Below are 72,089 nucleotides of genomic sequence, written 5' to 3'. Positions count from 1 at the left end.
TTGCTACTGTCCCTGCGTCCCCCTGTCAAACACACCTGTGAAATACTATCTAATCACAGGAATAACAGTATCGCATGCTGTGCATGCAACTTCTATCTTGACATCGCGCAGCTCTGTCGGCCTAGATCCAACGACCACAAGCCAGCACGTTCATGGCTTCTTGGCAGTCTTAACTGCAGGTCACTCTGCAAACACAAAAGGGACATTTTCGACCTTCTGTCTGACAACTCCTTAGATGCCCTTTTCCTCACTGAATTATGATGGGTTGTAGTGCCCACCTAATCGTGCACTGTTCACCTGGTGCTCCGCACTTTATTTGCTTAAATAATTTACCATAGTTATCAGTTTAACTTTTAATCATTATCTTTCTCTTTTGCATTTCATCTTGTTATTCATATTCATAACAATTTGCATTCTTACATTGCATTATACTTTTAACACATTAATTTTCAGAGCAATTCAACATTGTACATAGCGTTTTATATAAATTATATCTTGAGGAGCCCAATGCATTTCGGCACCTAGCGGTGCCTTCCTCAGGGGCAAATCTGTAAAAAAATATAAAAATGTAGCGTGTAAGTGTTTGTTTCTAGTGCATGGGGGTTCTAGTGAAATGTAATCTATTTTATGCATACCTTGTCTCTCCTGTCATGGAATGATGTTTCTGTGGTTATATCTTCAACAAAAAGCCAATATTCTGTTTAAACAAAAAATGAAATCCCAACTGTAATGGATCATGTGTTGCTTATTATATGATTGGTATTAAAGTCTTTGTATGATCACGTACCTCGTGCTGATCATCAATTAGGTTTCTGTAATAACAAACATTAAAATGCTTAATACTCTATGCCTATCACCGTAATACGTTACGTTGCTAGTAGGTAATTTCACAACGTACCTTGTCTTCGCTATGGTTCTCGTTTCTGTAAAAATCAGAGACAATGCCACGGTTTTACTAACATGTCTCTCCTGATTCCCATTACCCCAACCATTATAGTTTACTGCCCGTACCTGGTGTACCTGATGTGTATATATAGACAGAGTTATCATGTAACTTTGAGTTGTTTACCAAAATAATTCCACATTTCATACAATACATACATGCTTGTTATTTATGAACTGAATAAATCAACAATGGACAGGAGTAGATCAGGATTATTGAAGCAGATTGTCAAATAATGAACGGTTTAAGTGTAATGTTGTAATGTATAGAAATAGCATACATTGGATAAATATAGGGCAAAATTAACTAGACGTTTTGCCATTAGACATCAAACATGTATTGTATGAAATGTGGAATTATTTTGGTAAACAACTCAAAGTTACATGATAACTCTGTCTATATATACACATCGACATCACCATAACTGAACAAAAAGTGAAGATACCACACAGAAACATCACTCGCCAGTGATATATAAGGTGGAATACATATAATTAAAATAAACAGGATATGTAACGCGTAGACAGGATCAGGAATAAGATTTTGAATACTGAGGTACATGGATTATTCAGAGGAGTAAGCAAGAGACCTAGATTCTTGGGAACGGAAATATAGAGTAGAAGCAAACATTAAATAAAACCAGTTATGCATCACGTTTAGTTTATATCATCATGACATAAGAACTTTTGAAACGTAACACGTTTCAAATTTACAAACGTAACGAGCAAACTAACAATATTTACCACACTAAGATGGCGCTCAGTTAACCTAGTTAGTAACCACAGTACTATGAGATAGTCCGTCTTTAGTTTTTTACATCACGCGAGCACACGGAGTACACGGAGTTTTAAAACTTCGTGGTTGAGTGGCGGTAAACAGAAGCGTCCATAGGATTGCGGATTATTGTTTGAAGGGAAGAGCAAGAAACACCAGGTACGGGCAGTAAACTATAATGGTTGGGGTAATGGGAATCAGGAGAGACATGTTAGTAAAACCGTGGCATTGTCTCTGATTTTTACAGAAACGAGAACCATAGCGAAGACAAGGTACGTTGTGAAATTACCTACTAGCAACGTAACGTATTACGGTGATAGGCATAGAGTATTAAGCATTTTAATGTTTGTTATTACAGAAACCTAATTGATGATCAGCACGAGGTACGTGATCATACAAAGACTTTAATACCAATCATATAATAAGCAACACATGATCCATTACAGTTGGGATTTCATTTTTTGTTTAAACAGAATATTGGCTTTTTGTTGAAGATATAACCACAGAAACATCATTCCGTGACAGGAGAGACAAGGTATGCATAAAATAGATTACATTTCACTAGAACCCCCATGCACTAGAAACAAACACTTACACGCTACATTTTTATATTTTTTTACAGATTTGCCCCTGAGGAAGGCACCGCTAGGTGCCGAAATGCATTGGGCTCCTCAAGATATAATTAATATAAAACGCTATGTACAATGTTGAATTGCTCTGAAAATTAATGTGTTAAAAGTATAATGCAATGTAAGAATGCAAATTGTTATGAATTTGAATAACAAGATGAAATGCAAAAGAGAAAGATAATGATTAAAAGTTAAACTGATAACTATGGTAAATTATTTAAGCAAATAAAGTGCGGAGCACCAGGTGAACAGTGCACGATTAGGTGGGCACTACAACCCATCATAATTCATTGAAAAAATAGGGATTGACAACCCTTGTTAATCGCAGCACCAGTGAACAAGAGTCTAAGTAAAGTTTCATAATGGAGTGCTCCTTACAATCCCAATTAATTCATACTTTTCCTCACTGAGACATGGTTACATGCAAGTTCTGGTCCAGACATCGCTGAAGCCCTACCGTCCAATTATGCCATCATTAGAAAAGACCGAACCACCGGAATTGGAGGTGGGATAGCAGTCATCTTCAAAAAATCGCTGCAGTGTATTTTTTAACCCATTCCCTTACCTGCCTGTGAGGTGGCCCTTTTCAAACTCCAACTCCACTCGACCTTCACCTTCACAGGTCTTCTGATTTACCGTCCGCCTGGCCCTACACTTCCTTGGGCCACCCAACTAGTGGACTGGATCGCCTCAGTAAGGGTAAATCACAACAATCTATCTATTGTAGGCGACCTGAACATTCATTTCGACGACCCGACAAACAAACCAGGTAACAATTTAGTACATGACCTGGCTGCCATGAACCTCACTCTATGGAACTCGGGCCCTACACACAAAAGGGGACACCTCTTGGACCCTATTTTTTCCAGCCTTCCCCAGCTACAGTGCCAGCAAGCTCTGCCACTAGAATGGTCAGACCATTTTCTAACAACATTCCATGTGGGTGTCCACACGGCCCTCAGCCCTCTCAGCGGGACAAGTAAGTCCCTCAAAAGAAACTGGAAGAAGCTGGACATTAACCACCTTGCGTCCATTCTAAGTGCTACCCCGCAGGATGAATTATTTGACACCGGAGACATTGAGATTGTAGCCACCAATATCAATAAATGGCTCCTAGGTGCTTTAGATATCTGCCTGCCCCAAGCTCACAAAAAAACCACCTCCCATAACTCTCCTGCCTTATGGTATAATGAACAACTGAAGGCTTCCAAATCCAGATGCAAACGCTTAGAACGCCTTTGGAGGAAAGATTATTCCCCGGCTGCCAGCTCCCAATATAAGAGCGAGCTCAAGCTCTATCATACAGCCTGTAACAAGGCAAGAGCCAACTATGTAGCCAAATCTATATCTGAAGCTACCAACAAGTCTAAAATTCTTTTTAAACTTGTAAAAGAGTTGGCAGGCGCTAATACATCAGCCAAACCTCTTCCTCTTAACAGCTTCCAGTGTGAGGAATTGGCGATACTTTACTTCCAAGAATGAGACAATTTACCAGGATATAGCAATACAACACCAAGCTCAATCCAAAAGTGCGCAAAACCCCGGCCTCAATACAGATGACATCTATGCCCAACCTCATCTGTCCTACGCGCCACTTACTTCCTGGCCCGAGATCGATGTCCAAGGTCTGCGTGACATCTTAGGGAAGGTTAAATCTGGTTCTCCTGCTGACCCCCTCCCGATCTCAATATCTAGACTCCTGGACACTCCGCTGCTTGCCGTGCTAGGTCAAACCTTAAATTTATCCCTTTCCACGGCTAAGGTCCTGCCATCCTGGAAACATGCCATGGTCTCGCCCCTTCTTAAAAAACCATCGGCTGACCCCAAAATCCTGGCAAACTTCCGTCCAATATCCCTCCTGCCTGTTCTCTCCAAAATCTTGGAGAAGCATGTCCATGAACACCTCGCAAGATTCGCGGAGGCAAACGTCATCCTGCACCCTTCCCAATCGGGTTTCCGCACCGGATTCTCGACGGAGACCACACTACTTGGAGTTGTGGAGAATCTTCGCCTACTGGTCGACAAGGGGAACTCAGCTGCGCTGATTCTACTCGACCTCAGCGCGGCGTTTGACACCATCTCCCACAAAATACTGCTCGCCTCTCTCTCCAACATGGGCATAAAAGGAAAGGCACTAGACTGGATTGCATCTTTCCTGACTCCTAGGACATTTCAAATCTCCTCCAGTACTGCGGCATCTAATGTCCATTTCTCCCCGTACGGAGTGCCACAGGGATCAGTACTGAGCCCCCTACTTTTTAACCTTTATGTAGCCCCGCTCGCCCAGATCGCTGAATCATCTGGTCTTAATATGTTTACATACGCTGACGATTCACAAATCGTATTCTCACTTTCTAACGATAACCACGACTTCCCTTCGCGCCTACAGTCAGGCCTTAGGAACATCTCCACCTGGATGAGCAAAAACATGCTTAAATTAAATGGAAGCAAAACAGAGGTCTTGGTAGTAGGTCCAAATCAGAACCTCTGGAATTCCAGACATTGCACATCCGAAATGGGCCCCCTGCCGACCCCATCGCTACAAGTCCGTAATCTAAGCATTACCATTGACAAGGGCCTAACTATGGAGCCCCAGGTTAACAATCTCACAGCTACCTTTTTCACAATCTTGAGATGGCTCAGAAAAATCATATGGATGCTCCCGGAAGACACTCAAAAGACAGTGATCAACGCACTAATTACCTCCCGCTTAGACTATGGTAATGTCCTTTATTTAGGGGCATCTCAGGCAGTCATGAGACGCCGCCAACTGGTACAGAATGCTGCAGCCAGACTGCTTTGTAAATGCAACAGGAGAGATCGCATGTCCAGTCACCTAAAGGCGCTCCACTGGCTAAAAATCGACAACAGGGTCAAATTTAAAACTCTCAGTCTCATGCACAGGATAAAGTGGGGAAATGCACCCAGATACCTTCAAACCCTCGTGCATACCTACACGCCTGCCCGATATCTGAGATCTGTGTTAACAACAAGGACCCCCTGATACGGATCAATATCCTGGGACAGGGAAAAACAATATATGTAAAATAACACTCCCAGGCATATACCAATTACACAATAGATTAAACAAACAAACTAGTACAGTTTAGACCAAATATATTTTTAATTGGATTAAAAAAGAAGAATAAAGAGACAACACTAAAAATCAGTGCATTGATTACAATTAATAAAACAATCCTATACTTGTACATCCGTATTTACAAAGGCTTTCTAATTAAAAAGGGGGAGATTAGATGGCATCCGGTCGACGCGTTTCAACATAAAAATATGTCTTCATCAGGACATATACCATCCAGTTTCTGTAAAAAAGATCACAACAATATTTTACTTATTTGGCCTCCTAACGTAGAATAATATAGCTGAACTAGTTTGGATTTGTTTACACTTTCTATTGGTAAAACAATACTTTCACATTCTTGATATACCGCTTTCTTTTCACAAATATTTTACACCTACACAAATGAGGGTTATGCAGGGTCACTCATAGTGTTCCATACATGCAGGCATATACATACAATACAGCAAAATTGATACATTTGCTATATACCAGATTGACACATTTCAAATGCATTCATCATTTTTAGAATTATTTACGTCAAAAAAGACCTATTTTCATGCTTTTAGATCAGATGATTTCATTGTTGGTTAATTTCCATCATTCCAATTACCCTTCTTTAACATCATTTCATTAGCCATTGTTTGCATGTTGTTTTCACTCTTAATTAACCCCTACTAGATATTCAATTCATAAAACGTCAAAGGATAGAAGAAAAACAGGGGGAAGGAAAGGGAGTTAAGGATGATTTATGCAGTTCTTTATTAAATGCCCCTAAGCGTATCCTACTTACTGGCTTTTTAAGACACAAATTATTTATTTAATTGAGTGACGTCCCATTCTCTTACCAAAGGTTGTACTCATGTACAAAGGTAAATCTGTTCTTTGTTATTCATATAGATTTAAAAGCTGATTAAAGGCTGTATTATCGAGTTCCAAGTTTTGATATCTTGATTAGCAGTTTTCTAAAAAAGACAAATTCAAATCAGGATAAGCCGTAACAACGCGGTCTTGGTTCCTTATTTTGAAACTAAATGGATATACATAGCCGCTCACCTTGCACGTATGATAGTGGTTCCTTTGAGGTATACATGGTCTGAATTATTACAATCTAAGCAGGTAATCTTAACCTACAAATGAGAACAGTTGTTTTAGTTTCTAAACGTAATAATTAATGTTTATTTAGTGGGGGGAAATGCTTATAGTTACCTTACCCCTGAAAAGTTATCGGACGTTCTTCATCTGGGGTCCTTTTTATCAATATCGTACCACGACTCAAGGCTGTTGTAGTAGATACGGTCCTAAACATTACAAAAATGCAATCAGCGGTCATGCTATTACGTTGCTGCTCTTAAACCCCTAAATTCGGTGGTTTTAACATTGCCACTTACCTAAATTATCACAGAGCGATAAACAGTCGTGGTAACAGTCCTATCTCTGGGTATTTTAAAAAAAGATATGTTCGGCGTCGGCGTCTCGCTTCTAATTTTAGTAAGCCGCCAGTCACGCAAAGCACCTAATAATGAAAGAAAGGGAAACCTATTAGTTTCCCTCTTTTGTTATTTATATAAAAAAGGTTCACTTTACGCATTATTCAGTACACCTCAAAATGATAAGTCACCAATAGCTCACGGGACTGATCAGACATAAAGCGAATGTTTCCTAAGGCAAGGATGAACATACTTTCCAATTATAATAATACCGCTTACCTACTTCTAATAGAGCGGTGTTCACAAATATAAACGTTGTTCCCTCGTGGTTTGCGGTTTACAAGTATACGGCGATGGCGTCCTGGTAATTATTCTTTGTACTGCCAAGCGCACGTTACTCCTATTAATTGAAATATAACCTCTTAGCATCCAGTAAACATTATTATTAACCGAGTCTAGATTCAATGCTATTTTAAACTACCCGTGTGATTGATCTCTTACCCGGTAAAAATCCACGAGGGTCCAGGAAAATTTCCGGATACACTGCCGGTCGGTCAGGTATTCAAGGAAGAACAGCCCTGCATTTTACTGCCCATGTCAACACCACTAAGGTTGAGTTCTTGGATATATATATCCAGAACAATAACAATGTACTGGAAGTGGACCTATACTCTAAGCCCACATCAAGAAACACCTTGCTCCACTTCTCGAGTTATCACCCTAGGAGCCAGAAGGATGGAATACCCTTTTCTCAGTTCCTTAGGGTGAGACGTAATTGTACGAACATCAAAGACTATGACAGACAATCCGAAAATATGAAGCGAAAATTCCTTGACAGGGGATATCCTCATCGTCTGGTACGTGAGGCATATAAGAGGGCCCGATATTATGACCGGGATGTGCTTCTAAGACCAAAAAATGAATCCCAGGAATCTAAACTAGTGTGTGTCACACGACACTCAACACTAAACTCAACTATTAGGCAAGTAGTAAATGCCAATTGGCATTTACTAAATCTGAAACCATCTGCACCAAAACTTAAAAAGCCTATGTATGCACATCGTAGAAACAAGAATTTAAAAGATATTGTAGTTAGATCAAGATATTCTGGCACCTCTGAAAGACCCCCATTTGTACAAAAATCGATTCAAGGTACAAACCCTATAAAGGGTACTTCGAGATGTGGCTCCTGCCAGTCTTGTGATGGCATCATATTAGGTCAAACTTACCAACTAAACGGATACAATATTATAGCAAATGATCTGTGGACATGCAATACGAACAATGTGATTTATTTGCTCTTGTGCCCCTGCAATTTGGGATATGTGGGCGAAACAGCAAGAACTATCAAAATCCGTTTAACTGAGCATAGGTCAGCGATAAAAACTAAGAAACTGGCTGCCCCTCTTGTTGCGCATTTTACAGACTTCAAGCATGCCCCATCTGAAATACGGTGGCGCATACTGGAAAAAATCCATACACCTAGCACAAAGGGAGGAGAAAAAATAAGAAGAAAACGAGAAGTTTTCTGGATTTTCTCCCTCAAGACCTTTAGCCATGGCCTTAATAATGAATTGCCTTGGCATAACGCAATCGTATGATATCTGCTACAGAGTAATTACGAAATCTGTTTCATGTAAATCAGGCCTTCCCCTTTAAATTTCAGGTAGGACTTAAACCAATGAAAGTCGCGCTTATAAAAGCACGTCTCAACTACCAACCAGGGCTGTTCTTCCTTGAATACCTGACCGACCGGCAGTGTATCCGGAAATTTTCCTGGACCCTCGTGGATTTTTACCGGGTAAGAGATCAATCACACGGGTAGTTTAAAATAGCATTGAATCTAGACTCGGTTAATAATAATGTTTACTGGATGCTAAGAGGTTATATTTCAATTAATAGGAGTAACGTGCGTTTGGCAGTACAAAGAATAATTACCAGGACGCCATCGCCGTATACTTGTAAACCGCAAACCACGAGGGAACAACGTTTATATTTGTGAACACCGCTCTATTAGAAGTAGGTAAGCGGTATTATTATAATTGGAAAGTATGTTCATCCTTGCCTTAGGAAACATTCGCTTTATGTCTGATCAGTCCCGTGAGCTATTGGTGACTTATCATTTTGAGGTGTACTGAATAATGCGTAAAGTGAACCTTTTTTATATAAATAACAAAAGAGGGAAACTAATAGGTTTCCCTTTCTTTCATTATTAGGTGCTTTGCGTGACTGGCGGCTTACTAAAATTAGAAGCGAGACGCCGACGCCGAACATATCTTTTTTAAAAATACCCAGAGATAGGACTGTTACCACGACTGTTTATCGCTCTGTGATAATTTAGGTAAGTGGCAATGTTAAAACCACCGAATTTAGGGGTTTAAGAGCAGCAACGTAATAGCATGACCGCTGATTGCTTTTTTGTAATGTTTAGGACCGTATCTACTACAACAGCCTTGAGTCGTGGTACGATATTGATAAAAAGGACCCCAGATGAAGAACGTCCGATAACTTTTCAGGGGTAAGGTAACTATAAGCATTTCCCCCCACTAAATAAACATTAATTATTACGTTTAGAAACTAAAACAACTGTTCTCATTTGTAGGTTAAGATTACCTGCTTAGATTGTAATAATTCAGACCATGTATACCTCAAAGGAACCACTATCATACGTGCAAGGTGAGCGGCTATGTATATCCATTTAGTTTCAAAATAAGGAACCAAGACCGCGTTGTTACGGCTTATCCTGATTTGAATTTGTCTTTTTTAGAAAACTGCTAATCAAGATATCAAAACTTGGAACTCGATAATACAGCCTTTAATCAGCTTTTAAATCTATATGAATAACAAAGAACAGATTTACCTTTGTACATGAGTACAACCTTTGGTAAGAGAATGGGACGTCACTCAATTAAATAAATAATTTTTGTCTTAAAAAGCCAGTAAGTAGGATACGCTTAGGGGCATTTAATAAAGAACTGCATAAATCATCCTTAACTCCCTTTCCTTCCCCCTGTTTTTCTTCTATCCTTTGACGTTTTATGAATTGAATATCTAGTAGGGGTTAATTAAGAGTGAAAACCACATGCAAACAATGGCTAATGAAATGATGTTAAAGAAGGGTAATTGGAATGATGGAAATTAACCAACAATGAAATCATCTGATCTAAAAGCATGAAAATAGGTCTTTTTTGACGTAAATAATTCTAAAAATGATGAATGCATTTGAAATGTGTCAATCTGGTATATAGCAAATGTATCAATTTTGCTGTATTGTATGTATATGCCTGCATGTATGGAACACTATGAGTGACCCTGCATAACCCTCATTTGTGTAGGTGTAAAATATTTGTGAAAAGAAAGCGGTATATCAAGAATGTGAAAGTATTGTTTTACCAATAGAAAGTGTAAACAAATCCAAACTAGTTCAGCTATATTATTCTACGTTAGGAGGCCAAATAAGTAAAATATTGTTGTGATCTTTTTTACAGAAACTGGATGGTATATGTCCTGATGAAGACATATTTTTATGTTGAAACGCGTCGACCGGATGCCATCTAATCTCCCCCTTTTTAATTAGAAAGCCTTTGTAAATACGGATGTACAAGTATAGGATTGTTTTATTAATTGTAATCAATGCACTGATTTTTAGTGTTGTCTCTTTATTCTTCTTTTTTAATCCAATTAAAAATATATTTGGTCTAAACTGTACTAGTTTGTTTGTTTAATCTATTGTGTAATTGGTATATGCCTGGGAGTGTTATTTTACATATACAATATCTGAGATCTGCCACTCAAGGTCTTTTTTGCGTCCCTAAAACATACCGTGCGAGGATGGGAGGAAGATCCTTCTCTCTCCTAGGCCCGAAGCTTTGGAACTGCCTCCCGCAATCTCTCCGTCTAGAAACTCGATACACCTATTTCCGCAAAGCCATTAAAACCTGGCTTTTCAACCAGTGACCTGTTCCGGTTTTCCTCCTGTAACTCTTTCCTGCCTCTCTGGTTCAGTATCTTTTTAGCGCCAGGAAACCCTTTTTGGGTAGCTGTTGCGCTCAATAAGCCCAATAAATAAATAAATAAATAAACAGGCCGGGGCTAGTCCCAGCAACGCTCCGCGTTGTCAAAGTCAGCCATGGGACGGTCCACTCCGCCCCAGAGAAGTCAAATTGGGAGCCTCAGGATGTCCGAAAAGGGCAATCTTGAGGGACCAGAATGTCAGAAGACAAACAAGGTGCAGCAGGTAAACAAGCCAAACGATTGCAGCTGAGGGATGGTTATGATAATTGGGCCAACCCTGCTTGCTGCCTGGTGTGGACTTACTGCCCGCCCTCATTCCTGACTTCTGCTTTAGCCGCCTATCCACGGGGGTGACGGCGCAGCGCCGGCCGAGGGATGGTTTATATTTCTGGGGCTGGTCCTGCAGTGGAAGCAACTGCAAGTGAGGAAACGTTTGAGTACATGCATCCTCTCCTCATGAAGAGAAGGAGCAGGTACACAGTCACCTTCTGGGCCGCTGATCTGGCTGTTGAATTCTGGGCCTGGGGTAGGGAGATATCTGGGAGAATCATTTCTGGATGCTGAATCCCCGGCCTGGAGCAGGGAGCTATCTTATCCAGCTCTTTTATAGATAAAGGAGCAGCCATCTTGTAAAGGCTAAGGAGTGCACCTTGACCAGTCCATTTCTATTCTGAAGGACACCTGGCTCACTCTCGACTTTAATGGAACTTCGGGGTTCTCTGCTTGCTCTTCGTTTCCTGGGTCTCTAGGTGAGCCGATGATGTGCATGGCGGCAGTTGGGGGTTACTCATTTGATGGACACTCATGAGGGTGGCACTGTGGCTTTAACTTCCCTCCATCTTGTTGTTACTTCTCCCCTTCCACTCACGAGAGCACCTCAACAAATCTATACATGCAACAGATGTGTTTGTTGTATGTACTTCTCACCTTCCTGAGTGAAAGAGGCTAGTGGTGGAGGGTGCATTTTTCCAAAGCCTCTTTGAGAGCCTACGTTTGGGGCATTCATCGTTAAGGGCACCATTAAACCAAGGTTTGGATGGTTTCCTGGAATCCTTTTGAGTTGCTTCGTTGCAATAGTGTCAATCATCTCCTTGTGTTTGCTTAGATCTCTGATATATCCAGCAAAAAATGAATATTTTTCCAATTAGGAGATTAACATTGCAGTTAGACCATTTCTAAATTCTCAAAATTTTTGAATGGAGCTATTTTACAAACAATACAGATTATAATTACATCCTATGGACAGTACTACTCCTATCAGAGATCATATTACTAAATGGACAGCACTCACACTGTCACAACACATTAGGTATATGGTATCTATCCTGCTCACTGTTCATACTCTGTGTGCAGAGAAAATATTGTGGGGAAAAAAGAAGACTGAATAACGTCTGTGTTAAAAATATTGTCAAATGAAAAAATAGAATGAAAATAAGTAGGGGCTTAAAACATGGTAAAATGCCACACATTATAGATCAAAGGTAGGTTTACTGGGAGCAGGGGTAAGAGGGTATCCTCCTTCTAAAGTAGACGAGAGAATTTTAAATGAGGTAGGAAAGGGGGAGGAAGACTAGCAATGCATTTTTCAAATTCAGGGAAAGTTAGCGTTAATGGATAGTTAGGGGATTTTAAGAGCAGCACTAAGGAGCAGTACGGGGCTATTATGAGTCAGGATAGAATACTGTTTTTTAAGTATCAAGAAATGTAGCATTTATTGGCAGTTTGGTGTTTTAAGGCTTCAGGGATGGGAAGCATTTAGGGATAGTAAGGGATTATTAGCCTAGGTAAATGAAAGAGAGCATACAATAATAAAAGATTTAAAAATCAAAATTTTTGGAATTGTTGTAGCTATCCACGGCCTCTACGGATGATACATATTTTCTGCACTCCTGGGCATCCCCCAAGAGCTGGGACTGCGTGCCTTCTTTTTGTATTTTTTTTTAAACAGTTTTTATTGGCTTTTTAGCATCGTAACAATACAGGTACAGGTTGTTATCTCTTTTACGAAGTACATTCAGTAAAGTTTGCTCTTTGTTTGGAACATTACTTTGCATTCTTGCTCAGTAGCATATAACATAGCAGATGTATTCTTATGATATATGAGGTCATCCAATGCTCGTATATCTATACATAACCTTCTATGTGTCACGTATTCGAGACTAATTCTTCAAGAAACAGTTATATCAACAAAAATAGCATTCTAATTCTCTTCGGTTCCCCTCTTGCTCATGAATATGATGTCATCAGATAGATATTGCAGCTTTTATCCCACCCTACGGGCTTGTTTCAGGTTCCGACAGTTCCTGCGGGGGTTCACATATGTTACCTCTGTACACATTCCATTTCTCCCAGATTTTGGACCATTTTTTCGGGCACCCCCTATGTACATAGACCGCCCTTTCTGCCACCATCGCCGCATCCATATCATTCCCCCATTGTGTTCTCGAAGGTATTAGGTTTGATCCCTATTTTCTAGCTATATTTCGTTTTGCCAGAGCCATGCCCAGTGTAGCCCATGTTTGTAACCCCCGGTTGAGGTCTGTGGGTGACAATATATTCAATACGCAGCATCTAGGTTCCGGCTGTAGTTCTACTCCGCTTGCTTCAGAAATATCTGACATGACATATGTCCAATATGTTTGTATTTTAGGACAGTCCCATAGTGTACGGTAGTATGTACCTTGTAATCCACAGCCTCTCAGGCATGCAGGCTCTGATATGTGTCCCAGTTTGTGCAGAAGGGTGCGCGGATAGTATACTCTATGTAATATCTTTAGTTGTATGAGTTTTAGCCGAGATGGTATGGAGGCGTCTCTTGCCGAGGCTAGTGCATATAACCAGTCTTCGTCATCTATATCCCCTAGTTCCACCTCCCACTTGCTCCGAAGTACTACCGTGGGGTCTGGAAGATTATTCATGAGTTTACAGTATGTGAGCGAGATTGCCTTCTTTTCAAGATGATCAGTAAGGAGTCTATCCTCCAGTGGGGAGGAGTCAGCTAGTGTGGTCCCTGGTGGGATGGCACCCTGTAAGGCATGCCTGATTTGTGTATAGCGGTATAGTTCGGTATCTGCCATTCCGTACTTCTCTTTTAGGGCCTCAAATGTAATGATCGCTCCCCGGCTCCACATGTCTCCTATTCTTGAAATACCTATTAGGTCCCATTGCCTGAACCCCTTGGTGTTGGCTAAGGTACCAAGACGCCGTGTGTCCCAGAGTGGGGTGGCAAGTGTAAACACTCCCTCCCATCCTAAGGCTCTTTGAGCTGTGTGCCAAATCCTGATAGTATGGGCCGTCGGGCCTGTGAGTGTGTGTCGTCGTTTGTTGGTGTATAGGGCTTTCATCAGTTTATCTGTGGGGAGGATAGTCCTGCCTAGGCTGTATGCTGGATCGTGCTGTGCAGCATGTAACCATTGGTTAATGACCGTTAGTTGTGTGGCCCAGTAGTATAATTTAACACTTGGAAGTGCGATCCCTCCATCATACCAGCTGCGGATAAGTTTGGAATGCGCTATACGAGCCGGTTTACCGTCCCATGACAGCGAGGAGAGTTCTGCATCTATCGCTTTGAAGTAGGTGAGCGGGATCGGAAACGGGGTATTCTGTAATGCGTAGAGGAATCTTGGAAGCGAAAGCATTTTGAAGAGTGCTGCCCTGCCTAACAGTGTCAGTGGGAGGGAGCACCAATGTTTCACATCCGATTTGAGCCTTTGTAGGGGTTTTAATAGATTTTCTTCCATAAAAATGGAATTTTGTGGCGTGACGTAGATTCCGAGGTACTGGAACCCCCTGGTCGCTGTTTGTAGTGTGCACGCAGGAGGCAGTGTGGGCATTTGACCGTGTAGTATGTAGAGGAGCGATTTAGACCAATTAATTGTGTAGCCTGATATTTCTCTATATTTCTCCAGGACGTCTAGTAGGGTTAATAGGGACGTGGTCGGGGACATTAAGTAAATCAGTACGTCATCGGCGTAAAGGGAGATACGGTCTTCCCATCCCGGTTCCCATGTGATCCCCCGGATTTGCGGTTCCGTGCGTATTTTCACCGCCAATGGTTCCAGTATAAGCGCGAACAAGAGTGGGGACAGTGGGCACCCTTGTCTTGTACCGCGACCTAGTGTGATCGTACGTGATGTATGGCCATTTGCTACCACCTGAGCCAGGGGAGCCGTATATAGTAATTTAATCCAACTACAAAATTTGGGGCCAAATCCCATCTTCCGGAGCACTGCAAAAAGAAAGGGCCACTCCACTAGATCAAATGCCCTAGTTGCGTCTAAGGATAGAATGGCCGCCTCTTCACGCAGCATTGGAATAGGGTGGAGTACGCCATTAAGATGTCGTAAATTGAGAGATGTATTTCTTCCGGGCATGAAGCCCGATTGGTCCGGGTGTATTAGTGTTGCGAGGTGCGGTTGTAGCCGTAGTGCTAAGAGTTTCGCTAGAACTTTTGCGTCTGTGTTCATTAGTGAAATCGGATGATATGAGGATGTTTGGTCAGGTGGTTTTCCGGGTTTATGTATAGCGACAATAGTGGCCAATCGCTGATCTTCTGTCACCGTACCCCGTGTGAGGCAGTCATTATACATGGGAAGCATGTGAGGAATGAGTTGTTTGGCCATTGTTTTATACAGTTCTACTGGTAGGCCATTCGGTCCCATTGCTTTGTCCGTGCGTAGGGCTGCTAGTGCCTTCCCCAATTCTTCCACCGTTAGATCATCGTCTAGGGCTTGGGCGTCCTCCTGTGACAGAGTGACAAGTGGTACGTCATGTAGGAATTGTGTGCTGTCCTCTTCTGTCACATTGCTACGTGCAGTGTATACCTGTTCGTAATATGAGGCCAGTTCTTCAACTATTCTTTGGGGGAAGGTAGTGTGTGTGCCATCAGTGAGTGTTAGTTGGGCTATCCACCTGTCTGCTTTTTCCTTCTTTTCAAGCCAGGCGAGCATTTTCCCTGTTTTATCTCCCAGCTCGTAAATCCTATGTAGGGTATCAGTGTGCCTAGCTTTGGCCATTTCTTCTGCATATGCCCTGTATTCGCGCGAAGTCAGGGCGAGCGTTTGTGTTGTGTCGTCTGTAGGATCCGAGGTGTGGGCTAGTTCTGCTGTGAGGACGGCTGATTCTAATTGTTCCATGGTCTCCCTTTGGTTCTTTTTATGTCTTGTAATAGTGGAGATGGCTTGTCCTCTGATGACCATTTTATACGCTTCCCAGAGGATTGACGGCGAGTCAACTGATGAGAGGTTGTCTTCAAAGTAGTGCTTGGTTGCAGTGTTTAATGCTTTTGCAATTTTGTGGTTCTTCAGGTAACCCGGGTAAATTGGGTAGATTCTCTGTCGCCTTGTGGGCTGTGTGGTGTAGGTGAAGTGAACTGGGGAGTGATCTGATATCCCTCTCGGTAGATGTTCAATGGATGTTACCGTTTCTAGGGGTATTGCTAGTGTTAGCATATAGTCTATTCGGGAGAGACTGTTGTGCGCTCCCGAGTGAAATGTGTAGTAACGGTCATTAGGGTGTTTAATCCTCCACATGTCCACAAGTCCTAATGCGTCCTGAAATTCTTTAAATAGTTGGCTCGGTCTATTCGTGTCTCGGGGAGGTTGACGGTCTATAGCAGCGTTAAGCACCGCATTAAAGTCGCCCCCGATGATCAGGGGTCCCTCAGGGAGTTCGAGTAGTAGTTTCCCTAGATCCTGAAAAATCCATTGGTGTAGCGATGGGGGGACATATACCGTCAACACATTGTAGGTCCGTCCCTCCCATTGACATGTAATCCCTGCAAAGCGCCCTTGGTCGTCTGCCCATGTGCGTTTGACTATCAATGGAGCATTCCTACTGACTAGGATTCCGACTCCCCGGGAGCCGGAGAAAAACTCAGCATGTGTAACCATTTTGAAGCCCCAACGATTCATTGCTTGACTGGCTCTGCCCGTGAGGTGTGTTCCTGTAGGAGGACAATCGTGGGTGCTCTTCGTTTTAGGTATTGCAGGACCAACCCCCGTTTAATTTTAATGTCCCAAACCGTTTACATTCCAGGAAATAATTGTCAGTGGGGGGGATGTCAATGTTTGCAATTGGGGGTCAGGGCCATTAAATTGTTATCTACCATAGTGTCCAGTACGTAGGTGTGTCCGTAGTAATGCGGAGTGCATCTGTGTCAAAGCCGGTGGGCAGCTGCTGCCTGGGGAGGGAACCTGAGCTCTAAACAATCGTCCCATTGGGTGGGTGAAACGCCTGTAGCGAACGTTGAATGTGTGATGTGAGCCGGCCTCGGTCGAGGCAGTATGTCTGAGTGTGCGAGGAAAAACCATAGTGAGTGTGACATGTATACATGCTAGAGCTAACCAAGCCATAAACCTAGAACAAAAACAGAACACATACATTACGTGTAAACCCCGTGCCCCTCTCCCTGCCTCCCTGCCCGGTGGATAAAGAACCTTCCACCTCCCCAACTGAGCAGAGTGCTTATAGTCCCAACTTATGAGTATTGTTCGTGGGGGTGAAACTTCTGTGTTTTTCTTAGAGTCTCTCTCTCCGCAATATCATGCAATGTCCTTTAGATCAGGGTTTCTTACCTGCATGATTTCTTATGTCCTAGTAGTTTCTCAGCCGTTGGCAGACTCCTTGTCCTATCGGAGAGTGTGGTTGGAGTTCTTAGCCAAGCAATCTGTATCCAACGTGCCGAGTGAAAAACAAACCGCCGTGGTGGCTGTGGGTCGTCTCCCGTCTATTCGGTTTCATCGGTCATCTGAGGGCTCCTATTTCCGTTGTTCCGCCGTGGGTCGCGATTCTTGGGTCCTCTAGCTGGTCTCCAGCCCTCCAGCCAATCTTGGGCGTCCCCCGGCGAGTCAAAAAAACATGTTTTTCCTTCCGGCTCGACGCGGAGCTTTGCCGGGAAGATCATTGAGTACTTAAGTTGTCGAGCTCGCAGTTCTTTCTTTACATCTATGAAGCCTCGACTTTGTTGGGCTACTGCTGCCGTGTAGTCTGGATAGAAGTTGACATCTGAATTGTCAATTTTGATCGGCGGGCGGGTTCGTGCTGCTTGTAAAACGGCGTCCCGGTCCCTGAAGTTGAAGATGCGTGCCCAAATGGGGCGGGGTGGAGCCCCCGGTTTGGCCTTTCCACCGGGCACTCGGTGGGCCCGTTCCACCGAGAAGTAGTTGGATAATCCCCTGGGTTTGAGTTGTTTTTGTATGAGGTCCTCAATGTATAGGTCCAGGGCAGGGCCACCTTCGGTTTCTGGCACACCTATCAGGCGGACGTTATTGCGCCGAGAGCGCCCTTCCTGATCATCAAGTTAGGCCCTCAGTGTGGTATTATCATTTTCCAGTTGGAGGAATCTGCGTTGCAGATCTGATGTGTCCCCAACGAGTCCTGTGGTGGTCTTCTCCACCTCTCTGAGGCGATCCGACATCTTTGCTAAGTCAGCCCTTATCAGGGACACGTCCGTAGATATGGTGCCCATTGAGGATTGCATCATTTTTAGGGTCACATAAACAAAAAGATTCTATCAAAAAAGTGCAAGTGTTAATTTTATAATTTTTATAATTTTCTAGGGAATGTGAAATATGGCTCTTCCTCAGATTGGTGAGATGAAGGCACTATGTGCTTTTAAAATACCCCTTACACACTAAGAACCCCTTAGTGTCATGCTTCATCATGGGGGTCTTCCCGTCCCTCTACGGGGCGGGGCGTGCTGCGACCTACGGACTACGCGGGAGCACTATTTAAGTGGTGAAAGGCTATGTGTTAGTGCAATGTGAAAGGAATCTTGTGAGGTGTAGGGACCTTGTGATGTGAATAAAAAACATTAAAAAATCCCTGGCTAGTGGAAAAAATAACTTTATTCGCTTCCCTGGCTGGGATTGGTTAAAAAAGGGGGTTGTGAGGTAGGGCTGTTAGCACCTACTAGGTCGACATGTTTTGAATACAGTCCCCTACTGTCTGCTCATCAGGACCTTATAACGGTCCCTACTATAAGGGACTCAATACTAAAGTTTGCCTAGAGTCCTATAAACTAGCAGCAAAAATAGGCTGTAAGTTTGTGCTTCGGGGCATAAGTTGGCCCAAGGTGAAGCAAAAAAATTGTCAAGAAAAGACACACTGGTCCCTGAAAGAAAGAAAGAAAAAAATAAAAAATAACACAATCGATATATTCAGTTGTAGCACATGATTCACAATTATCTCATTTCTTATGTTGTCATTAAACACGAAATCGTCGGCATACTTCTCAGCTGTATTGAGCAGTGTCGCTGAAGTTGTGTTTTAGTTTTGTGCAAGGTAATGTGCTTCATTAATTAGAGCCTGTCCATTTTATGTTAAAAAACACATATATAAACTCGACACAAACACACGCACGTTGTGACACATACATAGAGGCAGACACTCATTCATTTTCTGTATGGCGTTTGTTTTATGCAATCGGTTTACTCGTTATACTTGTTGCGACTGCAGATGATTAGCTAGAAATGGTCATAAATATATATACACATATACATACTTCCCAAGTTCTGTTTGCGTGCCTCATGAGCCGACAAACCGAGGGTTCTCTGCGCGGTCAACTGTAAGAATAAATAGAACCGCACCCTCACGTTAGAAAACAAGGTTCGAGAGAGACATATTTTTACCTAGTAAGGAGCTTGATTTTCACGACTGCTAGTCGCCGTATCTCTGTACTTACGTAACCGCCGATGTCCAATGTTTTTAATCCTACCCTCGTGTCGCTCGGCCGAACAACAGCGTTTGGCATCGCTATCACATTTTAATAGAAGCCGCTATGTTGCATCAACATCCGGTAACAGGTTCTGAAAGCTGGTGCGCTAACTCAAAATGGCCGCGTGTTAATGGAACACTTCCTGGTTCGCAAGAAACCAGCGTTTAGTATTACTTCATTGTCGGTCGTCAGAGAGACTATTGGATTTTGGCAACATTTAGTCTATAATTTATGCCCATATTTGAATATACAGATATAGGAGGGTGCAAAATCGGTTCATGGCAAAAAAAGGTTAATGACACACATTAGAGAGCCGGCTCGAATTCTAGAGCACTTCCTGGATGTATAATTACCACAGTTTCCCTTCTTTTATGTTGGTCATTGGAAAGTTGATATTTTTCTATATTTCAAGCTGTAATAAGTTACTTGTTTGAATATATTTAAAAAAATATTTAAAAAATATTTAAAAAAGGGGGTGTACTAGTGACATTGTCGGTGGTAAGTTTTTTTCACAGGAATTGTACTAGTGACTTGGAAAATCGTTAACAGGTCGAAGACTATTTACTGAACATGGTGGTGCATATGTTCGTAGTCGGCTCCATGGAATGTCATCGTTCAGACCGTTTTTGTTAGATTTAATTCTGAACACCCATCTCTGTTCTTTTTCCAGGAGTTGTTCTTCTCTTGCGACTATTTCGATTATCGTCCAGGACATGTCTTCTGCTTTATGACCTTGTTCCAAGAAATGATTGGTCAGTTTTATGCTGGATTTTTTGCATTTAACAGTGCTCTTATGCTCTCCTATCCTTACTTTAATTGCCCGGCTGGTCATACCAACATATTCCAGGTTGCATGGACATTTGATGAGGTATACAGCATTAGAGCTATTGCAGTTGCTAAAGCTTCTCTGTTCCCACTTTGTGCCATCGTTGAAGGTAATTGAGGTACTTTTTTTGGTCAGGCAACAGACCTTGCAATTGCCACACGGGTGGTGGCCTTGTACAAAATTGGCATTTTTAGCGTGATCGTTGCGATTGGTTTTTGGTCTGGTATGTACCAGAAAGTCTTGAATGCTCTGTGCTTTTTTATGTGAAAAAATTGGTTTTGGCAGTTGGAGGTCGCCACTATTTAGAATTCTCCAGTTTTTTCTGATGATCTTTGTCACCTGGTTTGAGCTTGTATTGAAGGTGGTAACGCAGATTGGTCTTTTCTCTTCCTCTTTGTGGATCTTATCCTCAAGAAGACTTTCTCTGCAATTATTTCTTGCTCGTTTGTATGCTTGATCAATGATTTTTTTTAGGGTATTGTCGTTCTTCAAGCTTTTTCTTCAAATCTTGGGATTGAAGTTTGAAATTGCTGACCTCCGTGCAGTTCCTGCGGAGGCGCAGGAACTGACCATAGGGCAGGTTGTCCCGCAAATGTTTCGGATGAAAACTTTGGTACATTAACAGGCAGTTTTTTGATGTACTTTTAAAATTAGTTGTAGTCATCAACCTTCCATTTTTCGGGAAAATATTCAAATCAAGAAAAACCAGATTGCTATTCGAGGTAGTACTTGTAAAGTTTAGAAAATCATCCTGTAGATTTAACCATGTTAGGAATTGTTTTGAGGTTTTTTCATCTCCATCCCAGATGATAAGGATATCATCGATGTACCTCTTCCAAGTTCTGATGTTATTCCTGAAAGGGTTCCTAGGGTTCAGGATCTTGGTGACCTCTAGATGGTGAACATAGAGACCAGCTATGCTAGGAACAAATGTGCTCCCCATGCTGGTCCCATGTTTCTGGAGGTATATGGTACCCTCATATTCAAAAAAGTTCTCTTTCAATTCCAGAGAACAACACTCCATAACGACATTACGTGGAGTTTGGTAATCCCATTCATCTTCAAAGAGCACGTCTTCAATAATTGTCAGGGTCTCATGATGTGGTAGACTCGTGTAGAGGGATTCTACGTCACAACTGATGAGGAGCTGAGTATCAGGATTGAAAGTCTGATCTTCAAGTAAGTTTAATACATCCTTAGTGTCTTTGAGGTATGTAGATGTCCGCTGGGCCATTGGTCGTAAGAAAGCATCTGCGAATTTAGATACAGGTTCCAAGATCCAACCTATCCCGGAAACTAACGGGTGTCCGGGAGGATCTTGTAGACTTTTGTGGATCTTTGGTAAAGTATATACGTAGGGGGTCCTTGGATTTTTTTGACAGAGAAAATCCCCCTCTTTTTTCGTGATCCAGTTATGGGCCAGAGCTTCCTCAACCATGGTGCTTATTTTTGTTCTTATTTTCTCAGTTGGGTCTTCTCGAAGGATTTCGTAATTTCGTCGATCTCTCAGAAGTCGCCTGCATTCGTTATCATATTGCTCTTTGCTCTGAATTACCGTGGCACCCCCTTTATCTGCTGGCTTTATTACCAAGTCTTTGTTATCACTTAGTTCACGTAAAGCCATTCTTTCCTCTTTTGAGACATTTTGGTACACTCGTCTATTCATTGGATCCAGTCCTTCTATTTCCTTCATTACAGCATTCTCAAATGTAAGTAGTTCCACAGGTAGTGTGTTATCCATTGGGGTGAAAGTAGATCTTGGCTTGAGTCCTGTATCTCCATTGTTTTGGGTGTCTTCTTTATCTTTAAAGAAGACTTGGAGTTTCAAGCGTCTCATGAACTCCTGAATTTCCTTGCATAAATGGAATTTATCCAAGTTAGCTGTGGGGACGTAACCAAGTCCCTTTTCTAATACTTTTTTCTGTGGTTCAGATAGTTCAATGTCTGTAAGATTAACCACTAAACTCATTTTTTCGATGCCCCTGTCATGCTCCTGGTGGACACTCTCGGTGGATCCTCTGTTGTGGTATCCCAATGGACATTGGTTCCTCTCCTGTTCCGTCCCTTGTTGCGTCCTTGGCGCGACCCTAAAAAAGGCGCGTGGTCAAAATATCCATAGTCTTGTGATTCATAACCCCAGGGTTGTGGGGGCCCTTGTGGGTGCTGGAAAGGTGGCATGCCATACCCCTGGTGCGGGAAAAACATATGAGGGGATAGTTATTCCATCCTCTTACGCCTCGGTAGTTAGATCTTCGAAAGTTTCTCCCTCTGCCTTGCTGTCTAGGGCTTCTGTTCCTACTGGAACCCGAGCTATTGGATCCAGTGTCTGATGATTCATCTTCAGTGGTGTTTTCACGTGATGGTTTATAGTCATCCTTGATATAAGGATACAATTTTTCTTTGGTCCATCTACTTGTGTCCTTTTTGAGTTTTTCGTATTTACTTTGTTTCAAGGATATTTCAAATTCATTTAATGTTTTATTCAGTTCATCAAGATATTTCTTCAGATTTGCAGGGGATTCATAGTTTTTTAGTCGTATTTCTATTGTTTGTATCTCCACTTTCAGATCTGTTGCTAGTCTGCTGGCGGTCTTTATTATTAGCACAATCCAATCTCGTGTACATCGCCACGAGATTTGGGACCAATCAATTTTGAATGTTTTGTCTTCCAAGAAAATGAAGGGTTCATTACGTACTATAAGGCCTGCTGGGGCTGTATTTACTTTAAGGTACTCAGACATCAGTAGTCCGTGAATTGCTGTCTTAATTTGTGTTCTTCTCAGTTCTTCCAGCTCATCCCAATCATTGTTCTTTGTGCCAGGGTCTCCACAATTTAGACCTTCAAAAGTCCCTAATGTTGCCATTAGGTTTGAGATTTCGTCTTCAGTGAACGCAAGTCCAAGATCGGCCATCATACAGGATGTTTCTTCGCTTTTGTCTCTTGAAATGAGTGCCTACCCAAATACAGGGTCACGTCGTGTGCCTCGAGAGGAAAAAATGTGTCCTTTTCACTTCCGCAGCTGCACGCTGCCGTTAACTCCAAAACAATAAAGGAAGTATAGAGGAATTGATAGAATCTCCCTCCTTGTAGAACTACATAAACAAAAAGATTCTATCAAAAAAGTGCAAGTGTTAATTTTATAATTTTTATAATTTTCTAGGGAATGTGAAATATGGCTCTTCCTCAGATTGGTGAGATGAAGGCACTATGTGCTTTTAAAATACCCCTCACACACTAAGAACCTGTCATGCTTCATCATGGGGGTCTTCCCGTCCCTCTACGGGGCGGGGCGTGCTGCGACCTACGGACTACGCGGGAGCACTATTTAAGTGGTGAAAGGCTATGTGTTAGTGCAATGTGAAAGGAATCTTGTGAGGTGTAGGGACCTTGTGATGTGAATAAAAAACATTAAAAAATCCCTGGCTAGTGGAAAAAATAACTTTATTCGCTTCCCTGGCTGGGATTGGTTAAAAAAGGGGGTTGTGAGGTAGGGCTGTTAGCACCTACCAGGTCGACAAGTTTCGCATACAGTCCTCTACTGTCTGCTCATCAGGACCTTATAACGGTCCCTACTATAAGGGACTCAATACTAAAGTTTGCCTAGAGTCCTACAAACTAGCAGCAAAAATAGGCTGTAAGTTTGTGCTTCGGGGCATAAGTTGGCCAAGGTGAAGCAAAAAAATTGTCAAGAAAAGACACACTGGTCCCTGAAAGAAAGAAAGAAAAAAAGAAAAAATAACACAATCGATATATTCAGTTGTAGCACATGATTCACAATTATCTCATTTCTTATCTTGTCATTAAACATGAAATCGTCGGCATACTTCTCAGCTGTATTGAGCAGTGTCGCTGAAGTTGTGTTTTAGTTTTGTGCAAGGTAATGTGCTCCATTAATTAGAGCCTGTCCATTTTATGTTAAAAAACACATATATAAACTCGACACAAACACACGCACGTTGTGACACATACATAGAGGCAGACACTCATTCATTTTCTGTATGGCGTTTGTTTTATGCAATCGGTTTACTCGTTATCCGAGTTGCGACTGCAGGTGATTAGCTAGAAATGGTCATAAATATATATACACATATACATACTTCCCAAGCCAGGGAAGCGAATAAAGTTATTTTTTCCACTAGCCAGGGATTTTTTAATGTTTTTTAATCACATCACAAGGTCCCTACACCTCACAAGATTCCTTTCACATTGCACTAACACATAGCCTTTCACCACTTAAATAGTGCTCCCGCGTAGTCCGTAGGTCGCAGCACGCCCCGCCCCGTAGAGGGATGGGAAGACCCCCATGATGAAGCATGACACTAAGGGGTTCTTAGTGTGTGAGGGGTATTTTAAAAGCACATAGTGCCTTCATCTCAGCAATCTGAGGAAGAGCCATATTTCACATTCCCTAGAAAATTATAAAAATTATAAAATTAACACTTGCACTTTTTTGATAGAATCTTTTTGTTTATGTAGTTCTACAAGGAGGGAGATTCTATCGATTCCTCTATACTTCCTTTATTGTTTTGGAGTTAACGGCAGCGTGCAGCTGCGGAAGTGAAAAGGACACATTTTTTCCTCTCGAGGCACACGACGTGACCCTGTATTTGGGTAGGCACTCATTTCAAGAGACAAAAGCGAAGAAACATCCTGTATGATGGCCGATCTTGGACTTGCGTTCTCTGAAGACGAAATCTCAAACCTAATGGCAACATTAGGGACTTTTGAAGGTCTAAATTGTGGAGACCCTGGCACAAAGAACAATGATTGGGATGAGCTGGAAGAACTGAGAAGAACACAAATTAAGACAGCAATTCACGGACTACTGATGTCTGAGTACCTTAAAGTAAATACAGCCCCAGCAGGCCTTATAGTACGTAATGAACCCTTCATTTTCTTGGAAGACAAAACATTCAAAATTGATTGGTCCCAAATCTCGTGGCGATGTACACGTGATTGGATTGTGCTAATAATAAAGACCTCCAGCAGACTAGCAACAGATCTGAAAGTGGAGATACAAACAATAGAAATACGACTAAAAAACTATGAATCCCCTGCAAATCTGAAGAAATATCTTGATGAACTGAATAAAACATTAAATGAATTCGAAATATCCTTGAAACAAAGTAAATACGAAAAACTCAAAAAGGACACAAGTAGATGGACCAAAGAAAAAATGTATCCTTATATCAAGGATGACTATAAACCATCACGTGAAAACACCACTGAAGATGAATCATCAGACACTGGATCCAATAGCTCGGGTTCCAGTAGGAACAGAAGCCCTAGACAGCAAGGCAGAGGGAGAAACTTTCGAAGATCTAACTACCGAGGCGTAAGAGGATGGAATAACTATCCCCCTCATATGTTTTTCCCGCACCAGGGGTATGGCATGCCACCTTTCCAGCACCCACAAGGGCCCCCACAACCCTGGGGTTATGAATCACAAGACTATGGATATTTTTACCACGCACCTTTTTTAGGGTCGCGCCAAGGACGCAACAAGGGACGGAACAGGAGAGGAACCAATGTCCATTGGGATACCACAACAGAGGATCCAGCGAGAGTGTCCACCAGGAGCATGACAGGGGCATCGAAAAAATGAGTTTAGTGGTTAATCTTACAGACATTGAACTATCTGAACCACAGAAAAAAGTATTAGAAAAGGGACTTGGTTACGTCCCCACAGCTAACTTGGATAAATTCCATTTATGCAAGGAAATTCAGGAGTTCATGAGACGCTTGAAACTCCAAGTCTTCTTTAAAGATAAAGAAGACACCCAAAACAATGGAGATACAGGACTCAAACCAAGATCTACTTTCACCCCAATGGATAACACACTACCTGTGGAACTACTTACATTTGAGAATGCTGTAATGAAGGAAATAGAAGGACTGGATCCAATGAATAGACGAGTGTACCAAAATGTCTCAAAAGAGGAAAGAATGGCTTTACGTGAACTAAGTGATAACAAAGACTTGGTAATAAAGCCAGCAGATAAAGGGGGTGCCACGGTAATTCAGAGCAAAGAGCAATATGATAACGAATGCAGGCGACTTCTGAGAGATCGACGAAATTACGAAATCCTTCGAGAAGACCCAACTGAGAAAATAAGAACAAAAATAAGCACCATGGTTGAGGAAGCTCTGGCCCATAACTGGATCACGAAAAAAGAGGGGGATTTTCTCTGTCAAAAAAATCCAAGGACCCCCTACCTATATACTTTACCAAAGATCCACAAAAGTCTACAAGATCCTCCCGGACGCCCGATAGATTCCGGGATAGGTTTGATCTTGGAACCTGTATCTAAATTCGCAGATGCTTTCTTACGACCAATGGTCCAGCGGACATCTACATACCTTAAAGACACTAAGGATGTATTAAACTTACTTGAAGATCATACTTTCAATCCTGATACTCAGCTCCTGATCAGTTGTGACGTAGAATCCCTCTACACGAGTCTACCACATCATGAGACCCTGACAATTATTGAAGACGTGCTCTTTGAAGATGAATGGGATTACCAAACTCCACGTAATGTCGTTATGGAGTGTTGTTCTCTGGCATTGAAAGAGAACTTTTTTGAATATGAGGGTACCATATACCTCCAGAAACATGGGACCAGCATGGGGAGCACATTTGCTACTAGCATAGCTGGTCTCTATGTTCACCATATAGAGGTCACCAAGATCCTGAACCCTAGGAACCCTTTCAGGAATAACATCAGAACTTGGAAGAGGTACATCGATGATATCCTTATCATCTGGGATGGAGATGAAAAAACCTCAAAACAATTCCTAACATGGTTAAATCTACAGGATGATTTTCTAAACTTTACAAGTACTACCTCGAATAGCAATCTGGTTTTTCTTGATTTGAATATTTTCCCGAAAAATGGAAGGTTGATGACTACAACTCATTTTAAAAGTACATAAAAAAACTACCTGTTAATGTACCAAAGTTTTCATCCGAAACATTTGCTGGACAACCTGCCCTATGGTCAGTTCCTGCGCCTCCGCAGGAACTGCACGGAGGTCAGCAATTTCAAACTTCAATCCCAAGATTTGAAGAAAAAGCTTGAAGAACGACAATACCCTAAAACAATCATTGATCAAGCATACAAACGAGCAAGAAATAATTGCAGAGAAAGTCTTCTTGAGAATAAGATCCACAAAGAGGAAGAGAAAAGACCAATCTGCGTTACCACCTTCAATACAAGCTCAAACCAGGTGACAAAGATCATCAGAAAAAACTGGAGAATTCTAAATAGTGGCGACCTCCAACTGCCAAAACCAATTTTTTCACATAAAAAAGCACAGAGCATTCGAGACTTTCTGGTACATACCAGACCAAAAACCAATCGCAACGATCACGCTAAAAATGCCAATTTTGTACAAGGCCACCACCCGTGTGGCAATTGCAAGGTCTGTTGCCTGACCAAAAAAAGTACCTCAATTACCTTCAACGATGGCACAAAGTGGGAACAGAGAAGCTTTAGCAACTGCAATAGCTCTAATGCTGTATACCTCATCAAATGTCCATGCAACCTGGAATATGTTGGTATGACCAGCCGGGCAATTAAAGTAAGGATAGGAGAGCATAAGAGCACTGTTAAATGCAAAAAATCCAGCACAAAACTGACCAATCATTTCTTGGAACAAGGTCATAAAGCAGAAGACATGTCCTGGACGATAATCGAAATAGTCGCAAGAGAAGAACAACTCCTGGAAAAAGAACAGAGATGGGTGTTCAGAATTAAATCTAACAAAAACGGTCTGAACGATGACATTCCATGGAGCCGACTATGAACATATGCACCACCATGTTCAGTAAATAGTCTTCGACCTGTTAACGATTTTCCAAGTCACTAGTACAATTCCTGTGAAAAAAACTTACCACCGACAATGTCACTAGTACACCCCCTTTTTAAAATATTTCTTAAATATTTTTTTTAATATATTCAAACAAGTAACTTATTACAGCTTGAAATATAGAAAAATATCAACTTTCCAATGACCAACATAAAAGAAGGGAAACTGTGGTAATTATACATCCAGGAAGTGCTCTAGAATTCGAGCCGGCTCTCTAATGTGTGTCATTAACCTTTTTTTGCCATGAACCGATTTTGCACCCTCCTATATCTGTATATTCAAATATGGGCATAAATTATAGACTAAATGTTTCCAAAATCCAATAGTCTCTCTGACGACCGACAATGAAGTAATACTAAACGCTGGTTTCTTGCGAACGAGGAAGTGTTCCATTAACACGCGGCCATTTTGAGTTAGCGCACCAGCTTTCAGAACCTGTTACCGGATGTTGATGCAACATAGCGGCTTCTATTAAAATGTGATAGCGATGCCAAACGCTGTTGTTCGGCGGAGCGACACGAGGGTAGGATTAAAAACATTGGACATCGGCGGGTACGTAAGTACAGAGATACGGCGACTAGCAGTCGTGAAAATCAAGCTCCTTACGAGGTAAAAATATGGCTCTCTCGAACCTTGTTTTCTAACGCGAGGGTGCGGTTCTATTTATTCTTACAGTTGACCGCGCAGAGAACCCTCGGTTTGTCGGCTCATGAGGCACGCAAACAGAACTTGGGAAGTATGTATATGTGTATATATATTTATGACCCTTTCTAGCTAATCATCTGCAGTCGCAACTCGGATAACGAGTAAACCGATTGCATAAAACAAACGCCATACAGAAAATGAATGAGTGTCTGCCTCTATGTATGTGTCACAACGTGCGTGTGTTTGTGTCGAGTTTATATATGTGTTTTTTAACATAAAATGGACAGGCTCTAATTAATGGAGCACATTACCTTGCACAAAACTAAAACACAACTTCAGCGACACTGCTCAATACAGCTGAGAAGTATGCCGACGATTTCGTGTTTAATGACAACATAAGAAATGAGATAATTGTGAATCATGTGCTACAACTGAATATATCGATTGTGTTATTTTTTATTTTTTTATTTCTTTCTTTCAGGGACCAGTGTGTCTTTTCTTGACAATTTTTTTGCTTCACCTTGGGCCAACTTATGCCCCGAAGCACAAACTTACAGCCTATTTTTGCTGCTAGTTTGTAGGACTCTAGGCAAACTTTAGTATTGAGTCCCTTATAGTAGGGACCGTTATAAGGTCCTGATGAGCAGAAAGTAGGGGACTGTATGCAAAACATGTCGACCTGGTAGGTGCTAACAGCCCTACCTCACAACCTCCTTTTTTAACCAATCCCAGCCAGGGAAGCGAATAAAGTTATTTTTTCCACTAGCCAGGGATTTTTTAATGTTTTTTATTCACATCACAAGGTCCCTACACCTCACAAGATTCCTTTCACATTGCACTAACACATAGCCTTTCACCACTTAAATAGTGCTCCCGCGTAGTCCGTAGGTCGCAGCACGCCCCGCCCCGTAGAGGGACGGGAAGACCCCCATGATGAAGCATGACACTAAGGGGTTCTTAGTGTGTGAGGGGTATTTTAAAAGCACATAGTGCCTTCATCTCACCAATCTGAGGAAGAGCCATATTTCACATTCCCTAGAAAATTATAAAAATTATAAAATTAACACTTGCACTTTTTTGATAGAATCTTTTTGTTTATGTAGTTCTACAAGGAGGGAGATTCTATCGATTCCTCTATACTTCCTTTATTGTTTTGGAGTTCATTTTTAGGGTCGCCATCACGTCGTGGAGGGTGACTTTTTCAGTATCATTTGAGGCACCACCGGGCTGGGGTGACGTTCGCTGTGCGTCCCCTCTTGAATTGTCTGGCGGGTCTTTGTGGTAGGCGAATTTGTCCAGCTTCAGGGTCTGTTGGCCCCTTGTCCCCCTGCCACTCATTCTGTATCTCACAGGTTTTGTCCCCCTGATTGAAGTTGATATTCGCCCCGAGGTGATTCAGAGTCTCGGTAGGGCAGTGGGTCCTATGTCGTAGTTCCTGGGTGAGTAGGGCAGGGCGGTCGTGCTCTGGTCCAAGTTATGTGAGCTGCAATTATCTCCTGCGTGAGTTAGTCTGCCAGGTCTTCGCAGTAATAGGTCCCAGGGTAGAGAATTTAAAGCTGTCCAGATATGCCTCTCTGTCGGGAGTCAGGCTGGCCTCGGGCAGGTCGGGGCGCGACGGTTGTCGCGGGTTGCGCGCCTCTTACCCCCGGATGTGTCCGGTCAGTGGCGGCTGGATCGCTGTAGTGGCCCGTGGTCCGGTGCTCCGTTAGGGAGTCGGTGCGGCTGAATGAATTATCAGGGCGCAGTGACCGGTCGCGGACGCGCGATGCACCACCCTGCGGGCCCGCTGCCGCCGCCGGCCGTCCCTCTCCACCGGTCCATTTTCATAGCGTCTCTCCTCGATGCAGAGGCTGCACAGGGGCTAGGAGGGGGTCCCGCCGGGGCTACGGAGGCTGTGGTAACGCTGCGGTAGTGCAGCCCACCCGCGCGCGGCCACGCGTCCAACCGCACTGCAGGGTACTCGCCTGGCCGGGCCCACCTCTCACTTTAGTCCCCGGCTGCAGGCGCCAAAGTAGGCCTCAGGGTGCTCCGCGACGTAACTCCTCGAGTCTGTTGCGCACCAGAACACAGGTCGGCTCGACGTGCACCGGAGGAGTAGCCCAATCAGGCGGTGCAGAGCAGGAATTGCGATAATGCGGATAAATGAACAGATTTTCCGAGAGAGGGCTCTTCAGTCACAGAGCTCTGTTATTCTGCGGCCATCTTGACTGGTTGCTAGCCACGCCCCCGACTGCGTGCCTTCTTGTATATTATATCTACCCGCTTTCATTTGTATCCCACATGTAGCTTGGACTTTAGACGGCGTGCTCCTCCTGTATAATGTAGCCTTCTTGTATATTATATCTACATGCTTTCATTTTTATCCCACATGTAGCTTGTATTTCAGACTGCGTGCTCCTATGTATAATGTATCCCTATCTTTCCTAATTTGATCCCTCACATCCTTACGCTTTGTATTCCTCCCCCTCAAACCTGTAAGGCGCTCTGATACCCTCACGGGTTTGGTTCGTGCTCTATAAAACTATAAAAAAATAAATAAATAGAAGAACACCAAATTATTCCCTTGAAACTTTAGCTCAAATTTAATGTAGTAGACATTGTAAAAGTCAACTTTATTCCACACAACCTCATACTCTCTGCACTGTACGTAGATAAACCAACATGCCTCCACACACAACGACACTTCCTCAATTGACCACACATTTGTCACTTATATACAGCTGAATGTGGACCTTTGCGCTAAATAGAGAAGCATGTCTTACCTTGTGTCCTGAGGTCAAGGACCTGGAGGCTGAGTTGCGGTCAAGGTCCTGTTGCAGGGGAGCCGGAACACCATATATCCTCTTTCGATATCTCTCAATACTGATATTGAAACCAATTATATTACGGCCAGTCTTAACTCCAATTTCTCAAGTGCTAAAGTATATAAAACAAAAATTATTACCAAAAATGACATTGCATTTATGTAATTTTTGTGGCAAATATGCTTCCTGTACAATACGGTTTTACACAAAACAAATAAACACAAACATTTGAAATAATAGATTCTGGTGGTTTTTAATGGAAAGTGCGAGAGTGCGAGTGAGCTCCTGGGTCTCCCTGCAACCATCATGATATGTGCAATTTTCTCTGGAGTTGCATATTTGTGCAAACAAGTGCATGCACATGTTTAAACATGTGTCTATGTGAAGGAATGTGTATTTGTGCATTTGTGCATGTGCATTTTTGGATATGTGTACATTGCTGTAAGTGCCTGTGTAAGTGTTTGCAAATATAATTGTTTGATTATATATGTGTATACATGTGTTGCCTTTTGGAAAACTTAATTATAATGGGCACATGTATGTGCACGAAGCATCTATGTGTGTGTACATATGAGGAGGTGCATGGAAATGTGAGCATGTAAGTGTGTGCAAATCACTGGTGCACACTTTTAAACGCCTGTGACTGCATTTATGCAAGAGTGTGTTTACTGCAGTGTGTATATGTGTGTGTGTTCAGTGAATATTTATTAATATGTGCATCATCAAGTGCCATTTAGTATTTCAAGATATCCAAGCAGTGTCAAGTAATCTTCTGATTTTGCAGGGATCACTACAGAAGCTTCTAACTGAGAAAAGTCTAATTGTGAAAAAGCTTCCAAGTTATGACTGATCCTGCTTATGACACTGCTGATCTGTAATGAGTTTCTTTTGTGTAACTAGTCAGGAGAAAGAAGTCAGAACAGGCATGCAGAGGAGGTCAAATCAAATGACAGCTATAAATATTTGATTCACTAGTAGCTGAGGGCACAATTTTACAAAATCATAGCTGCCAAGTTTCCATGTTGCTTATCAGTGACATTTCCACGGTTTCAGTGCACTTATGAGTGCTATTCTACTACCAAATGTGAGATGCTTTGAGAAACACTTTCATGAAAGTTCTCCCAAGCAATGAAGTCCATGTAAAGTGATAAACATTGGAAATTATCCCCATTTGAGCAATGAAGATCACTAAAAGGGTCTTGAAAACTGCTGCAAAACCACTGAAATAGAAGGTCAACACCCCACAGAGATTATTCTATTGCTAGTCACCACGCAGTGATAAGTCCTCCCACTGCTTCCACAGGACGGCGCAACCGCGTCACCACTCACTGCTCCCCCGACCCCAAACTCAGACAGCACATTCACCAATAGGCCTCACTACACTGACACGCCCACCCCCTCCCAGGCCGTCCCTGCCCAAGCCACCCCACCCCCTCCTCGGCAAACATGGAGCACCGTCTCGCCTTCTAGAAACCCAGCTAGAAATGATAACCCGGAGCCTGAACAAAATCTTGTCCAACCTCGACATGACCCGAAAGCCGTGGGTAACTCCTTCCCAGACTCCCACCCATGCGACCCTGTCACAGAGACCCCTAGCAACCGATACTGATAACCGAACACAGAGACCCAGAAGAACTAAAGTCGCCATGTCCGCAAAAGAAGCGGCAGAGCTATCTTTAACGTACGACTCCCCCCCACAGCTTCCCCTAAATTCAACATCCAAGTGATCACCGGTTTCGGAAGGGAGCACCGCCCACCGAATCCTTCAAGACCCCTGGCCCTCCTCACCTCCTTACCCAGGGCCCCCCTCGTAAAGAAACACAACAAAGAGATGGGTTCTCTACCAACTGCGTACTCATAAACTGCAGATCAGCCTCCAAACATGCAACAGAATTAGTAGAAACATCCTCTCCCACGACATAGACATTGCCTTCATCACCGAGACTTGGCTAAATAAGTTCTCCGCACCAAAACCTAGATATGTTGGTGCACCCAGGCATCACTATCATCAACAAAGACAGAAAAGAGCAAAGGGGTGGAGGTATAGCAATCCTACATAAGAACAACATTGTGATTGTGGAAATGGACACCTTCAATTACAGCACCATTGAATGTCTTACCACCAACATCAAGACAAATGACAATAGAGCAATACTCTGCCATCTTCTATACCATCCCCCAGGCAACACCTCCGCATTCGGGGAACACTTTTTTGACCTGATTGCTCACTGCTCACTTGGTGACTCATACAACCTAATTATAGGAGACCTCAAACTATGGTGGAATGATGTTAACAACTCACTATTTCAAACCCTTAACAATCTCCTTCAGGACAATAATCTTACCCAACTCTGCTCAGTAGAAATGCACAATGTGACGCAGTCACGATCGACTACATCCACCCCGTGGACTGGTCCGATCACCATAACATCCTATTCCACATCAACCTAAAGGTTCTATTCCAGCCTCCCTTGCAAGACCCCCCAAATGGTCTAGAAATCTTACTCAGATTCCCATAGCCGACCTAGAGAAAAGGATATGCTTGATCCTCCCCGTGGCCAATGATCTCCTCACCACAACTGAACTCACCTTGCACTACAACTTGAACATGACAAACATTCTTGATCAATTAGCCCCCTTGAAAAAAAAATAGGAATATTCCATCGAGGTCATGGTTTAACACTGACATCAACTCCAAGAGACTCTGGAGAAGCAACCCTTCTGCTATCCTCCGGGAGCAACTCAAAGCAGCTCGCAGGAAGTATAACAAACACATCCAGAATGAAAAAATTAGGCTATATATGGCCCAGGGACATCAATTGATATCACATCTCTATCGGGTTCTACGAGATGATCTGCTGGGAACTGCACTTCATATACAAGTGAAGTGGTACACCTTATTGGGAGAACCCTTGTCGGCTAGGGAGTGGGTGAGGGTCAATGAGGGAGTCCAAATGGTTAGCTCTAATGTGTGCTTTAATCTCCTGTAATAAAATGTTGTACATCAAACTTACCTTGCTCCGCAGATGCTACATGGTATCTATCATACCCGCTAGCGGAGTGCCCAAGGGCCGATTTTATTCACATGGTGTGGACTTGTCCATCCCTGACTTCCTATTGGCAAAATATACCTACTTGCCTTATTGAGGCTTCGGGGTGGGGTGTCCACATGGTAATCCAACAGGTATTGCTTGGATTGCTTCCATCCCCAGCGAAAAAGAAATTAAGTAGGAGTTTTAAGGTCCTCGTCTTGGCGAAGTTGTGTATTGGCATTACTTGGCTTAGTCCTACACCTTGCACCCATAGGGCATGGCTGTGGGATGTCTGTGAGTGGGCGACTGCGGAGGAGGTGTGGATGCGGAATGTACGGAGAGATGAAAAACTTGAAGGTGGCCTGATGGACTGGTCGTCAATGCTGTCTGAATTGCAGGAGCCGTATCGCAGGGTGCAGCTGAAGGGTTAGCACCCCTCGCCCCGGAGGTGTGAATGCAGGACAAACAGATGTTAGCGAAGGCTATGAAAATCTGATGATAACCAGAAATCGCTTACAACATTTTGTTCCTTTCTTTTGTTCTGGCCTAAATCGAAAGCCGGTTAAGTGAGCGGGGGGGATTACATTGTTATATATTGGCATGGAGTTCAGTAGATAATGCACAGTATTTACTCTCCTGTATAGCTAGATTCTAATGGAAGCTGGGTATACGCTGTTCTGGTTATGAATGTATGCTCTAAACCCTATATGTGAGAAAATTGTATGGTTTTTGCCCTTTTCCTTCCTGGATACCTCTGTTGTTTCTGAATAAATTAGTAGGATGTGGATTACTCATATTTGCATGGACAGTGTGAGAAGGACGATGAAAGCCTACAGATGGACTCCTTCTGGTATGCGTTGTCTATGTGATATCTCTATATGCCGATAAAGTTAATTTAAAGAAAAAAAAGTAACACAAACATGCATTCAAATGAAACCTCGTCTTGCGGGGAATCACTCTGATCAGTGCAGGTTTTCTCTGTGAAAAAGGTCCGCCAAACTAATGATACCTCTCTTTCACCCAAAAAGATAAACATCCCTATCTCAATTGAGCTGTCAATGACATCTCATGACAAACCCCACACAAGCTCAGCACAAAATTACAATAAAGTGTCTTCTACACTTTTTAATATCATCCCGTGATCTTAGGCCATGTTGGACCCGATAACAACTTCTCCACAATAGGTGTTCACTCACACAATCATCTAAAACATTATCACAGCATATCACAATCTCTGCAAGACACAACACAATTGCAACAAACAGCACAAGCTAAGCATAAACCGTATATACACAACCTTATTGATATTCAAACCTTTGCTGTAAAAACTCGCCCTTGCCCCACAGGAACATCACCGATTCTCCAAGTCGAAACAAGGGCACTAGGGATTGCAATTGGATCTGGATGAATCTAAGTTACAGTTTTGAAACCCCTCTACTTCAGGTACTAACCATCCTCGGTATCCTACCATCTAAGTACTCTCTAGGCCATTTCTTCCAATTTTACTCTAGTCAATATTCCCTAATAGTAGCCTGAGAGAAAAGGGGTAAACAACAATTTAAATCTTAAGATACAGTGAGATCATTATTACCACACAATAGAAGGGTTGTACGGCATTACAACGCAGGCTTTTACCCCGCATGCCATTACAACGCAGTTTTTACAACGCAAGTCGTTACAACGACTTGCCTTGGGGGGCGCTGGATAGTGGAATAGTTTAATTTTCTATTCCAACTCCAGCCCACGTTGACAGTAGGGAAGGTGTTGCATAGAAAATTAAACTATTCCCTATGCTACAGCGCCCTCCAGCGCAAGTCGTTGTAACGACTTGCATTGTAATAGCAGCGTTGTAATAGCAGTGCGGGGTAATGCCCGCGTTGTTATGGATGTTTCCCCAATAGAAGTCTGAGTTAATAACTTGAAGTTAAATGGTTTATTACAAACTCAAAGCCAGAATAATATAAATCTGTCTCAAGAACATACTATAAAAATCCAAGAATATCAAAGGAAGACCAAAGCATAGTAAAATATTGCCCCTCAACAGGAAAGAGCATATAACCATTTCTGTGGTAGCAATACAGAAAGTAAGGAAAAGGATTTGATGACTAGGTGCATAGTTTCGATCCTTCTTCCCATAGATGGATAAGATTTCTAACATCTACTAAATCCTACACTAAACTGAGACTAGGGAATGCCCTATTGAATCAAGGAAGCAGGAAAGTTGTCAGCATCAAAACCTCTATTGAAGTTCTATATGTAAAGAATAATGTGCAGCATGGAGCCACACAATCAGAGATATCAAGAGAGGTCTGTACCTCTCCAAGTCTAAAGGAAACCTGACTAATCCCAATGTGGGTTATCTAGAATATTCCAGAAAATATGACCTCATACACATCTCAGTACTTTTTTATTCTCAGAAATAAACTTGGCACCTTGATCACTACTCCCATATTCCAGCCTGCGGTTCCAAAGGGTACCAACTGGTAACACATCCTTTGTTCTTCATTAAAATTATTTGACCTTGCCAGTTCTTCCTCACTTCACTATCTCTAAAATACAATGTGCTTTTCACTAACTAATGAATGTCTTTGGTCTGCACCTGCAGAGGAGACTACATGCAGAAAAACAACTTTCACGTTAGTTTTAAATATCTCAACTGTGAGCTTAAGGCCCACATTCATGCCAACTTAATAGTTTTCTTTAAATGCATAATTATTCTACACTTACATATAATCCAATAAATGAAATATTTTATAAGGAGAATTAATCTTTATCAATCTGTACACTCATATGCAGCACAATAAACCAATACAGGTATTATTGAACCGCAATATATATGTGACTAACCAAACAAAAAAGAATGGAGCCAAAATGATGCTACTCCAACGACGGTGAGTAACTTTTAGCAAACACCCTCCTTCTGGATTTTCTATTGACTCCTGATTTTCCAGCTCTGCCTTGGTTTTGTTACTTCTGCCTTCCTTTCAACAAATGGCTCCCTTCTTGCCACTCTGAAGCAAAAGGGGTACCCCTAAAAAAGTTTCCTATATCAGGGTAGACGTAACATATGTGTGAATAACTATATAGGAAACATATTAGAATGTGGATCAAATAACTATATAAAGTTGTACAAACCCATGGATAATTGTTTATCAAAAATAAGGAAATACCCTGGGCACAGGCCATAAGGTGTAACAATAACTAACTATATACCTTTAGTCTTCCCAGTAGTAGCTATTTGCACTTTCTTAGCACACTGCTATGTGGCAGCATGCATATGTCATTCTCAGGTTCCTATCAATAGAGATGACAGTATCCAATTGTTGATTGCTTTATTGTCCATTTGACACCTACATGGCAGATAACATCCATGGGTTAGGTATGTGGCTATGCCACTATTTCCATATAATACATAGATATATATGCTTATCCAGCACTTTCTAAGATGGTGCTACCTAATTTTGACATATAGCACCACCACACGTCTGTTCAAAGGACGGGGCTCCAACAACGCGCTTGTGCGACCCACTGAGTCTAAATTTGCCGATCAGCACTTCTTTGAGATATCGCGCTACCCAGTTGTTGGGTGCCATACCATTGCGTGTCCCTACAGTGGGTGGGTCTGTAGTTAAACATAGGCGCAGGTCAACCATTGTAAAACTGGCCGATTAGTACCCGTTTAAGATGGAGCCGACCAATTCTGACTTGATACATCCCCGCGTGCACCATTAGTGCCAGTGGACATGTCTTTAATCACGCACAGGCGCAGTCTACCGAGTTCAACATTTAAATCCGGCGGGAACTATGCGCCCTACTATCCGCCTGTGTCGTATACGGACAACGCGACAACGTGCTCTTTCAGTACCGCACAACTCCACCTAGAACCTGAGGTCGATTTCGGTTCACGCTTATCCAACGGGAATATAAGTGGAGGGATGGAAAAGGATTCCCCCAGCGTTCTCGATTGAAGGCGGCCATCCATCGGTTCGAGGATTTTTGTGTCGAGGTTGAAATTCCACACTACTTACGGATCTCTTCTGAGGTAAGAGACCGATCTAGCGCAGCACAGTTAGTTTGGCGTGTAGCTTTGCATTATCCTAAATGACACACACAAGCTAGTATACGAACTCTTGGGCTCAGGGTTTTTCACCGCATGAGTCATGAGGGATAGCTCTCACCAAAACTTGTAGGAAAAAGGAATGATGGATAATATAAATAAATTGTAATATCCAGTGTCCGAGGATGGGCCGGCCGAATTAGAACTCAGACATAGATAAGGCCCGGTCCATTCTATTGAGCCATATGTATCTATTTGTCCACTAAGGAGACTCGCATAAACTACGGAGTTCTGGGGTCTTGTTAAATTCATCAGTCACAATCCGGTATATATATCTATTTATATATACTTAAATATGCTCTACTTGTCATCCCTGCAGGACTACTGCCATCTGGGGATAGATATGCCCCACCTTTTCGTTGGGCATACTGTGGTGGGGTAAGTATTCTTGCCTGCTTGGACCATATTCATCCATCACACAGCAGTCAGAATGAAGTCATAAACATAGTTTTTTATGATCCATTGTACCCAGGCCCTGCCCTTCATGTGAATGCACAGCTGTCATCTCCAATTATCAATGAGAGCATTGCACTAGTCATAATCAACATAGAAGGTAAATATTGTGCTACCAGTATATGGCACTAACTAGGGAAGCATGCAAGGCCATAAATAATCCCGGGTGAAGGTGCTTGCCCTATACATACGTTCAAACAGCAGATCTTTTTTCGGTATAGACCTGATGGAGGAGGTACATAATTCACGCTTATTGCTTTTCATTTTTTCTACTCTTTCTTCTGTTTGTCATCTTTGACTGAAGTGATGGGGCAAATAATTCTGTCCCTTTTCTTTTGCTTTGTAAATCTCTTGGTTTTTTTAATGTATACATTTCTGTGACTGGCCATGTAAGTGTAAATATGTACATATAGTGTTTTTTATCTTGAATTGTATAAAATGTGTATATATGATATAATCAGTAGGATTGCCCACTTGTTCTCCCCGTGGATATATTAGTGATACCCCCCTGATAATATCCTTTCCCTGTTGTCATCTTTTTCAGACGGCAAAAACACATGGCTACCTGATGAAGGCCCAAGGACGAAATGCGCGTAGATTGTATATTTAGCCATTAAATAATTATATGATTGTATTTCATTTTTGCATTATTTGTCTGTGTTTGTTTCTATTTTGGTCTTTAGGATTTTTTTGTGTAATCTGAATGTGATATAGGACTATTGGCACTGTATTGAGAAAATGAACCATGTTGAAATTGTGCCAACGTGGGACTGATGTATGATACATGGTCTTATTTATTGATTGAAGTACATATATATACACAAATGGTTTCGCCTTTGATCTGAATTTTTGAACAATAAATATGATCTTTTGATAAATCATTATCCATGGGTTTGTACAATTTTATATAGTTATTTGGTCCACTTTCTAATATGTTTCCTATATAGTTATTCACACATATGTCCGTTCTTGTCACTTTCTTTTCAACTCTGTCCATTGTGTTTAGGGCTGTGCAAATTCCCGTTTTTATTATTGCTGGTCAGAGTCCAGTATTTTCCCTGTTTTTCTATGCTGGGTTCCTTCTGTTATTTCCTTACGTGGAGCTCGATGTTTCCCTATGGCTGTGATCTCTTCATCCTCCCTGTACCCCACCACTATCCTAGACAACATTTTCGAAGTTGCCTTCTGGACATCAGACTGACGGATTTAGATCCTTTCTTCTTGTTTTCCTTGTGTGATGTGCTGTGCAGGCGGAGGTTACTTCTGGTACTGGAGCCATGTTAAATGGAGCCCTAGGTTACTTGATGCTTAATGATTTGAAAACGCACAATGGGATTTGCTGTTGCATTACTTTGGTCTAGCAGCGTGTTTTGCTCTTGGGTTGTTAGCTCTAGACCAACGCATGCTGATTTGGAAACTTCTTAGAGTCAAGAATCAGATAAGGTAGGGAATAAAGAGGTAATTCTTAGAAATGAACTAGTAATCCTTACTACTCTGATTCTCCCTTCTTTGTGTCAGATCTTACATTTCCATCATACTTCCATGAAGGGGGTTGATTACCATCCAGTTGTGGCTTGGGATGGATCAGGCTAACCTAAGAGTGGGTCTGGATTTATTTTGATGCACGTGTGGAGGCGTGGCCTTAGAGGGATTGGACCAAAACATCTTCAGTTTGAAATAATTGAGAGATTTACAGTGGTGCCTGGCCTGAGGAGGCAGGCCTTCCTCCTCATAAGTACTGGTACGTGGAAGCAAGAATTGGCGTAATGAAAAGTGTCTGTAAATAATGCTCTGCAGAACTAGAATCACAAAAGCTCTGCGTTCATGTCTTTATTTATTTTTTATATGTTTTATGTAGCGCGAACTTGAAGCTATCGCGTATCAGAGCGCTTTACATGAGCACCAGTTGAGTTACATAAGAACACATACATTTTTGTTAGGCACGGGGGTGTTAACAGGCACATGTGTGCCCAAATGGTGCGATTCGCAAAAATCGTCCGTTTGCGCCCACTATAAGCAGTGCATCAAGGTTCAAGGCCCTCGCAATTTGAGTATTCACAAATAATTGCGATTTCTCAACTTGTGATTGCATTTAAGGAATCGCAATTTGCGATTCCTTAAATGCAATGCAAGAACCACTTTAAAATAGTGATTTCGCTATTAGGGGGCGCAAATTACCATGAAGTTGAACTTGATGGTAATTTGCAAAAACTTTGAAAAACGCACTAAAGTGCATTTTTCAGAGTTATAGGTTATTTACACACATGCCCTTGGGGCATGTGTGTGCGCAACATGTGTGCACAGAGCAATTTCAGGGGTGCAACAGGGTGGATACCCTTGCACCCTTGAAATTGTGCATGCAATCTCCCATTCATTCCTATGGGCCTGTAGGCCCATAGGAAGGAATGGGAAGGCATTCCTTAATTGCGACTCACAATTTGCGACTCGCAACATGCATAGTCTTTTGAGAGTCCTTAATTGCGATTCCTTAATAATCGCAATTAAGAACTCGCAAAAGCTTCTCTTGATGCATATGCCTGCATGTGATTTGCCCAGAATCACAGGATGTTAAGCACCACTGCCGATACTCGAACCCGGTTCCCCAGATTTGAGGTCGACCGTATTTCTTATTCAAAATTCTTAAGAGACACTTTAAAATATATTTGCCCTAATAAGCATGTGGGAAAACAGAAAAGCGTAATAAGCTACACCCTCGCTATATATGTTTGTAAATTCGTCTTGCGATTAATTGTATGAGCACAGAAATCAAATTTAGATGATTTTTGGACTGTTTATCTTTTCCTTGTCTGTCTGGACAAGTCAGTTCCTTCAGCACACAGTGGTTGATTAGGGGCTTCAAAGCTACATAAGCTATGATGCAACTTGCGCCTATTAGTTCAAGAAAAGGCCTATATCAATGGTGCATTACCAATGCCTGGGGAACAATTAAGACAGGCCTTCTCTACAAAACAGCTTTTAAGTGGATAAAACATATTTAGCTGCAGAGCCTGCGGCACATCCAATGGAAATACAATGAAACCCACTGGGAATGTGCATTTATCCCTACCCTGAGCAGATTCATAATAACTCACTCGAGACATAATCACTTGTGAATTATCCTTTATGTAACTCAAGGGGATATCCAGTGTGTACATCCTAACTGCTGCTAATGAAATGCTTACAATCTAGCGCATTGTAAAAAAAAAAAATAATCATCTGCAGTAGGGTGAAGGGCAACTTTAACAACAATGGTATGGCACATTCAAGATGCACGCGCCTATTGATCTCTTGAGGAAAATGGCGCCGAGGCTGGTATTCATGCTGCAACCAGCTGTGCGACAAAACGAAGCGGCCTGGGAGTTTGGCATCAAGTGCACAGCGAGTGATAGATTCATACGGGTCAGACAATGTCTGTGCGAGAGCACGTGATCAGTATGGACAAATGTGTCAGAAAAGTGATTTGGAAAAAAAATGATTTTAAGAGGAAAAAAAATCCGAGGTCAGATTCCTGTCCGTTTTACTTTTACTGATCGCAGACTAATAGATTTCTGCAAAGGATTTTTTTTCATTAGAAAATATAAAGAAATGATGTTTTGAGCAAGAGCAATCAACTATTGGTAGGTCGTATTGACCTGTCACCTTCATTTCAAAATACTTATCATGCATCAGAGGCAAATATGGAACTTACGTGTAATGAAGAAAATAACAACAATGCGTAGAAACACAAGGCTAGGCGATATGTAAGTGTTGTTACATTATATTTGTAACAAAGTACTCCTATCTGTACATTGCGCAGGGGCGGCCCCTTCGTTGGAGCCGAGGAGCGTCATCCCACTTAAATGCGCCCCAAAACCTAAGGAGCAGGGCCTGCAGAGTGACAGCAGGGAGGAGTGGTGGGCGGAGGGCGCTTTGCACTGTTTAAAGTGCGCATGTCCATTTGTCTGGCCGTCTTGGGATGGCCAGCCAGATATGCACAATTTAAACCTCTCAGCCCAGCTGTTTTAAGACAGCTGGGCTGAGAGTAAGGCATTCCTCTAGTGAGCTGTGGAGCGCCAATTTGAGGCCGCTCCCTCCATTCAGGTCGCTCCTGTTAGCAGGGCCAGGATTGGGCAAGGGAGTTTGCTCATGCCCACAGCCCCGCACTCCAGAAAGAAGGGGTCCGGAGCGCAGGATGTGCAAGGCATTTTTTCTTTTTTTCTTTCATAACAAGATAATTTCTGTATTCATCAACGTTGACTGTCTGGAGACCTTTAAATGTGGTGACTGGTACATAAGTGACCAATGTGTATACCTTGTTGGGTGAATCTTCATCCTTATTGCGTTTCCTGGATAGGCGCACACGCATGCGGTATGGAACATTCCTGATTCCTTTAGCCCAAACTGCTTTGTTCAGCCTGATGTCTATGCGCACATCTGGAGTTCCCATTTCCTTAACTGCAAATTTACGAATTGCTTTCAGAGTACGGGCTCCATGCCTCTTGAAGCCAACTCCATGGATTTGTTTGTGAACATTGATGGTGTATTCCTTGGTAACCACCTCATCGATGGTAGATCTGCCTTTCTTCTACTCAACCTCTTTCTTAGCAGGAGCCATTTCGAAGCAGAGCCAATGACGGAAAAAAAGTAGGACATGCAAGGTAAGTGTTTCTCTTTAAAAATGTTTAAATGTATTTGCCCGCCCCAGCATGTCTGCTCCTCCACGGATGCCAGCCGCCACTAAATTTAAGGATATTGGAAGTCACACATATGTGAGACAAGGAGCACAGCTCTGGTAGTTTCAGCTTTTTCTTGTTTGCTTATAGTATTCTTGCAGGATAACAAACACACCAACTCGTTTCGGCCGTAGCCATCAACATACTCATAAATATATATACACACACACACACACACACACATATATATATTCACTGAATAAAACAAAGGTTAAAGTTATAGTTTGGTGAATTGTTCAGTAACAATGTAACATTTTAAACTTTGAAAAATACAGAAATGAGGGGGGCAGGGTATCTGAGTCCCTTGTCCTAAGATGGCTGTCAACACTTCCTGGTTGAGGTGGTGGTAGCCAATCAGATCTCAGCTTGTGATATGTTGGGATCTGTGATGCTCCGTATCCCTAAATATACTAAGTTTTTGAGCATTAATTGCTCAAAAACTATTGAACAGAATTACACAAAAATACAAACAGCACTTTTTCTGGACCAAGTCCTAGCCCTCCATCAAATTTGGTGTAAATCCGTTCAGCGGTTCAGGCTGGTGCTGTGTGTAAAATTCCTATGGGAAAATGAATGAGGAAAATGTGTTTTTAGGACCTCCAATTTTCTTGTCCCCCGCTTGACGGAATACCCCAAAACTTTTCATGCACAAACTAGACTGAAAAGTAGGGCTGGGCGTAGTTTGCGTAGTAGCGCTACGCAACGTGCACTTCACACTACGCGTAACACTACGCGAACTGCGTAGTACCCTGTACGCCCTGTGCAAGATGCCGTTTTCAATGATTGCACAGTGCGGACAAGCATCCGGCACTGTGCAATCATTGAAAACGGCATCTTGCACAGTATGAGCTGTAGTTTTTTGCCGCTCGAGTAGATTTTTACTCGAGCGGCAGCTTTCTCAATGCGGACTGGTAGTTTCTCATCGCGAGCAGTCACGAGCATACGCGACCACTCGCAATGAGAAACCTGACCTCCCCGCGTTGAGAATCTCACCGGGAGGTTTATTTTCCATGCTCGCGATCTGTAACTTGATGTTGCTGATCGCGAATGAGGAAAAAGTCTTGCCGGGATGTCATTTTGCTTGCTCGCGGTTGCCAACATGACGTCGAGAACCGCGAGCAAGCAAAAAATGACCGCTGCACTACGCTACGTTACGCGTGTTTGCACTGTGCTACGTGCAGTTCGCATAGTACAAAGTAGCGCAAACTTCGCAAACTATGCGAGCATAGCGTAGTGCTTTGCCCAGGGTTACTAAAAAGAGCACTGTTTGGAAAGTTTCGTGGAGATTCGTCAAACAGCACCAAAGTTATTAGCAACACAAATAATGTATTTCCTATGGAAACAGAATCCTAATTATACCCAGTGGCGACCACCACTCACACACATACACACACTTGCGCAAATATATATGTAACACATATATATATATATATATATATATATATATATATATATATATCCAAAATACCAAAAAGAAAGGCAGAGGCCACGATAGGGGAACACAATGGAGTCTCTATTCCTTATTGGCAAATGGGCGTATGCATTTCGGCTGTGTAGCCTCTTCAGCGCCCAGAATAAAACAGGAGGTGAGTATGCTGCCAAAAAGTCCTGCCCCAACAAAGCTAGTTATAATAGTCTCCGCCCTGAAAGCGATCATTGATGTCACCTGCTTCATTTTCCCGATGGTCAAAGGAACTGCAACTCCCAGCATGCAATGGTTTGCCAGGATAGGACGGCAACAACGTTGTGGGGACTGCAGGTTTTTTCGAGTAGCTCTCTCCCAATGTCCCGTGTTGCCTGCAGGAATATCGTGGCTCCTTGGGTCCCCTGACTGCACAACCACCGCAACCAGGTATGTGTTCCGCGGGGGCAAGTGCGACAGTGCGCCTCGCCCAGGGCAGAGTTCCGTGACTCCGACACCGCTTCCTGTCCTCCTGTGCACAGTGGTGGGCCTGGTCTTTCCGATACCTCGGAATACGAAAATGTTTCTGCCGGAGCGAAAACAGCGCCAGTGAAGACCAGGCCAGCTTGAGTGCAGGGGCCCCTGTAGCACGCCGCTGGCTAGCAGTGCAAACTGTATCCAAAATACCCTCCACAAAGAAAGGCAGAGGCCACGATAGGGGAACACAATGGAGTCTCTATTCCTTATTGGCAAATGGGCGTATGCATTTCGGCTGTGTAGCCTCTTCAGCGCCCAGAATAAAACAGGAGGTGAGTATGCTGCCAAAAAGTCCTGCCCCAACAAAGCTAGTTATAATAGTCTCCGCCCTGAAAGCGATGATTGATGTCACCTGCTTCATTTTCCCGATGGTCAAAGGAACTGCAACTCCCAGCATGCAATGGTTTGCCAGGATAGGACGGCAACAACGTTGTGGGGACTGCAGGTTTTTTCGAGTAGCTCTCTCCCAATGTCCCGTGTTGCCTGCAGGAATATCGTGGCTCCTTGGGTCCCCTGACTGCACAACCACCGCAACCAGGTATGTGTTCCGCGGGGGCAAGTGCGACAGTGCGACTCGCCCAGGGCAGAGTTCCGTGACTCCGACACCACTTCCTGTCCTCCTGTGCACAGTGGTGGGCCTGGTCTTTCCGATACCTCGGAATACGAAAATGTTTCTGCCGGAGCGAAAACAGCGCCAGTGAAGACCAGGCCAGCTTGAGTGCAGGGGCCCCTGTAGCACGCCGCTGGCTAGCAGTGCAAACTGTATCCAAAATACCCTCCACAAAGAAAGGCAGAGGCCACGATAGGGGAACACAATGGAGTCTCTATTCCTTATTGGCAAATGGGCGTATGCATTTCGGCTGTGTAGCCTCTTCAGCGCCCAGAATAAAACAGGAGGTGAGTATGCTGCCAAAAAGTCCTGCCCCAACAAAGCTAGTTATAATAGTCTCCGCCCTGAAAGCGATGATTGATGTCACCTGCTTCATTTTCCCGATGGTCAAAGGAACTGCAACTCCCAGCATGCAATGGTTTGCCAGGATAGGACGGCAACAACGTTGTGGGGACTGCAGGTTTTTTCGAGTAGCTCTCTCCCAATGTCCCGTGTTGCCTGCAGGAATATCGTGGCTCCTTGGGTCCCCTGACTGCACAACCACCGCAACCAGGTATGTGTTCCGCAGGGGCAAGTGCGACAGTGCGCCTCGCCCAGGGCAGAGTTCCGTGACTCCGACACCGCTTCCTGTCCTCCTGTGCACAGTGGTGGGCCTGGTCTTTCCGATACCTCGGAATACGAAAATGTTTCTGCCGGAGCGAAAACAGCGCCAGTGAAGACCAGGCCAGGTTGAGTGCAGGGGCCCCTGTAGCACGCCGCTGGCTAGCAGTGCAAACTGTATCCAAAATACCCTCCACAAAGAAAGGCAGAGGCCACGATAGGGGAACACAATGGAGTCTCTATTCCTTATTGGCAAATGGGCGTATGCATTTCGGCTGTGTAGCCTCTTCAGCGCCCAGAATAAAACAGGAGGTGAGTATGCTGCCAAAAAGTCCTGCCCCAACAAAGCTAGTTATAATAGTCTCCGCCCTGAAAGCGATGATTGTTGTCACCTGCTTCATTTTCCCGATGGTCAAAGGAACTGCAACTCCCAGCATGCAATGGTTTGCCAGGATAGGACGGCAACAACGTTGTGGGGACTGCAGGTTTTTTCGAGTAGCTCTCTCCCAATGTCCTGTGTTGCCTGCAGGAATATCGTGGCTCCTTGGGTCCCCTGACTGCACAACCACCGCAACCAGGTATGTGTTCCGCGGGGGCAAGTGCGACAGTGCGCCTCGCCCAGGGCAGAGTTCCGTGACTCCGACACCGCTTCCTGTCCTCCTGTGCACAGTGGTGGGCCTGGTCTTTCCGATACCTCGGAATACGAAAATGTTTTTGCCGGAGCGAAAACAGCTCCAGTGAAGACCAGGCCAGCTTGAGTGCAGGGGCCCCTGTAGCACGCCGCTGGCTAGCAGTGCAAACTGTATCCAAAATACCCTCCACAAAGAAAGGCAGAGGCCACGATAGGGGAACACAATGGAGTCTCTATTCCTTATTGGCAAATGGGCGTATGCATTTCGGCTGTGTAGCCTCTTCAGCGCCCAGAATAAAACAGGAGGTGAGTATGCTGCCAAAAAGTCCTGCCCCAACAAAGCTAGTTATAATAGTCTCCGCCCTGAAAGCGATGATTGATGTCACCTGCTTCATTTTCCCGATGGTCAAAGGAACTGCAACTCCCAGCATGCAATGGTTTGCCAGGATAGGACGGCAACAACGTTGTGGGGACTGCAGGTTTTTTCGAGTAGCTCTCTCCCAATGTCCCGTGTTGCCTGCAGGAATATCGTGGCTCCTTGGGTCCCCTGACTGCACAACCACCGCAACCAGGTATGTGTTCCGCGGGGGCAAGTGCGACAGTGCGCCTCGCCCAGGGCAGAGTTCCGTGACTCCGACACCGCTTCCTGTCCTCCTGTGCACAGTGGTGGGCCTGGTCTTTCCGATACCTCGGAATACGAAAAATTTTCTGCCGGAGCGAAAACAGCGCCAGTGAAGACCAGGCCAGCTTGAGTGCAGGGGCCCCTGTAGCACGCCGCTGGCTAGCAGTGCAAACTGTATCCAAAATACCCTCCACAAAGAAAGGCAGAGGTCACGATAGGGGAACACAATGGAGTCTCTATTCCTTATTGGCAAATGGGCGTATGCATTTCGGCTGTGTAGCCTCTTCAGCGCCCAGAATAAAACAGGAGGTGAGTATGCTGCCAAAAAGTCCTGCCCCAACAAAGCTAGTTATAATAGTCTCCGCCCTGAAAGCGATCATTGATGTCACCTGCTTCATTTTCCCGATGGTCAAAGGAACTGCAACTCCCAGCATGCAATGGTTTGCCAGGATAGGACGGCAACAACGTTGTGGGGACTGCAGGTTTTTTCGAGTAGCTCTCTCCCAATGTCCCGTGTTGCCTGCAGGAATATCGTGGCTCCTTGGGTCCCCTGACTGCACAACCACCGCAACCAGGTATGTGTTCCGCGGGGGCAAGTGCGACAGTGCGCCTCGCCCAGGGCAGAGTTCCGTGACTCCGACACCGCTTCCTGTCCTCCTGTGCACAGTGGTGGGCCTGGTCTTTCCGATACCTCGGAATACGAAAATGTTTCTGCCGGAGCGAAAACAGCGCCAGTGAAGACCAGGCCAGCTTGAGTGCAGGGGCCCCTGTAGCACGCCGCTGGCTAGCAGTGCAAACTGTATCCAAAATACCCTCCACAAAGAAAGGCAGAGGCCACGATAGGGGAACACAATGGAGTCTCTATTCCTTATTGGCAAATGGGCGTATGCATTTCGGCTGTGTAGCCTCTTCAGCGCCCAGAATAAAACAGGAGGTGAGTATGCTGCCAAAAAGTCCTGCCCCAACAAAGCTAGTTATAATAGTCTCCGCCCTGAAAGCGATGATTGATGTCACCTGCTTCATTTTCCCGATGGTCAAAGGAACTGCAACTCCCAGCATGCAATGGTTTGCCAGGATAGGGCGGCAACAACGTTGTGGGGACTGCAGGTTTTTTCGAGTAGCTCTCTCCCAATGTCCCGTGTTGCCTGCAGGAATATCGTGGCTCCTTGGGTCCCCTGACTGCACAACCACCGCAACCAGGTATGTGTTCCGCAGGGGCAAGTGCGACAGTGCGCCTCGCCCAGGGCAGAGTTCCGTGACTCCGACACCGCTTCCTGTCCTCCTGTGCACAGTGGTGGGCCTGGTCTTTCCGATACCTCGGAATACGAAAATGTTTCTGCCGGAGCGAAAACAGCGCCAGTGAAGACCAGGCCAGCTTGAGTGCAGGGGCCCCTGTAGCACGCCGCTGGCTAGCAGTGCAAACTGTATCCAAAATACCCTCCACAAAGAAAGGCAGAGGCCACGATAGGGGAACACAATGGAGTCTCTATTCCTTATTGGCAAATGGGCGTATGCATTTCGGCTGTGTAGCCTCTTCAGCGCCCAGAATAAAACAGGAGGTGAGTATGCTGCCAAAAAGTCCTGCCCCAACAAAGCTAGTTATAATAGTCTCCGCCCTGAAAGCGATGATTGATGTCACCTGCTTCATTTTCCCGATGGTCAAAGGAACTGCAACTCCCAGCATGCAATGGTTTGCCAGGATAGGACGGCAACAACGTTGTGGGGACTGCAGGTTTTTTCGAGTAGCTCTCTCCCAATGTCCCGTGTTGCCTACAGGAATATCGTGGCTCCTTGGGTCCCCTGACTGCACAACCACCGCAACCAGGTATGTGTTCCGCGGGGGCAAGTGCGACAGTGCGCCTCGCCCAGGGCAGAGTTCCGTGACTCCGACACCGCTTCCTGTCCTCCTGTGCACAGTGGTGGGCCTGGTCTTTCCGATACCTCGGAATACGAAAATGTTTCTGCCGGAGCGAAAACAGCGCCAGTGAAGACCAGGCCAGCTTGAGTGCAGGGGCCCCTGTAGCACGCCGCTGGCTAGCAGTGCAAACTGTATCCAAAATACCCTCCACAAAGAAAGGCAGAGGCCACGATAGGGGAACACAATGGAGTCTCTATTCCTTATTGGCAAATGGGCGTATGCATTTCGGCTGTGTAGCCTCTTCAGCGCCCAGAATAAAACAGGAGGTGAGTATGCTGCCAAAAAGTCCTGCCCCAACAAAGCTAGTTATAATAGTCTCCGCCCTGAAAGCGATGATTGATGTCACCTGCTTCATTTTCCCGATGGTCAAAGGAACTGCAACTCCCAGCATGCAATGGTTTGCCAGGATAGGACGGCAACAACGTTGTGGGGACTGCAGGTTTTTTCGAGTAGCTCTCTCCCAATGTCCCGTGTTGCCTGCAGGAATATCGTGGCTCCTTGGGTCCCCTGACTGCACAACCACCGCAACCAGGTATGTGTTCCGCGGGGGCAAGTGCGACAGTGCGCCTCGCCCAGGGCAGAGTTCCGTGACTCCAACACCGCTTCCTGTCCTCCTGTGCACAGTGGTGGGCCTGGTCTTTCCGATACCTCGGAATACGAAAATGTTTCTGCCGGAGCGAAAACAGCGCCAGTGAAGACCAGGCCAGCTTGAGTGCAGGGGCCCCTGTAGCACGCCGCTGGCTAGCAGTGCAAACTGTATCCAAAATACCCTCCACAAAGAAAGGCAGAGGCCACGATAGGGGAACACAATGGAGTCTCTATTCCTTATTGGCAAATGGGCGTATGCATTTCGGCTGTGTAGCCTCTTCAGCGCCCAGAATAAAACAGGAGGTGAGTATGCTGCCAAAAAGTCCTGCTCCAACAAAGCTAGTTATAATAGTCTCCGCCCTGAAAGCGATGATTGATGTCACCTGCTTCATTTTCCCGATGGTCAAAGGAACTGCAACTCCCAGCATGCAATGGTTTGCCAGGATAGGACGGCAACAACGTTGTGGGGACTGCAGGTTTTTTCGAGTAGCTCTCTCCCAATGTCCCGTGTTGCCTGCAGGAATATCGTGGCTCCTTGGGTCCCCTGACTGCACAACCACCGCAACCAGGTATGTGTTCCGCGGGGGCAAGTGCGACAGTGCGCCTCGCCCAGGGCAGAGTTCCGTGACTCCGACACCGCTTCCTGTCCTCCTGTGCACAGTGGTGGGCCTGGTCTTTCCGATACCTCGGAATACAAAAATGTTTCTGCCGGAGCGAAAACAGCGCCAGTGAAGACCAGGCCAGCTTGAGTGCAGGGGCCCCTGTAGCACGCCGCTGGCTAGCAGTGCAAACTGTATCCAAAATACCCTCCACAAAGAAAGGCAGAGGCCACGATAGGGGAACACAATGGAGTCTCTATTCCTTATTGGCAAATGGGCGTATGCATTTCGGCTGTGTAGCCTCTTCAGCGCCCAGAATAAAACAGGAGGTGAGTATGCTGCCAAAAAGTCCTGCCCCAACAAAGCTAGTTATAATAGTCTCCGCCCTGAAAGCGATGATTGATGTCACCTGCTTCATTTTCCCGATGGTCAAAGGAACTGCAACTCCCAGCATGCAATGGTTTGCCAGGATAAGACAGCAACAACGTTGTGGGGACTGCAGGTTTTTTCGAGTAGCTCTCTCCCAATGTCCCGTGTTGCCTGCAGGAATATCGTGGCTCCTTGGGTCCCCTGACTGCACAACCACCGCAACCAGGTATGTGTTCCGCGGGGGCAAGTGCGACAGTGCGCCTCGCCCAGGGCAGAGTTCCGTGACTCCGACACCGCTTCCTGTCCTCCTGTGCACAGTGGTGGGCCTGGTCTTTCCGATACCTCGGAATACGAAAATGTTTCTGCCGGAGCGAAAACAGCGCCAGTGAAGACCAGGCCAGCTTGAGTGCAGGGGCCCCTGTAGCACGCCGCTGGCTAGCAGTGCAAACTGTATCTAAAATACCCTCCACAAAGAAAGGCAGAGGCCACGATAGGGGAACACAATGGAGTCTCTATTCCTTATTGGCAAATGGGCGTATGCATTTCGGCTGTGTAGCCTCTTCAGCGCCCAGAATAAAACAGGAGGTGAGTATGCTGCCAAAAAGTCCTGCCCCAACAAAGCTAGTTATAATAGTCTCCGCCCTGAAAGCGATGATTGATGTCACCTGCTTCATTTTCCCGATGGTCAAAGGAACTGCAACTCCCAGCATGCAATGGTTTGCCAGGATAGGACGGCAACAACGTTGTGGGGACTGCAGATTTTTTCGAGTAGCTCTCTCCCAATGTCCCGTGTTGCCTGCAGGAATATCGTGGCTCCTTGGGTCCCCTGACTGCACAACCACCGCAACCAGGTATGTGTTCCGCGGGGGCAAGTGCGACAGTGCGCCTCGCCCAGGGCAGAGTTCCGTGACTCCGACACCGCTTCCAGTCCTCCTGTGCACAGTGGTGGGCCTGGTCTTTCCGATACCTCGGAATACGAAAATGTTTCTGCCGGAGCGAAAACAGCGCCAGGGAAGACCAGGCCAGCTTGAGTGCAGGGGCCCCTGTAGCACGCCGCTGGCTAGCAGTGCAAACTGTATCCAAAATACCCTCCACAAAGAAAGGCAGAGGCCACGATAGGGGAACACAATGGAGTCTCTATTCCTTATTGGCAAATGGGCGTATGCATTTCGGCTGTGTAGCCTCTTCAGCGCCCAGAATAAAACAGGAGGTGAGTATGCTGCCATATATATATATATATATTATATATATATATTTACTGAAAAAAACAAAGGTTTCAGGAACGTTATAGTTAGTTGGACATTTCACTCGTACAAAACCAGGGAAATTCCGCCGTTATAGTTAGTTCAGCTAACTATAACTCGCACCCTCGCAATGCACTGCTGATGATGTCACATATTACATCATTCATGACATGGTCAGTGACATCACTGATGAAATCACTGATGACATCTCAAATGACATCACTGATGACATCATCCAGTGACTGTGTGTTTCTGTAAAGTTTAAATATGTATTATATTTGTCAAGGTGTATTGAAGAATGAGTGGGTGTATAAGTGTCAGGATGGAGGATTTAGTAGGTGTGTGACTGACTGTATAAGTGAGTGATTAAATGTGTCTTACTGGATGCATGGGTTAGTGACTAAACTGTGTGAATGTATGTATCAGTCTGTCTGTTGTTGTGTAAGCTGCTCCATGGGTTGGTCAGGAGCTACACGAGTGTCTATATGGGTTATTGATTGGTTGCCTGAGTATTTGTATGAGAGACTGAGTGTGTGTGTGGGTGGATGGGAGGTGTGTGACTCATTAACTGGGTGTATGGGTTCAAGAGTGCATGTGGAAACAGCTGTATGGGTGGGTGAGTGTGTGTTTGGGTGTGTTGTTTGGTTGTGTTGGTGAGTGAATGGATGTCTCAGTGGTACATGTCCAAGTAACTACATATGTAAAAGGCAGTGTATGTGAGGGTTGGAGCACATAAATGACTATACGTGAGAGTCAGTGATTGTGAGAGGTGCTTTATGGATGAGTGTGTACTTGTATCAGTGATTATATAAGAGAGTAAGTATGCGTTAGTATCTGTATGAATAAATGAGGTGGTGTGTGCATGACTGTATAGGTAGGCGAGTAAATGAGAGTGTGATTGGTTCTTTGCATGACTGACTAGGTGTGTGAGTAACTCCATGGATGAGTGGCAATGTGAGAGTGTCTGTATAGGTGTACCCTGCTCCCTTTTATTGTTTTTTAACCTTTTCTTTCTAGAACCGAGTCACAAGTTGGCTACCAACACTTACAGGTTTGGAGTGTTGGCAGCCAATCAGAGTGAAGCTCGTGCCCAGGAGGGTTCGCGAACCCACTGCAGCCATAGATATTGAAACTTTTTTTTCAAATTTCTCAGGAACTACTGAACAGATTTACACCCTTAAAAATAAAAGAGCTCTTTCTGAACCAAGGGCTACTTTTTTGCCAAATTTGGTGGCAAGAAGTAAATGGTGGGTATCACTGGATTGTCCACCATGAGGAATTTTTTCTCATCATCGTTGAGTAAACCCATTTCATGCCATTCATTTAGCCTTTTGCTTAAGTCTAGAGTCAGGTCGTTGATAGGATTATTTTTCAATAACTGATAATTGGTGGATTTATTCAGTTGACGCATGGCTTCAGCCACTAAAACTCATGAGAATCGAAGTTGGCTAGATATGAAATACTCTAGATTGGTTACAATACCTCCCCATGAAAGAGGAGTAAATCGAACTTTGAAACTTAGGTGCCAGGAGTCCAAAATGATCATCAGATTTAAAACAAAGATCCCCCTTGGACTCAACGGGGATGAAGAAATGTATATACATCTGTAAACTAGCGGGCAAACCCTTGCCTTGATCATATTTATTTGCTTGTTAAGATTTCTTAGTTAGTAAACATTATGTGATTAACTGCAGCTCATACTCCACATAAATGAACCTGGCCTGATTGAAGACAAAAGTAACATAAGGTTTATTTTTCGTTGCAAACATTGTTGATGGTAGAACCCATGTTTGAGGACAGCTTTATTCATTTAACAGCCACAGAGACATTGGGGCACTCAGCCTATATAAAAAATTGACACTCTGTCGTGACAATAATGGGTGAGAACACCCGAATTCAAATCTCCTATGCAACTGATCTGGGAGTTTGAGCACGATGTCTCACAAATTGTGTCGATACCATCACAGAGGATGAGATCCCTACTGAATTTAATGGTTGAAAAATAATGAACTGTGTGACAATGTACCAATTTATGTCGATATATGGCTAAATGATACATTTTGGAGTTGATGGTTTGGCTTTTGAATCAACTTTATTTTGCAACAATATGATTCCTGTAAGGTTGGACATATAAATAAAGTCGACTTACAATTGTAACAACCAGTCCCACAATGCCTCATTATGGGCAAAGTGGAGACTAGGTATAATTAATAGAAAGGAAAGAGGGACTCTGTGTACTACCGTGAACAAGAACTTTGTGTTTGAAACGCGTAGGAGTAGGAGAAGAAAGGTCTGAATAAAGAATCGCATCTAAACCAAGGAGAGTGCCGTGTAAATATTATTTTGCTGGACTATATTGTGCAAGAAGTGGCCCTTTCTCGCCACGAGCACCAGTTGGACGGTGCTCCCCTCGTTAAGAACCATGTTGTTGATTTATATATATATATATATATATATATATTTATTTATTTATTTATTTTTTCGGCGATTACGAACCATGACATGGGGTACCCTGTGGCACGCCATTTCCAAGATGTCCATAAGTCCAATTCTAAACTTTTAAAATATTTTTGTGTCAACTGTATCCCCAAGAGTGAAAGAGGTGGGGACAGAGTAAAAAAGTTACGACAGCTAGAGTCCAAGTACATAGTCCTAATGCAGTCTAAAAGTCCCACGGGACTTAACAATGAGGAGGAATTATGGTCTCACATTTAGTAGCATAAAAAATGCCCGGAAGTAACAGACAGAAACATGTACCTATTTGGATTAATACCGAGAATTAGGGGCACCCAGAAATTGAGGAGAGATGTGGGGACAAGATCATTGCGGCCACGGGACAGCATACCGCGATCACAAATGCCCATTCAGGGCTTGAAGCAACAATGAGAGGTGTGAAATACCCAACATCACTTGTTTTTGACTTAAATCTTGTCGAAACTAATGGTGGTATAATTGTGTTCAAAATCTGGATTTGTTGAGGGGAGGGGACTATAGTAGGATCCCAAAAGAATGAATTTGAGGAATTACATGATTTTCCCCTACACAGACACACACTACAAAATGGCCCCCACAGAATGTAGTAAGCATCATGATCTGGATGTCCTACATCGGTTTCTATGAAATGTATACATATGATGTAGAAAGGTTGTGATTGGTTCCTCCCACGTAAAGAGTTTTTTTGAATGTTTTGTATATAATCATGTGAAAATGTGACCTCCCCGACATTGACAAAGGCGTGAAGCCGAAACGCGTCTGTAGGGCCGTTTTGATTTGTGATCAATAAATTCTCATAAAAATTACCCCCTTGAGTGCGCCTCAATCTTTGCTCCATTGGATAGAAGGAGCTTCGCACAGGAATATATATATATATATATATATATATATATATATATATATATATATATATATATATATATCTATACTACTATTATAAAGAGAGAACATGCACCTTTGAGCCAGGTAAACTCGGGAACCACAGCGCCAATCCACACACCCGATACATTGTTGAAATTGTCAGGGTGTGCAGATGGACATAGGCTATAAAAAATAAAAAATAAACGTACATTTAAAAAAATAACTTTAAAAAAAAAGTAGTGCCCTGAAAGTAGCGCCGGCCGCGACGCTGATCTGGCCGCGACGTAGCGCGTGCGTGATGACGAGGAGGAGCGGCGGCCGGCGGACATGGAGCTGCGGTGAAGTGAGGAGCGCGGGCGCGTCATGGCGAAGAGGAGCGGCGGTGAAGTGAACATCGCGGGAAGGAGCGGCAGCGCAGGTAAAGTAAAGGCTCAGGGCGGGCGGGAGGGGGGCGGGAGGGAGTCGGGGAGGGAGTCAGGGCCGGAGGGGGGCAGGAGCGGGTGTGCACAGAGGGACAGGCGGGAGGAGTCGGGCGGGAGGGAGTGTGGGCAGGAGGGGGCCGGACCGGGAGCGGGTATACTGCCCCCAGCCCCTTTCTGCCCCAGGCAACGCTGGGGCGGGCTGCTAGTATATATATATATATATCCATACTAATATTATAAAGAGAGAGCCCAAACCTTTGAGGCGGGTAATCTCAGTAACCACAGCACCAATCACAACACCCAATACAGCGTTGGAAAGGGCAGTTGCAGCAGAAGGACATAGGCTATGCAGACGGCCACCATATATTTTTTTGCAGAGTTTTATATAGCGCGAACTTGATCCGAACTGAATCAGGTATCAGAGCGCTTTACATAGCACCAGTTACGTTACATGAGGACACACATTCATTTTTGTTAGACACGGGGAGATTAATGATTTGCCCAGAATCACAGGATGTTTGCCGTCATTACCAAGACTCAAACCTAGATCCCCAAGAGAGAGGTCGAGCGCCTTAGCCGTTAGGCCAACTCCTCTATACATTTAAAAGGTAAATGAATCGTGCCAGCAAAGTAGTCCCTTGTGGGCGTGTCTGCGTTGTGCTGTGGGCGTGGGCTGGGAGCGTGACTAACGCTGGGGGCATGTGGTACAGCCATCACATAGTGGGCTGTGGGCGTGTGCTGGGGGCGTGATAAATGCTGGGGGCGTGACAAATGCTGGGGGCATGTGTCCGCCCTTAATGCCATTAGAGTCGTACATACAAGTGCCAATTACGTTGCTGCGCAGCATCAAGGAGCACGCTGGGGGCGTGACACGCTGGGGGCGTGAGAAACACTGGGGGCGTGTGTCCGGCCTTCATGCCATGTGAACGCAATTGCGCCTCATCAAGGGGCACGCTGGGGGTGTGAGAAACGCTGGGGACGTATGCTACGTTCCGCCCTTCATGCCATTTGGGACGTACATTAATCAGAAGATCGTCTGTTGTGGCCGTGTGCTGGGGGCGTGACAAACGCGTTCACCTGGTGGCCTGGTAAGTAACGTTACTGCAGCCTCTCCTGCGCGCTGTTACTGAACTCTCTCATTCAACGAAATTAAACGCGCCTGCTACTATCAACCAGGGCTCTAGCCGGGCTCAGGCGGTGGATCAGTACACTAATTACACGCGCCTGATAACATCAACCAGGGCTGCAGCTGGGCCTCAAGCGGGGGAACACGCACCTGCTAACATCAAACAGGCCTGCATCTGGGCCTCAAGCGGGGGATTACGCAAATGAGCGTGTCTGAGGGGACAATTACTGCAGCCTCTCCTACTCGCTGTCTCTCAACTCTCTCATTAAACGGATTTACCCGCGGCTGATAACTCTCTCATTCAACGACATTACACGCGCCTGCTAACATCAACCAGGGCTGTAGCCGGGCTCAGGCGGCGGATCACTACACCAATTACACGCGCCTGCTAACATCAACCAGGGCTGCAGCTGGGCCTTCTCCGTCCCTATTCTAATGAAACAAAAAATTTTGGCTACCGCGAGATTTTAAAATAAATTGCCCTTGCCAAATACACACATTGCACACATTCTATTTCATACCCGGACAACGTCGGGACGGGCTGCTAGTATATATATAGGGGCAGGTGCCCAGGAGCTGCACAGCGGGCACAGAGAGAGGGCATGTAAAATGTTGGTATCGTTACATTGACAATTTGTTTATTGTTTGGGATGGAGGTATGGACTCAGCAAAAGAATTTATTAGAATTCTTAACAACAATGATCTCAGTCTGCACTTCTCAGGCCCGGTTAGTCCGGTGAGAGCGGAGTACCTAGACCTGGAGGTGTACATTGAGAACAACTTGATGCATACAACACTGCACAGAAAGGACACTGCTGGCAACTCGACTCTTTTTGCCAGCAGTAGCCATCCCACCCAACTCAAGAACAGCATTCCCTACGGAGAGCTATCAAGAATCCGCAGGAACTGCTCTAAGGATTCTGATTTTGAGGCGGCCGCATCAGAATGTGTTAGTAGATTTTCCATGAGGGGGTATGGTAACATCTTACTCAAAAATACCCTAAAAAAAGTGAGGAAGATGAAAAGATCTGAACTCTTGGCAACTGACGATCCTGTAATGGGGAGGAACAGAAAATCGAACAAGAAAATGGTAAATTCAGACTCATAACTCCATATTCTAGGTGAGCTATGGATCTGAAAACTATGCTGAACAAAAATTGGCACATCTTGAAAACAGACAACGTACTTGCAGATGACCTACCCGCTCATACGTTAATTACTTTCAGCAGGGCCAGGTCACTTAGTGACATGTTGGTTTCCAGTCATCTAGAGAAACAGACACCCAAAACTAATTCCCTGAAGCAGATGGCGGGCTTCTATCCTTGCGGCCACTGCAAGGCTTGTAGTGGCAGCAAACGGGTACTATCTTTTGACATACCTGACACCGGTAAGAAAGTGCCTATCAAGCACTTTATTACATGTAGCTCCCAGTTTGTGGTTTACTGTCTAGTCTGCCCCTGTGGCTTACGCTACATAGGCAGTACTATTAAGGAACTCAAACTGAGGATCCTGGAGCACCAACGGGCAATCGAGAAAGTAGACACCTCATATCCGGTTGCCCGGCACTTTGCGGAAGAACACAGCAAAGAACGCAATCTACTCCGATTCTTTGGATTGGATATTGTTCCATCTAACGTAAGAGGAGGAGATAGACTCAGGAGACTCCGCAGACTTGAGTCCAGATACATCATAGATCTTTCCACGAAACATCCGGGGGGACTCAATAGCGGGGAGGAATTAGCATACCACCTGGGGAAGTGAGGGTGTAGGAGTAGGAGTTAATTCACCTCCGTTTGGAAAGTCTGGTACATTAGTTGCAAGTCCTACAACAAGAGGCACATTTTTCCAACAGCACTTCAATTGTATTATTGTAATGAATGCATTGTTTGAAGATGCTTTCCTAATATGTTTTCTATGATGCTTTACCATTTTTACCTAAATCCTGGTTCTGTTCCCGACCGAGACTATCGAATTTCTGAATTCTGTGATAACTTGAAACTTTGAATGTTGATTTCGAATTTCTCTTCTAAGTAAAACAATAACTTTGACACTCATCTGAAGATGGTGTTAGGTTACCATAGGTGTGGAAATATGTAAATGTGTAGATATGTAGATAGCAATCCATGTATATACATGCATAGGAATAGTTAATGTAAATCATGACCTATTGTGTGAGGTTTTCTCTGACTAGCACTACTATCAACTTACATATCCACCAGATGGTGCCTTTTCTTTCTTTGTGTTTCTGCTTTCCCTTTGTGTGTATATACACCTTGTATTGATTTCTTTTTTGCTGACCTACCAATCTGTAGGAGTACCCTTCTGTCCAGCATTCCATAGAATAACAGCTCTCATTGTTCATGCTGAATTCGAATATTGAAATGTGAATGATCTCTACACGAAGGGTAACAGCACTCTTTCAATGTGTCTAATGACTTTTGCTAAGATTTTGCACTGTTTGTCTGTAAATACACTTGTAAATATGGCATTGTACCTAATAACATAGGACACTAGCCGATCCACGGCTTTATTTTCTAACGTGAGAACAGTCACGTTTGTATTAGATAAGTTCCCTACTTGGATAGAACACCCTTCCAATATGGCGCCCATAGTGGCCACAGGGAGGTGTAGTCCTATGCTTATGTCAATGTCAGTACTCAAGACTTTGTTTATTTTAATGGGACACATGAAACTGACTAGTGACACACTAACGAAGGCTCACGCCGAAACGCGTCTGTGCTTACCTGTTCCCCTTGATTAAAGTTTTTTTGCTTGACTCTTGGACTGCAAGTGCTGCATTCTTCCTGTGAGACCAGGGGATTTTTGAGCGTTAATATATATATATATATATATATATATATATTCCTTGCACTTCGCTCGATGTAGCAGCCGCCACATCACTGTCCTTTCTGCCCAGACAGTTCTCCAAGAAAAGCGAACAAGACAGACCCAAGTTTCTGGTGCAATTTAGTGTTTTATTTCCATAAAACCCAGCAAGACCGCATGACGCGTTTCGCCTCTGACTCGAGGCTTGATCACATGATAGAGTTGCTTAAACATAAACGAGGGTACTTAAGGAGTTCAAAAGGTGGTGGGTGGGACTAAGTAAAACCAACCTCACCAGGTTAACCCTTTGCTATTCACATCTTTATACAATGCGATTGGTGTCATTTAAAACTGAGTTTCTGGCATAGTGCCATACATCATTTTCACAAAGATTTTTTTTGTTGTTTTGTTCTGTGCAATACATGTACTGTGCAAATTTTGCAATCTTAAAAATATAATCCATATATAATTTGATAATATGTACACAAAAATATATATATATATATATATATACACACGATACTGAAAAAAGATATGTAAAAAGAATAAAATTCAATTCATTATTATTCTATATACATACTATTTACAATAAAAGACAAAGTGCCTGTGCATAGGAAAATAATCTCAATCCTACTAAAAATTGTGATTTCCTGCTAGTAACATGTATATGCAATTTGTTGACCAAAAGAATTATATCAAATTATGTAAATTTCATGATAAATATCGTGTCAACAACAGAACATATATAAACTCTTGTACATATAAAATGACACTGTCATCTTCCGCAAAGGAACAAAATCATATTGCTGATAAATGTTTGTATATCTAATTCATATGAACGCCTATACTCTTATTGTTTGCCCTCGTAAAAACTTTAACCCCATGTGTGCATAATGATAATTCATAATTCAAAATTTCATTTGTAAAAGAAGTCAAAAAAGGGATTTTTGTTAAAAATTATACAAGGTTTGGGAAGAAGTTTCAGATTTTATGGGACATCTTAATACCACCATTAGTCAACGAGCACCAAAACCCACCATGAGAGATTCAATCATAACAGATGATACGTATGAGGGACAAGGGAACATTATTCCAGGTTTGTAACATATTTAAATTCATAATGTTCATTTTGGCCAGGTATAGCATGAAAAACAGAACTATAGACAAGTATAAAGGTCTTCACTCGCATTCATCCCCTGCGGGGTCTTACTGTCTAATTCTATTATGTACCTGGTTTCCAATACCCGGAGTTTCGCATCTCTATCTCCTCCTCTCTTTAGTGGAAGGACACAATCTATGGCATAATACTGTAAGAAGGTGGGGTCACTGTTATGCAGATTTTCAAAATGACGGGCTACCGGGTATGCCTGATCTTTTCCCACGATAGCCCTAATGTGCTGCAGTATCCGCTTGTGTACCGGAAGGCGGGTACTCCACACATACCGGAGATCACAAGGGCACTGCAGCACATACACTGCAAAATCAGTTCTGCAAGACATGCGCTTCCTTATCATCACAGGATCACTTTTAAAAGGTACGGTGTACTGTGTCTTGTTGCACCCATACCTGCATGCCTTGCAGACTGCACATTTCTTAAATCCTCCTCCGAGGGCGCCCCAAGTATCCGAGACTTGTTTCTAAAGGAAATTATGTACCAACTTATCTGCCATAGAAACAGATTTTCTAAAGGTAATGTTTGGTTTGTCATGTATATATTTTCCAATAACAGGATCCCCTGTTATCAAATTCCAATTCTTATAGAAAATCTTCAGAATTTCCTTATGCTGTCTACTGTATTTGATAATTACTCGTGGCTTGATCACTATATCTCCTTCCTTTCGATCACTGGGCTTGACTTTAATGGCTAGGGCCTCTTGTCTAGTGATAGAATTGGCTCGGCATATAGTTTTCTGGACAATCTTTTCTGAATAGCCACGTGACAGAAAGCGTACTTTGCTTTCTTCTTGTGCCTTCTCACAATCTGCATCAGTACTGCAAATTCGCTTGATCCGCAGCATTTCCCCAAAGGGAATGCTTCGGATGATATATGATATATATATCACGTTCCACAAGTACCCAAGACTTTAGGATGCACTTTTCCTTGGTAAAACTCCGCTGAAAGGCAGCAGCGCAGAAAACACATCATAAGTACAATCAGTTAGCCTTACGCGTTTCAAACAGCATTTCTGTCCTTGATCACAGGCAACGAGCAGGCAGTCAAATGAAAGTCACAAAGATTTCTGCTAAATGTCACAAGTACCTTTATTGGCCCCAGGTGCAGCCTACTAAATAATCACAGATGTCTTATGGGAGCAGTAGTCTTTTGCATAAAGCCTCAGTTTTTTATAAATTTCGTGCTGCCTCTCGTTATATAAATTCATTCAGAATTCAGCCATAAGTAGGCTGCCCATGAATAGTAAACTGCGTTGCAATATGAATATTTTCCAGACCAAAGGTCCGAAATTGGCTCCCATGTGCAGGGCCACCGGCCCGCTTTCTCGGCGGTAGTGCAAAGCCCACGGCTGGACTGCCGTGTTTAATACATCACGTTCCACAAGTACCCAAGACTTTAGGATGCACTTTTCCTTGGTAAAACTCCGTTGTAAGGCAGCAGCGCAGAAAACACATCATAGGTACAATCAGTTAGCCTTACGCGTTTCAAACAGCATTTCTGTCCTTGATCACAGGCAACGAGCAGGCAGTCAAATGAAAGGCACAAAGATTTCTGCTAAATGTCACAAGTACCTTTATTGGCCCCAGGTGCAGCCTACTTAATAATCACAGATGTCTTATGGGAGCAATAGTCTTTTGCATAAAGCCTCCGTTTTTGTTAAAGTTCGTGCTGCCTCTCGCTATATAAATTCATTCACAATTCAGCATAAGTGGGCTCCCCATGAATAGTAAACTGCGTTGCAATAAGAATATTTGCCATACCAAAGGTCCGAAATTGGCTCCCATGTGCAGGGCCACCGGCCCGCTTTCTCGGAGGTAGTGCAAAGCCCACGGCTGGACTGCCGTGTTAATACATCACGTTCCACAAGTACCCAAAACTTTAGGATGCACTTTTCCTTGGTAAAACTCCATTGTAAGGCAGCAGTGCAGAAAACACATCATAGGTACAATCAGTTAGCCTTACGCGTTTCATACAGCATTTCTGTCCTTGATCACAGGCAACGAGCAGGCAGTCAAATGAAAGGCACAAAGATTTCTGCCAAATGTCACAAGTACCTTTATTGGCCCCAGGTGCAGCCTACTTAATATTCACAGATGTCTTATGGGAGCAGTAGTCTTTTGCATAAAGCCTCCGTTTTTGATAAAGTTCGTGCTGCCGCTCTTTATATAAATTCATTCACAATTCAGCCATAAGTGAGCTCCCCATGAATAGTAAACTGCGTTGCAATATGAATATTTGCCATACCAAAGGTCCGAAATTGGCTCCCATGTGCAGGGCCACCGGCCCACTTTCTCGGCGGTAGTGCAAACCCCACGGCTGGACTGCCGTGTTTAATACATCACGTTCCACAAGTACCAAAGACTTTAGGATGCACTTTTCCTTGGTAAAACTCCGTTGTAAGGCAGCAGCGCAGAAAACACATCATAGGTACAATCAGTTAGCCTTACGCGTTTCAAACAGCATTTCTGTCCTTGATCACAGGCAACGAGCAGGCAGTCAAATGAAAGGCACAAGGATTTCTGCTAAATGTCACAAGTACCTTTATTGGCCCCAGGTGCAGCCTACTTAATAATCACAGATGTCTTATGGGAGCAGTAGTCTTTTGCATAAAGCCTCCGTTTTTGATAAAGTTTGTGCTGCCTCTCGTTATATAAATTCATTCACAATTCAGCCATAAGTGGGCTCCCCATGAATAGTAAACTGCGTTGCAATATGAATATTTGCCATACCAAAGGTCCGAAATTGGCTCCCATGTGCAGGGCCACCGCCCGCTTTCTCGGCGGTAGTGCAAACCCCACGGCTGGACTGCCGTGTTTAATACATCACGTTCCACAAGTACACAAGACTTTAGGATGCACTTTTCCTTGGTAAAACTCCATTGTAAGGCAGCAGTGCAGAAAACACATCATAGGTACAATCAGTTAGCCTTACGCGTTTCAAACAGCATTTCTGTCCTTGATCACAGGCAACGAGCAGGCAGTCAAATGAAAGGCACAAAGATTTCTGCCAAATGTCACAAGTACCTTTATTGGCCCCAGGTGCAGCCTACTTAATATTCACAGATGTCTTATGGGAGCAGTAGTCTTTTGCATAAAGCCTCTGTTTTTGATAAAGTTCATGCTGCCGCTCGTTATATAAATTCATTCACAATTCAGCCATAAGTGGGCTCCCCATGAATAGTAAACTGCGTTGCAATATGAATATTTGCCATACCAAAGGTCCGAAATTGGCTCCCATGTGCAGGACCACCGGCCCACTTTCTCGGCGGTAGTGCAAACCCCACGGCTGGACTGCCGTGTTTAATACATCACGTTCCACAAGTACCCAAGACTTTAGGATGCACTTTTCCTTGGTAAAACTCCGTTGTAAGGCAGCAGCGCAGAAAACACATCATAGGTACAATCAGTTAGCCTTACGCGTTTCAAACAGCATTTCTGTCCTTGATCACAGGCAACGAGCAGGCAGTCAAATGAAAGGCACAAGGATTTCTGCTAAATGTCACAAGTACCTTTATTGGCCCCAGGTGCAGCCTACTTAATAATCACAGATGTCTTATGGGAGCAGTAGTCTTTTGCATATAGCCTCTGTTTTTTATAAAGTTCGTGCTGCCTCTCGTTATATAAATTCATTCACAATTCAGCCATAAGTGGGCTCCCCATGAATAGTAAACTGCGTTGCAATATGAATATTTGCCATACCAAAGGTCCGAAATTGGCTCCCATGTGCAGGGCCACCGCCCGCTTTCTCGGCGGTAGTGCAAACCCCACGGCTGGACTGCCGTGTTTAATACATCACGTTCCACAAGTACCCAAGACTTTAGGATGCACTTTTCCTTGGTAAAACTTCGTTGTAAGGCAGCAGCGCAGAAAACACATCATAGGTACAATCAGTTAGCCTTACGCGTTTCAAACAGCATTTCTGTCCTTGATCACAGGCAACGAGCAGGCAGTCAAATGAAAGGCACAAAGATTTCTGCTAAATGTCACAAGTACCTTTATTGGCCCCAGGTGCAGCCTACTTAATAATCACAGATGTCTTATGGGAGCAATAGTCTTTTGCATAAAGCCTCAGTTTTTGATAAAGTTCGTGCTGCCTCTCGTTATATAAATTCATTCACAATTCAGCCATAAGTGGGCTCCCCATGAATAGTAAACTGCGTTGCAATATGATTATTTGCCATACCAAAGGTCCGAAAATTGGCTCCCATGTGCAGGGCCGCCGGCCCGCTTTCTCGGCGGTAGTGCAAACACCACGACTGGACTGCCGTGTTTAATACATCATGTTCCACAAGTACCCAAGACTTTAGGATGCACTTTTCCTTGGTAAAACTCCGTTGTAAGGCAGCAGCGCAGAAAACACATCATAGGTACAATCAGTTAGCCTTACGCGTTTCAAACAGCATTTCTGTCCTTGATCACAGGCAACGAGCAGTCAGTCAAATGAAAGGCACAAAGATTTGTGCTAAATGTCACAAGTACCTTTATTGGCCCCAGGTGCAGCCTACTTAATAATCACAGATGTCTTATGGGAGCAATAGTCTTTTGCATAAAGCCTCAGTTTTTGATAAAGTTCGTGCTGCCTCTCGTTATATAAATTCATTCACAATTCAGCCATAAGTGGGCTCCCCATGAATAGTAAACTGCGTTGCAATATGAATATTTGCCATACCAAAGGTCTGAAAATTGGCTCCCATGTGCAGGGCCGCCGGCCCGCTTTCTCGGCGGTAGTGCAAACACCACGGCTGGACTGCCGTGTTTAATACATCATGTTCCACAAGTACCCAAGACTTTAGGATGCACTTTTCCTTGGTAAAACTCCGTTGTAAGGCAGCAGCGCAGAAAACACATCATAGGTACAATCAGTTAGCCTTACGCGTTTCAAACAGCATTTCTGTCCTTGATCACAGGCAACGAGCAGTCAGTCAAATGAAAGGCACAAAGATTTGTGCTAAATGTCACAAGTACCTTTATTGGCCCCAGGTACAGCCTACGTAATAATCACAGATGTCTTATGGGAGCAGTAGTCTTTTGTATAAAGCCTCAGTTTTTGATAAAGTTCGTGCTGCCTCTCGTTATATAAATTCATTCACAATTCAGCCATAAGTGGGCTCCCCGTGAATAGTAAACTGCGTTGCAATATGAATATTTGCCATACCAAAGGTCCGAAATTGGCTCCCATGTGCAGGGCCACCGCCCGCTTTCTCGGCGGTAGTGCAAACCCCACGGCTGGACTGCCGTGTTTAATACATCACGTTCCACAAGTACCCAAGACTTTAGGATGCACTTTTCCTTGGTAAAACTTTGTTGTAAGGCAGCAGCGCAGAAAACACATCATAGGTACAATCAGTTAGCCTTACGCGTTTCAAACAGCATTTCTGTCCTTGATCACAGGCAACGAGCAGGCAGTCAAATGAAAGGCACAAAGATTTCTGTTAAATGTCAGAAGTACCTTTATTGGCCCCAGGTGCAGCCTACTTAATAATCACAGATGTCTTATGGGAGCAGTAGTCTTTTGCATAAAGCCTTAATTTTTGATAAAGTTCGTGCTGCCTCTCGTTATATAAATTCATTCACAATTCAGCCATAAGTGGACTCCCCATGAATAGTAAACTGCGTTGCAATATGAATATTTGCCATACCAAAGGTCCGAAATTGGCTCCCATGTGCAGGGCCACCGGCCCGCTTTCTCGGCGGTAGTGCAAACACCACGGCTGGACTGCCGTGTTTAATACATTATGTTCCACAAGTACCCAAGACTTTAGGATGCACTTTTCCTTGGTAAAACTCCGTTGTAAGGCAGCAGCGCAGAAAACACATCATAGGTACAATCAGTTAGCCTTACGCGTTTCATACAGCATTTCTGTCCTTGATCACAGGCAACGAGCAGGCAGTACAACATTACAATGCATGGTTTTACCATGCATGACTTTACATCGCAGTTTTTACAACGCATGCTGTTACAACGCATAGCGTTAAGGGGTGCTGGATAGTGAATAGTTCAATTTACTATTCCAACTCCAGTCCCTGTGGATAGTAGGAAAGGTGTTGGATAGTAAATTAAATCTATTCCCTATTCTAGAGCGCCCCCCAGCGCTATGCGTTGTAATGACATGCGTTGTAACAGTTGCGTCGTAAAGCCACTGCGTGGTAAAAGTTGCGTTGTAAAGGATGTTTACCATATACACGTTAGGAACAGGAAGCATGCTGTGCTGCTGGTTTTCGAAATAAAGCCATATTTCCAGTAATGGGCCTCTATTGTGTGTGTGCATCTGGAGGTGCTTTGATGGGCTTTTCCGAGCCCATTGCTAGAGGCCACCCTGAAGAGTCAGGGGCTCCGGACCGGAAAATTGTTGTTTGGATTGTAACTGAGGAGAATGACTCACTCACGCGCCCAGCCTACTTAGGAATCCACTGTGAAAAAAAATGAGCACGTGCTGGAAGGGATTCAAGATGGATTATTTCCCTCTATGATCGTGCTGGTGAATGAGGTTTGTTCCGAGCCATCTGTAGAATAACAGCACTACACGAGAGAATAAAAACTCACCTGACTGTTTTCTTTCATAAAGTTTCCACATTTGAACAGTGCTATTGCCAAACAAGAAATTTGAATTATGGTGATATTAGCGAGGACTGCCACATCTTTTACTCGGGGGAATTCACAATGCACTGTGGGACTTGTATTTACTCACTTTCAGTCACGTGATCAAGTACTTTTAAAAGCATGCACTAACAAGTAAACTGCTTGCCTTCCACCTGTGATCAAGGCTAATGATGCAGAAACGTTAGGAACAGGAAGCATGCTGTGCTGCTGGTTTTCGAAATAAAGCCACATTTCCAGTAATGGGCCTCTATTGTGTGTGTGCATCTGGAGGTGGTTTGATGGGCTGTTCCGAGCCCATTGCTAGACGCCGCCCTGAAGGGTCGGGGGCTCCGGAATCGGATAATTGTTGTTTGGTTTGGTTTAAATTTACCAACAACAAAGAATTTACAGAGTTCCCCGGACAAAGTCAACTAAATGACTAACGTGAACCTCTCTCTCATATTGAGTTCAACAGAAAAAAGTGAATGTTGTGAACCCTTTACGGAATTTGGGGATGCCTCACACAGGTCACCGGTTGGACGACTATTGTCATCCCACCCGGCGATCGTCCAGCGTCATCATCGGTATCCTGCCCCTGCGACAGACTGGCGGTGCAATGCCTGTCGGGCAGCACCGGATGCTGCACTTTGGCGGGGTTCTTTTATTCCTTAGCCAAAGGGTGTGTGAGTGTGAGGGGCCTAAAAAAGTGCAATAGTGAGCGTGAGAGTGGTCTAAAAAAAGTCAGTGGAGTCCATGGGGAAAGGAATTTAATAGTATGGCTCACTGCTTTATTAAAAGGAACGATAAGGGGTATTGAGGCGGGATAAATAAAGTAATCGTGCCTCATTCAACCCTTAGTGAACGTGTGGTCAACATGTTTCTTGCCACTCAGGCAATTCATCAGGACCAAAAAGAAGCTCATATAATTGCTGACAGATCCCTCAGTAATCAGAGGAATCAAGTATACGACCTGGAGTGTGTCGTAGGGACAATCCTTCGTCCAGTCCCTCCCAAGAGCCGTGATCCCAGGGTCGGACAGCTCTCACGCGCTGACCTGGTGGGGCCAGAAATAGGTTACGGAACCTGATTATCGCTGGCAGAGGGCGTCTAGTCACCTACCCCTCCCACGTCGGAATTACCGCAGGTCAGCTGGTTTAAATTTACCTCACCACCCCCAAACCCTAAAATTACCCTTACAACCCCATAACCCTAAAATTACCCTTACCACCCTTTACCACTATCCACCCCTAAACCCTAAAATCACACTTACCACACCTAAATCCTCAAATTACCCATACCACTCGTTAGTGCTACCCACCCCTAATCCCCAAACAATGTGAAAATTATTTCTAAGTTTCTATATATTGAAAAAAAAATACTAAGTACCTAGGTACTTAAAAAACGATTAAATGCTTAAAACAGTATAGTGTACTATAGTTGATATATTTTTTACATATTTAATACTTTAAAAAAAGTTTATGCTACGTCTCAGTAATACCTGCAAATTACTGTGTTACTTAAAAAAAGTGTTAAAAATTATAAATACACTGTATTACACAATATTTCACTAATATAGTGTGCTACTGTATTTTTAAATATATATATATTTAGTTGTTATCAAGTAACTACTGAGGGACTTAGTAGGTACTAGCACAGGTCTCCGTAATATGTTTTGAACATATATAGGGAACCACAATATAACCTACTACTTACATATATCAAAGGCCCTAAACAAGAACGTTGTGACTCTATGCTGAAAACTACATAGCTGCCTTTTATGTTTTGTAAAGACAGATATTATCCAATTATATACTGCTTATTCATCAGCATGTAATGTGGTATACTACGGAAGTACAGTGGTATACCACGGTACAATATATAACTGAGTATTCTGACACATAACTTTAACACTACCTAAAATATTTAAACCTACACCCAAAAAAGGACATTTACACAGCATAAGCTATACTTCTGCCACATTACATCTACATATATTCTGACAATTTCACGCTATGTCTGTTTAAGCTACCACATTCCACTCTAAGCCACCCTACTCAATGCAACTACACGGTGCGCCACTCTACTGTACGCTATTCCAATCTATGATATTTTTCTCTACGCCATTCCACTGTATGCCATGCCTCTCTATTCCACTTCACTCTACGTCACTGCACTATACACCACTCTATGCTAATCCACTATACGCCACTCCACTAAACCCTACTCCACTCTACTCTAATCCACTTTACGCTATTTCACTCTACACCATTCCACTCTACGTCACTCAACTACATGCCACACCACTGTATGCTATTACAATCTACACCACTCTATTCTACAACACTCCAGACTATGCCACTTAACTCCACTCTACTCCCCCACTGTCTGCCACTCCACTCTATACTATTCTACTGTACGCAACTCCAAGCTAAGCTACTACACTCTACGATACTGCACTCTATGCCACTTACCTATATGTTACTAAAGTCTACACCACTGCACTGTATGCTTTTACACTATATACATGCAACTCTATGACACTCCACGGTACGCTACTCCACTATGCGGCACTCCATTCTTAGATACTCCACTCTATGCTATTAAACTCTATACCTCTCCACCCTACACCACTCCACTGTATGATATTCCACTGTACACCCCTCCACTCTACCCCACCTCACTCTAAGCCATTCCACTCTACACCACTCCACTGTATGCTATTACACTCCGTGCCACTCTATTCTGCAACCCTTCAGTCTATGCTACTCCATTGTACCCCACTCCACTTTAAGCTAGTCCACTGTATGCATCTCCACTCTAAGCGACTATGCTATTTCACTCCATGCCACTACACTCGATACCACTCTACTATACCATATTCCACTGTACCCCAATCCACTCTATGCCACTCCACTGTACACCACTCCAGTGTATGACACCCCACTCTACTCCACTCCGCTGTATACTATTCCACTCTAAGCCACTCCATAGTACTCCAAAAAGACTCTAAAGCACTCTGCCCTATGCTGAAACACGTTGAGCCACTCCACTGTACCTCACTTACTCCACTCTACGCCACCCCATTCTACGCTGTTCTAATATACACCACTGCAGTATACACTACTCCACTGTACCCCACTCCACTCTCTGCCACTCCACTATTCGCTTTTCCACTGGAACCAACTACACTCATTGCCACCCCACTCTATGCTAATCCACTCTACGGGACTCCACTCTACCTCACCTCCCTCTACGCCACTCCACTATACACTATTCCACTGTGTTCGACTACACTGTGTACTACGCCACTCTACACTGTTCCACTGTACACCACTCCACTCTAAGCTATTCTGCTCTACGCCACTCCACTGTATGCTACTCCATTCTATGCCATTCCACTCTACACCACTCAACTGAACATCACTGTACACACACCACTCTACG

The 72,089-nt window shown here is 43.8% G+C and overlaps 1 pseudogene; it reads right to left on the bottom strand.

Annotated features, from left to right (window-relative positions):
* Nucleotides 1–43,455: 43,455 nt before the first annotated feature.
* Nucleotides 43,456–43,926, bottom strand: LOC144762758 (large ribosomal subunit protein eL31 pseudogene; annotated as a pseudogene).
* Nucleotides 43,927–72,089: the final 28,163 nt, after the last annotated feature.

The sequence above is a fragment of the Lissotriton helveticus genome, chromosome 6, assembly GCF_964261635.1.
Source record: "Lissotriton helveticus chromosome 6, aLisHel1.1, whole genome shotgun sequence".
In the NCBI taxonomy this organism is placed as follows: Eukaryota; Metazoa; Chordata; class Amphibia; order Caudata; family Salamandridae; genus Lissotriton; species Lissotriton helveticus.
The sequence above is the reverse complement of the archived record's forward strand: the minus strand, read 5'-3'. Positions and strand labels throughout refer to the sequence as shown.